At 43.8% G+C, this 52,966-nt stretch overlaps 4 protein-coding genes across 8 annotated transcripts; 3 read left to right on the top strand and 1 right to left on the bottom strand.

Moving 5' to 3' along the window:
- The first annotated feature begins 2,344 nt into the window (after positions 1-2,344).
- pdhb (pyruvate dehydrogenase E1 subunit beta) lies at positions 2,345-7,848 on the top strand. Its single transcript, XM_069715341.1, has 11 exons — positions 2,345-2,425; positions 2,512-2,571; positions 3,543-3,650; positions 4,611-4,673; positions 4,811-4,846; positions 5,221-5,411; positions 5,558-5,652; positions 6,177-6,287; positions 6,529-6,620; positions 6,712-6,853; positions 7,289-7,848. The coding sequence occupies exons 1-11, from the start codon at positions 2,387-2,389 to the stop codon at positions 7,432-7,434; spliced, it is 1,083 nt and encodes a 360-aa protein (XP_069571442.1). The 5' UTR covers positions 2,345-2,386; the 3' UTR covers positions 7,435-7,848.
- Positions 7,849-10,059: 2,211 nt separating this feature from the next.
- On the bottom strand, positions 10,060-13,681 carry LOC138630759 (uncharacterized). The gene is made up of 6 exons (XM_069715300.1): positions 13,406-13,681; positions 13,024-13,359; positions 12,149-12,316; positions 11,873-12,051; positions 11,517-11,757; positions 10,060-11,382 (listed from the first exon to the last, which is right to left on the bottom strand). The coding sequence occupies exons 1-6, from the start codon at positions 13,679-13,681 to the stop codon at positions 10,921-10,923; spliced, it is 1,662 nt and encodes a 553-aa protein (XP_069571401.1). The 3' UTR covers positions 10,060-10,920.
- Positions 13,682-15,328: 1,647 nt separating this feature from the next.
- kctd6a (potassium channel tetramerization domain containing 6a) lies at positions 15,329-26,947 on the top strand. 5 transcript variants are annotated; one of them, XM_069715303.1, is made up of 6 exons: positions 15,329-15,423; positions 19,294-19,363; positions 19,420-19,480; positions 20,490-20,659; positions 22,404-22,656; positions 25,503-26,947. In XM_069715303.1, exons 3-6 carry the CDS (start codon positions 19,454-19,456, stop codon positions 25,740-25,742), a joined length of 690 nt encoding a protein of 229 aa, XP_069571404.1. In that variant the 5' UTR covers positions 15,329-15,423; positions 19,294-19,363; positions 19,420-19,453; the 3' UTR covers positions 25,743-26,947. The 5 variants fall into 5 exon arrangements, with proteins under 5 accessions (XP_069571404.1, XP_069571405.1, XP_069571406.1 ...); XM_069715304.1 differs by having other exon boundaries at positions 19,294-19,368; positions 19,424-19,480; XM_069715305.1 differs by lacking the exons at positions 15,329-15,423; positions 19,294-19,363 and having other exon boundaries at positions 19,412-19,480.
- A 7,685-nt stretch (positions 26,948-34,632) lies between these two features.
- Positions 34,633-51,431, top strand: ccdc71 (coiled-coil domain containing 71). The gene is made up of 2 exons (XM_069715295.1): positions 34,633-34,733; positions 47,603-51,431. Exon 2 carries the CDS (start codon positions 47,613-47,615, stop codon positions 48,684-48,686), a length of 1,074 nt encoding a protein of 357 aa, XP_069571396.1. The 5' UTR covers positions 34,633-34,733; positions 47,603-47,612; the 3' UTR covers positions 48,687-51,431.
- The last annotated feature ends 1,535 nt before the right edge of the window (positions 51,432-52,966 follow it).

Below are 52,966 nucleotides of genomic sequence, written 5' to 3'. Positions count from 1 at the left end.
ATAAATTAAAAAAATTAGATTAGAAAAATAATTTATTCATGAAAAAAATATGATTCATAAAACAATTTTTTTGAATTTTTTTTTTTTTTTACCGGAAGTCACCTGAAGCAACCGGGATCGTCCCACCTTCAGTACAGATGTTTCATTAAACGACATCTAACGTTAACACTAGTTTATTAAAACACTCACCGTTGAGCTGAGGTTTAATTTAACACTCAGACTGCTGATATTTGGTGTTTTTTTTTTATTCAATTGTGATTTTTTTTTTTTTTACATTTGTTGTACTGAGATTTATTTCATCGTGCCATACGGGCCGCCGTGCCAATGGACATCTGAATGTTGTTGTTTATTTTCTCTCGCATGTGTCAATACGACGCGAACGCTTCAGCTCACGGCTTAATGCGGTTATTATTTTACAAATGTCAGAAAATAGAAACTGTCCTTGTGTTTTAAGATTATTTGTTCTCACGTTTGAAGACATCGTTTGGCTTTTTTTTTTTGCTTCAAAACAATAACTTAAAACAACTAATCAGTATTTTTAAAGGCTTGCAGAGTAATAATAATCCACTAAAATAAGAAAAACCCTCAGAATTAAAAAAAAAAAAAAAAGATAAAATTTTTGCATTTTGACTTTGGAAAACAAAAATTATGCAACTCGGATCTAATTCTGTCGGATAGTTTCGGAAAATATTCAGGTTTTCGCAGCGAGAGCACGTCAGTCGGAACAAATAGAGGGATCATTTAGCTGCTGTGGTCTTTCGATCGTATCGCATGATCTTCTTCGATAAATCAGAATATCTCACGAGAACCTGCCGACGCTCCAGAAGAGCGACTAAACTGGACGTAGTTGTGAGTTTTTGTTTTTTTCCCAAAATCGAGATTGAACATTCGATCTTGAACGTGTGCTGGATTTAATCTTAAAGGAATAGTTCAACAATTTCTAAAAACAATAAATAGAAAATGTATTCCCCACCAGAAAACATATAAAATATTATTCAAAATTGTGAATTATTCCTTTAAAAGTGATTTCACCACAATCAGTGGAAGCAGCAGTAAACTGTGGCCTTTTTTTTTTGGGTCATTTTTATTTTATACATACATTTTTTCCCCCCGAGTGTCTTAGTCCTCGTTTCTTCACCTTCGCATGAATCCTCTCGCCTGCGACCACCTGACTGTGTCGTGCGCTGAAGCGTCGGCGGACGAAGTTCGAGCTCGATGCCCAAAATCATGAAGTTATTTTGTTATTTTGTATTTTTTTTTCCCCGTGCAGCCCGGCCGAATGCTAACGCGCGTTAACTTGTGTGAGAAATGTCTCTCTGCAGCACTTTAGAGGGGTGGAAGATGCGTTTGTGTTCGCGAATAAACAAATTTGCAGACTACATTTTTCTGAGGTCATTTACAAGTCGATGAGCGCATTTAATGCAGCTGCACAAAAAAAAAAAATAGGACCCTCGTCTTCATCAACGTTGAACATGTATATCTGAGATGATACTTGCATAAACTGAACAAACGTTTGATTAAAAGTAAAAATGGTTCAGGAAACGTGAGTGACGAGTGTTTATTGTTTCTGCTGTGCTAAATAATGCGTTAAGTGTTGATATTGGGACGCAGTTGAGACCGTTGGTGGCGCTAAAGCTCCCAAAAGGAAGAAGAAGAAGAAGCATTAAAAAGGAAGCGTACTCGCTCCAAATCGCATCCTTTTCACGCTACGGATCGATACGACAAAGTGGGTCGAAGTTCAAGTTTTAAGTTCAAAGTAAATATTAAAAAAAATATAGGATGCGATTCAGAAAGCAGAGCCAGCGTGCCACTTTTTAGTTGGTGTGGAGGTATTTTTGTGTCTTTATTATGCAAGCAAAATAAAATTGTTTTAAAAGCAAATTTTTTTTTTTTTTTATTTATGATAAAAAATTATTAAATAAATTTATTTATAATAAAAATAAAATGTATTTATTTATTTTTAAATAAAGCTAATTTAAAAGCAAATTTCTTGCACTGCAATAAATAAATAAAAATCAAATTTGTAAGTAAAAATATATAAAAAATGAGGAAAATGTCATTACGCCTTTACAATACAATACCCGCCTTCTAGTTTGTTTAAAAACTGTGATATTAATCTAATCGGAGCAAAAAAAAAAACCGGTGATAATAATCCGTGTGGTGATTTGTTTTGGTCGTGTTGGTCTTCCATACTTAGGAAACAGCAGCTCGGCGTCCTCGGGGGTTTTTTTTTTCCACGCCTGAGGTTTGCCCCGCCCACTTCTCCCACCGAACCGCTGCGATTGGCTCCCTGCGATGACGCGACCCCCCCCCCCACACACCGACGCACATCCGGGCCTTTTCGAGTCCCCGCCCTCTAAACCTCACGGCAGAGGACACTTTGAAGATGGCGGCGTCGCTGAAGTGCTTTCTCCGCTCGGGAAACGTACGGGAACGATTCAAAGACGTTTGTTTTTTTATTTTATTTTATTTGAACAGCGATGTCAGTAACTGTCCTGTCTTCCCCTGCAGAATGCCGTGTCGGCGGTGCGGCGGCGGGGTTTCCACAAGAGCGCTCCGGCCGCGGTTCAGGTCGGTGCTAGCGTGCTAACTTTAGCCGCAGCTAAAGGGACGTTTGTCCTTCGTTATGTTGTTTTAACTCCAGAGTTTAAAAGACGGAAAGACGTCCGACAGTCGACTCGTTCAACGGCTTACCTGGTTTGGTGTAAGCCGGTGTAGCTGTTAGCCGTTAGCTGCCCATTAGAGAGTTTTTTTTTTTTTATTTAGGGGGGTCACGTGTCACGATGACGTGCCACGATGACGTAACACGTAAATAAATGAAAAGTAAATAAATCTCTGCATTTCATCAACTGGTGCTTTAAATAAACAAAACAAAAAAACATGAAAATGTAAGCTTCATTACCTTATCGTGCCAAAAATATTGAGGTAAATTAAGTGTTGAATTTAACAGATTAATCTATTATGACGTCATAGGGCCGTATTAATAAATTTAGCATTTAAAAAAAAAAAAAAAATTTTTTTAATAAGGATGAAATGTCAACAATGAATTAAGAAATGTCGAGAATAAAGTGGAGCTTGTTTTAAGGATAATATCGATAGGTTGAGAATAAAGTCCAAAAATACTATTTAAAAATATATATATTTGGTCATTTTAAAAGACAAAAATCAAGAAAAATGGAAGTAATTCTGCTTTGAAATTGACTGAAAACAATTATTAGTTTTTAAAATAAATACATGTTCAATATTAATTTAGCAGGAACGTGTTTTAAAGGAAATAGATAGAAACAGGAATGATTACGGTTAAAGGTCGGATTAACGTTCGTTTTTGTAATAAAAAATACAAACATTAGTTTTAAAATCTGCCGACTGGACTGAATATGTAACAAATGACTCGATGTGCGTCGAGTGCGTTTTGTTGGACAACACTGAAGCGTGAAAACAGAGTAGTTTGACAGGCGGAGGCTCCGAGGATGAACTCGGTCCTCCGGCTGTCGGCAGCGGGTCGTTTCTCACCGCGGGTTGTTGGTCGATGTTGTCGTCAGGTGACGGTCCGCGACGCCCTCAACCAGGCGCTGGACGAGGAGCTGGAGCGGGACGAGCGGGTGTTCCTGATGGGGGAGGAGGTGGCGCAGTACGACGGAGCCTACAAGGTGAGGAGACGCTCGGCGGACCGGCTTTTCAGTTCGACGTATTTTGCAGGACACTCGCGGGATCTTTACTCTCATTTCGAGTCGTTGTTGTTTCGGTTTTTATGAATTCAGCCCGTTTTCTATCACGGCTGCGCTCTCGAGACTTTTTAATCGAACTGCAGAGCAGCAGATTCGGACCATCGATGACTCGTCAGGAGTTAGAAAACCGGACGAAGAACAGAGAGGTCACCGAAGTCCGCTGGCTTACGCTTAATGAGCTCAACATATACGACCTAAACCTACGCTCAATGAGACGATACGCATTTGTGGATGTGAGGATGTGTACAGCGCACTTGTATGTGTACACACACAAACAAACAAACAAACAATCTGTCCTCTATTGGCTCTTGTTATCTGCTCTGGTGAGTGAACGCCATTCACTTCCACTTCATTGGTAAAAGAGAGAGTATGCGAGTGTGTATTTAATAATATAAAGACTAAAATCACAAGGTGCTGCCCTGTAGACAAAATTAATAATATACTCAGATAAAATATATAAAATTACATTAAAAAGTAGCAAAAACTGAGTCGCAGGCAGAAAAGCCTTAAACCTTGAACGTCATCATCAGACTGTCTGAGCATCAGATCTGAGAACAGTCATCAGTCTTCCTCACCTCAGAAATGGGAAAAGAAAACAACAACAAACATTCGTGACACTTTTAGAAACTCAAAAAAGAACAAAAACCGTCATTACAAATCAAAAAAGAACAAAAACCGTCGTTACAAATCAAACTATCACAAAGTCTCCGGAGTCAGAAAGTTTAATGTTTTTCTGACTTAAAAAAAAAAAAAAACTCAAGGTCAACGAGGTCGAATGCTTCACTCGGTTTGAGAAGAAAGAAACGAGAATTTCCTCAAAGTGTGGCCTCATTTTAACAGTAAACTGTGTGTGTGTGTGTGTGTGTGTGTGTGTGTGTGCAGGTGAGCAGGGGTCTGTGGAAGAAGTACGGAGACAAACGCATCATGGACACTCCGATCTCAGAGGTGAGACTCGACGTCCCGTCACATCGTTCACCAACCTGAATCTTTGAATCTGGTTCAAATAAAACTCGTATTCGGAGAAACTCAGCTGTGTTTTTTTTGTGTTTTTTTTTGTCCGTTGTGTCTCCTCCGCGGTCCAGATGGGATTCACCGGCATCGCAGTGGGAGCCGCCATGGTGAGTTCCTCTCCACCTACAAACACATTAACTCAGGTGTCACTGTGGCTGTCTTATGATTGGAGGATTAAAAAAAAAAAAATAAAAGATTTCAACACCCACCAGACATAATTAGTCCCGACCAGTCTTCATCGCTAGTGTCCAAAATAAAAGATATAACGCAGACTGGATATGATTTAAAAAAAAAATTTTTGCCCCGTCTCAACTCAGTTTGAGGTCTTTGTTACTCGGAAATACACCTACATTCAACTACAGTTGAAAAGAGAGAAATATAAATTGAAAAGATGATGACTCATCAGAAAATTGGATTAAATATTGATGACTCATCAGCATCACTGCGTCCCCCTCTTCCTCCTCCTCCTCCTCCTCCTCAGGCCGGCCTGAGACCCATCTGCGAGTTCATGACCTTCAACTTCTCCATGCAAGCCATCGACCAGGTCATCAACTCGGCGGCGAAGACCTACTACATGTCGGCCGGTCGGCAGACGGTCCCCATCGTCTTCAGAGGACCCAACGGAGCCTCGGCCGGCGTCGCCGCGCAGCACTCGCAGTGCTTCGCCGCGTGGTGCGTTCGCTTCCAGTGGGAGCTCTCGATACTGGCCGCAAAGATGCTTTTTTTTTTTCGTGTGTGTGTGTGTGGTTATTTATTTAATTTTTTTGTGACCAGCGGGTGATGTTGGTTTCTGTGCGGTTGTCGTGTCTCGTCTGCAGGTACGCTCACTGTCCGGGCCTGAAGGTCGTGAGTCCCTGGAACTCAGAAGACGCCAGAGGTCTCCTGAAAGCAGCAATCAGAGACGACAACCCCGGTGAGAAAACCAAACTGCAGCAGGTCGGAGGGTTTTTTTTTTTTTTTTTTTTAAAGGAGAAACTTCTCTCTTAAAAGGAAACTCGGAAAATGTTTCTACTGTGATGTCGTAGTCGTAGAGAGTCCTTCAGCCTGTCATCAAACAGAAATAATACAGAAGTGGTTTAATACGCGTTTAAAAAAAACATTTTGAAGTCCGATTAAAGTTGTTTCTTTTTTTTTTTTTGGACTAAATTGCTGAAAAACTGTTCTTAAAAAAAAAAAAAATCTCGTTTAAATCCACAAAAAGCCGATGTGTGATTTACATTATTACCCTTTTGATTTCTACAACTCTGTTAAATGTAACCTTAAAGAAAGATTTCTCAGCCCTCCAACATCTCTTTTACTATAATGAGTAAAAAATATGCAGAAACCCGACAACATCCGCCGATAAGAAGCCATTGCAGCCCGTTTAAAAAAACCAAAAACAACGGTGAGCGTGAGTTTAAACGTGTAAGGGGTTTTTTTGTGTGTTTTTTTTTGCAGTGGTGTTCCTGGAGAACGAGCTGATGTACGGCGTTCCCTTCGAGATGTCGGACGAGTCGCAGTCCAAAGATTTCACCATTCCCATCGGCAAGGCCAAGGTCGAGAGAGCAGGTGAGACGGACGCGGAGGGGACTCGGCTCCAATAGATGGACAGATGGACTTTATTGATCCCGCAAGAGGAAATATTTCCGTTGCCGCATCATGGGAGATACGGGAAAAGCAATAAAAAAAATTAAAAAAAATTTTTTTTTTAAAATGACAGAATACAAAATAGTAAAAGTAGAAATGTAAAAAAAAAAAAATGCTGTTGACGTGAATGTGACCGTCGGATCTGTTTCTGAACTGGTTTCAGGGACTCATATCACCCTGGTCGCTCACTCCCGGTACGTTAGTTACTCCCTGGACGCCGCCGCCGTCCTCGCCAAGGAGGGAATCGAGTGCGAGGTGAGAGGAACGCGCCCGCCGACGGCCGAGACGGAACGACGTGCCCTCACCACCCCGTTAACTACTTCCTGTCTGTGTGTGTGTGTGTCAGGTGATCAACCTCCGGAGCATCCGCCCCTTGGACGTGGAGACCATCGAGGCCAGCGTGATGAAGACCAACCACCTGGTGACGGTGGAGGGCGGCTGGCCTCAGTTCGGCGTCGGAGCCGAGATCTGCGCCCGGATCATGGAAGGTAAACGCTCTCATGTTCATCCTGCTCTGCTAAAAAAAAAAAAAAAAATTAACAACCGAGTCGTCGGCGTCTCACTGCGTCATCTCGTCACATTTTATTTCTCAAATATTTAAATGGTTACCTCTTTTTTTTTCATAGTTTTACTGTGATGTGTACAGTTGAGCCCAAACTCATTCATACCTGTCAACTTTTTGACCAATATTTTACTTCTGGATGGAAACCAAGTGAACCGGGATGTTCAGACATTGTGCTCGAGATATAAATGAAAACATGAACTGTTTTTGTTTTTTTTAATTATTATTATTTCTATGAAAAATACCAAATCCATAACGTAAAGCAGCAACTCACTCAGCTTTTTGGTTTGAGTTTTTTTTTTTTTTTTTAGATTTAAGAGCGCTGGAATAAAGAAAATCTCTTTTAACTGTGTGTCTTCAGGCCCCGCCTTCAACTACCTGGACTCCCCGGTTACCAGGGTAACGGGCGTGGACATCCCCATGCCGTACGCCAAAATCCTGGAGGACAACAGCCTGCCGCAGATCAAAGACATCATCTTCTCCATCAAAAAGACCCTCAACATGTGAGACGGCGCAGGCAAAGACACCCCCACCACCACCACCCCTCCCCCATCCCACCTCAAAGCCCGGTGGAAATGCCATCCGGTAAAAGAAATATATATATATATCCAAACCACGTTGTAAATAACAGCCAAACTGTTCCTTTAAAAACAAAAAAACACTCGTAAAAGTTTCTGGACAGATGTTTGGTCCCAGATGTTCGGTCCCAGATGTTCGGTCCCAGAGCAGCAGGACACGCAGAGTTCAGTCAAGTCGGCCGCTTCAAGGTTACGAACTCGACCGAACTCTTTGTGCTGCGTTTGTGCGCGCACGGCTCTCTTCACTTCCTCCCCTTCAAAATAAAAGTCTTTCTATCTCGTAGGCTGTTCTGTGCTTATGTGGAAGTTCAGTAAAGACAAAACTGCTCAGTGAGCGCACACAACAACAACAACAACAACAAAAAACAATCAGGATTTCTAAGAGTTGTTGTGTAAATGAAGTTTCTTCAGTCACACGTCCGTTAAAAGCCGTTTCCTTTCTTCTTCTTTTTTGTGTTTGCTTTAAATTCTGCCTTTGTATCAGCCGTGTAATTTAAATGAAATACTTATCGGGTAGTTGCTCGTCTAAATTAAGAATCTCTTAACTAACTCTGACTAAGTGTTTATTTTATTTAAATGTCCCTAAACTGAGAAACTTGCTCAACATTTGACTTGCGCAATGATTTAAAAGCATCTCGTGCTCTCTGCAGTTTTGTTTTCAGGACCTCCCACATATTTCCATCCACTTAAAAAAAAAACACAAAAAAAACCCGTTAAAAAACCCCACATCATAGTCAGAATATTAACTTACTGACTCGAGTTGGCAGCAGTGACGACGAGCGATCCAGCTGGAGTGTCGCGAATATTTATTGTAGCTGCTGTAAATGATTCTGTTACAGAAATAAAAACCTGTCGGACCTTTAAATTCTGCTTTTTTTTCTTTCACATCACACCAGCGGTTGGATTTCTTTGGTCGGGAATCGGTCCCGCCCACATCGTCTGATTGGTTCAAACCGTTTCTACTTGGGAGCCTAATTAAATAAAAGTGTAACGATATAAAGAAAAAAATCTGTAGACCAAAAAAAAAAAAATAATATGGAAAATCTATAATATACTTTATAAAATTCCATTTAAAAAGCAGCAATAACTGAGCGGCAGGCAGAGAAGCAACAAGCAGGTGAAGCCTTAAGCATTTTTATTGGCAAAGTTTTGCAGCCCGAGTCCGATGGCCGTCATCATCATCATCATCATCATCATCAGACTCGATGTGCTTTAAACTGTCTGAACATCAGATCTGAGAACAGTCATCACAGTCATCTTCAACTCAAAAATATAAAAACAAAACCAACATCCGCGACACTTTTAGAAACTCAAAAAGAACAAAACCGTCGTTACAGATTAAACTATATTACAGAGTCTCCGCGGTCACAAAGGTTTTTTTTTTTTTTTAAATGGTTTTCTGACCCGGAGAGAAACAGTTCGGACAAAACAGAAATGATTCAGTGAACAGAAACAAGATCATTTAAAGACTTTATGTTATGGGGCGTTAATTGTGTGATAATCTTCTGGGAAAAAAAGTACAAAAAAACCGAATTGAACAATTCTTAATGCCACATTTTTCCACGTTGAGCTGACCGACCACATTAACAGTTTATATTCACCACAATCAGCACCGTAAGTTATTAGATTAATTATTGAGTTTTTAGGAAAATCTGATTTCCTAAAAAGTGGAGTTTTTAGCATTTTTTTTTTTTTTTTTCCCCTCAAGAGCTCATGAATGCATCTTTAAAGAAGTTTTACAGAGCCAGCGTTGCGTTCACGTTCACGTAAATGTCAACGTCGGGAGTCGAACTGACGACACGGAAACCGATTTTTCTAAAAGCTCCGACGTGAAAACGAGAATCTGCACATTCCTGAAAAACCAAAACACGGACGCACGGCGAGTTTTGCATGTCGGTGTCTGGTGAGACATTTTGGTCTGTTGAATCTGCTCGCCTTTCTGCCGAGTCGGCTAAACAAAGACTACGGATGAAAAAAAAAAAAAAATAGAAAATCATTGAACCGCACAGCTTCACGTCGACTTTTCTAAAAGTCATCCGACCGAACGGATCGAATCCTGAAACAAAACTTTCGTACAGAAGATTTCAAAAGTTGTAACCTCCAGTATTTTTTTTAACCCTCAACTGTGATCCTCCGACTTGTCGTGATTTAACAATTAATGGCGTGACGTGAAGTCTCGGCACCCCGAAGCCTTTCCGTCTCTTCTGTTGGGTTCGCTGACAAACGAGTAAAACAAACAAAACACAAAATAAAAACTCCAGGTCCCCCCCCCCCTCCCCTCCAGCTGTGCATCAAATCCACTCAAAGACAGAAACGCACAGCTTCGGCATGTAGACGAGAAACCGCCTCGACAGTTTTTGATTCCTCACAGTGTTCAGAATAAAATCAAAATCAAACCCACTTTCTCTTCCTGCGAGTTTATAAACTCGAAACGTCCTGCCAGAGAAAACTCGACTCCGAACCCAAACGAGCTCGCGGCCGCGCTCGGGATTAGAAAATAAAAAATAAAAAAATACACTCACTTCAGCGTTTTAGAGATCTTACTTACTTTCCCGAAACGAAAACTGAGGCTCGTCACGCTTCGTACTTTCTGCAGTGTTTTAAAACTGCATGGAAATATTTGAATATCCAGATTTGAAGAGGAAACGTGTGTGGCGGAGAGAAACCGCTAACATCTTTGTAGATCAATTAAAACCCAAGTAAATATTTATTTTAATCGACACTTTATCCTCAATAAAGTTTCAGGTTATATATTTGTTTGCGGAGGAAAAGACTCAAACTAGCAGCCTCCAAAATAGACTTATTTCTCTGAACTGCAGTTTTATTTTCATAGAAATGAACTATTTGGTTAATTTACAACTTAATTCTCACAATACTTTCTTTAGTAATTATTACAGCTATTTTTTTCAGTGGGGGTCCGTTGAAGGACCGTCTAGTTCCTCCTACTGTTGACCGTATAATTTATTAAAAAAATTACTTTATTTTCTTTCTTAAATGTATTTTTTTGTTCTTCTTCTGGGAATCTATTTGGCAACTGAACAGAAAAACACCAACTTTAGTCGCTGCTGCCGTCAAGACTCAGAACCAAGTCGGTGAATTTTGGGATCCGGCTAATCCGAGTCGTACGACCAGCCCGATAAAAGATGAACCGTGCGATCGCTCGGCTGTGGAGGTTTTGACTGACAGCAGTTCTGTGTTTCAGAAACTCTTCTGGCTCAAACCGATTTAATTTTTATTCGACACAGAAATGAAACATTTAAAAGCGAAGCTCTCCCAAGTTTCCCTCCACAGTTACGGACCTCCTTACGACTCCCACAACACCTTGTGTGCCACGGTTGAGAGGGCGGGGCCTCTGTGCGGCTCTCTGGTCGGAGGCGGGGGCTCCTTGAGTCCGAGGGGCGGAGCCTGCAGAGTCTCAGGGCGCCGATAGGTCGGACCGTCCGACCTCCGAGTGTCCCTTGAGCAGGCCGAGCCTCACCACCACCACCCGCCTCTTTTTCTCCTCCGACCCTTCGTCGTCATCATCCTCCCCCTCCTCTCTCTCCTTCACCTTTCGTTTCCCTCTCTCCTTCCTCTTCTCCTTCCTCTGCTTCTTCGCCTTCTTCTTCCTCCTCTTCTCTTGTATTTCCTCCTCCTGTTGTGCTTCTTCCTCTTGCACCCCGGCCGGCACTTCCTCCTCTTCCACTTCCTCCTCCACTGCCATCACCATTTCTTCCTCTTCTTCCTCGTCGTCATCATCATCTTCTTCTTCATCTTCCTCCTCCTCCTCCTCATCATCTTTTTCTTCCTCGTCGTCGTCGTCCTCCTCGATGTCCATGTCTGTCAGCGTTTCTCCCATCTGCTCGTGTTTGATCCCCGGTTCTCCGTCCTGAGCCGACTGACAGGAACACAAAGTTAAGAAAACAAGACTAAACAGCTGCTCTGACGCCCCCGAGTGGCCAAAAACAATCACTGCGCGACAGGAAAATCACCCAAAAAAAATCAGCCGACGCACAAACGCCGACCACTCACCAATTCCTTGCCGTTTCGCAGCCTGTGCAGCAGCAGCCTGACGGTGTCCTTGTTCTGACACAGTCCCATGGTGTTGAGGGTGTCAAGGGCGGAGCCAGAGCAGCCCTGCAGCCGCAGCTCCGCCCCCAGAGCGGCCTGCAGGAAGTTGTTCTTCCAGATGTTCCTGGTGAAGAGCGGGACGGAGAGCGCCACCACGGTCCGGCGCTCCAGCAGGGTGAGGGCCTGGTCCTCCGTCAGCTGGCTGCCGAAACAAACACAACAGAAGCTCCGTCAGCCGTCGGATCCGCAGACTCTTTTTTTTTTTTTTTTTTTTTTTGAAGCGGCGATTTTAAGAACCGGTCCCGATTCGGACTCACTGGTTGCTCTTGAAGAGGGCGTTGGTGTCGGGGAACAGCGAGCGCATGCAGGCGGTGACGAGCGGCGCTTTGTCCTGGGCCCAGTTCAGACACCGCCGCCAGGGGAAGGACGACAGCGGCTTCTTGCCCGACACCTTCTGGTGGAAGGGGCTGTCCGAGTGCCGCGACAACGCCTTCATCTGCGCCGCGGAAACAAACAGAACGGCGCGATTATATAAACATAAAAACATTTGTCCCCCCCAAATGACAAACCCGGACGAGGGCGTCGGTCCTCACCTCCTCCTTCAGCTGTTTCCTCCAGAACTCCATCATGGGCTTGCGGGCGCCTTTGGCCGACCACAGCATTTGAAAAGCGGCCTTGTAGCTGGATTTGCTCACCAGCAGCGCCGCTTTGCTCTTCTTGCCCATCCTGCGGCCCGTCATCTTCTTGTCTCTCAGTTGTGACTGCAGCCCAAAAAAAACACACACACAAATTTTTTTTTTTTTTTAAACACACCTTTTTTTTTTTAAAACACACAAAAATAAAAAAAAAAAACATAAAAATAAAAAAAACAAAAAAATTTTTTTTTTAAAAAACACGAAAAAAAACAACACAAAAATAAAAAAAAACCACAAAAAAAAAATTTTAAAACCACAAAAATTTAAAAAAAAACCCACAAAAATTAAAAAAAAAAAAAAATACACTATTTTTTTTATTAAAACACAAAAATTAAAAAATATATATATATTTTTACGAGCATATTTTTCATTTTTGTTGTATTTATTTTACAGTTAGGAGGAAACGGATTAACTATTTGGATCAAAATTAATTAAATTAATATGCAGCCGTTTTGACGGTGGAATAATAATGTTTGTCACTTTTTAAACAAGAATCATTTGACTGCTTCCACTTAATTTCATGATTTCATGCCTTTCTGTGTCTCATGATTGTAAACTCGAGCATGTTTTGGGCTTTTTGCTGGTCAGACCCGAAAAAAGTGGATATTTTAAGACTAAACATGCACAAAAGAGAATCGAGCAAACAAAGTAGAAAGTGTATAATGTGAGCAGCAACCTGGGGCTTAAAATATAAAAATAAAAATAAAACCGCTGGGAGAAGTGGTGGAAGTGTGACGGCAGCACACCGGGGAGGAGCCGGTCCAAACACACACCTGTTTGGCCGCCGGCGGTTTCAGCCACAGGGACCGTTTCCCGGTCTGTTTGCGTTTCCCTTTGGTCCTGATGACCTGCGCGCAGGACTCGCACAGGAAGGACTTGTCGTTCACCGCGGAGCCCGGGAAGGCCCAGTGCACGGTGTCCGGGGTGGTGAAGGTGTACACCGCCCTCCGGTTGAAGCTGCGGCCCTGCCGCTCGAACTCCATCTTGCAGCAGGAGCAGTTCTCGTCCTCCGGCCGGTGGGTGCGTCGCCGGCCGCCGCCGCGGGCCGGGGGGCTCAGGGCGGCGGCGGCGGCCCGGGGGGGGTACGGAAGCCGCCGACTTTTGCGGGTCTTCTCCGGTCTGGGCCTCCGCGTCGTTCACGCCGGGACAGTCCACCTCTGCGCCCACGGCCGGTTCGGGAAGCTCCACCACCGGCGCCGGGGAGGAGAAGGAGGAGGAGGAGGAGGAGACACCGGGCTGCGTGGCGCGGCTCCGCTCGGGTTCGGCCGGCGGCGCCGCGCCGGAGGAGGAGGAGGAGGAGGAGCTCGCCGCCTCCGCGGAGGTAACGTGGGAGTCCACCGTGGTGTGAGCGTAGTCGTGCTCGTTGGACTCGGACGGAGGAGCGGGGTCCTCGCCGCTGCCCGCGTTGGGCTCCGGGTTCTCGCTCGCCATGATGACGCGCCGCGTCTCCGTCAGCAGGGCTAGCCGCGCGCAGCTAACACCGAAACCCCCGCCAGCGTTGGTTCGGGACCTCCCAGACTCTCCTCTCCTCCCCGGGACGGGGTCGAAGTGAAACCCCCGAAGCGAAGTGCGCGGCAAAAGTTCTTTTCGGTCGGGTAATTAGGACGCGGTTGCGGCGAAAGTAAAGCTGTAAACTCTCCGGAGCAGACTGAAAACACAGAAGAGCAAGTGGCCAACCGGATGTCACCTCTGATAAACAAAACGGTTTCCGTGCTTTACTTGTGAGCCGACCTGCCGGCGCGGTGGCGCCCCCCTCCCCGTGTGGTGGGAGGACGGTACTGCAGGTCTCTAAGCACGACTTCAGCCTGATCATTAAAAAAAAATGATCACTCCGGTGTGCTTCAATGTTTAACTCCTAATTCAACTGTGTTTTATCTGTTATATATTTATTACACTATGTCTATTGTTCATGCCACGGCGATGTCTTGTTTTAACTTTGACCTTGTTCATTGCTGCTGAACTGATTAGTTGCCAACTCAATTTCGTTGTATTTTTTTTTTTACAATGACAATAAACTGCCTTATGTGGATATATTTCCACGTGCAGTGTCCATATAGTAACATCTTAAGCACATTTCTGCCCAATTCAAGCCTCGTGAAGGAAATCTTCAAGCCGGTTAACGTGTGATGGAGGACGTTTTCAGAGCCCCAGATGACATTAAAAAAAAAAGTATTTGATATCAAGGAGAACAGAAAAAGAGCAGGTCAAATCTGTAAAATGCCAGCCCAGATCTGAAGGTGACCTCCGCCTGCAGGTTGTGTCCATACCCACACTAAAACATCAAGTCACCTTAAACGTTTCACACAACACTTTTCCCAAAGTCAGAACATACTGCTGTTCTGTTTTTTTATGACCCCCTTCCCAACTGGAGGCTCGATCCATCATATCTTTACGACCTTGGTTGGAAGGCCAGCCTGACTGAAGCCTGAAAGATATCTGCGCCGACACAGCCCGAGACAAACCGTGAAATATTTCCTCGCAATAACAATGAACACAGCTGTTCATAAAACAAAAATATTTTCTTTAAAAGATGATTTGACCTAAATATTATTCTGATTACGCAAGCCTTGCAGATTTTATTGCAAAGATGAATTTTCTTGTTCCATAATAAAAAAAAAAAAAATATTATATCTGTTACAAAAGCACTTAAATTCAGATGTTCACTGTTAAAGACACAGCGTAACTTATTTGAATTACTTAACCCCTCTGATTTCTTTATATTATGGATATTGCCACATCATTTTATTTTTCCTCTTCTGTCGTACCAGCCTTATTTTTAGTGGCTATTTCTCACTTTATATAATTTCTCATTTTTCTCTACTTTTTGTATTTTTACAATTCCTGTATTCACTATTTTAAGCTGTTAAATAAGGAGAGGGGGGAAAAAAAATTATTTAATCCATTGACAATCTCTAAAAAATCCGTCCTTCAGCTCAGAATATACAGAGAAATTAATTTATCTCGTTTTTTTTTGTTTTTTTTAGGTAACCGCTCTTATTTTTTAAGGTTTTATTCATTTCCCGTACAGTCGATGGTTTTATTTTGAAGAGTCTCACCGGAAGTGGAAGTAAGAAATAATGGTCGTATATGTTCGGGGTTAATTCTCTCTGCCTCTTCCAGCTGTGTGTTTTCAACCGCAAAGCAGCAGTTTAGCAGCGATGGAGCGGTTCTAGGTAAGACCTGATAGACTTTATAAAACGGAATTTAATCCGTCAACGTGTCAATTTCACGTCTTATTTTGCAGGATAGCGTTGCTAATTGACGCCTCTGCGGTTAGCTTCATTCACACCGAAGACTGTTTAATACATTCAGACGGAGAGAGACACTGTTGAGCTACAAAACTTTTACCCTCGATGGGACTGTTTGTTTGTTTGGTTTTAATTTGGTTTAATTCTCAATTCATCTTCCGGTCCATTACAAATGACGCATTTCAATTAATTATTTTTTTTTTTCAATTATCCACAAACAAAAAAAAACCGTAAACAAAGTAATCTTCATAATTAAGCCGCAACAAGAAAATGTTTGATCTGTTAAATTTAATTGATTTAATGGTGAAGGTGGCTTTTTAGCTACAATAATAATAATATATAAGAATAATGTGATTTTCAAACGACCCAAACATACTTATTTTAAGGAGAAACACAGCAGATCCTATAATTGGAGAACCAGTAGTTCAATCTTGTTGTTTTATAAATGCCTTCAACAATTATCAAAATGTTTGCAGAAGTCCAACTATGTTTTAATCAAATAATTAACACTATTCTTCATGCAAATCTGCCAATATGTCCTCAGAAAGTGATCAATAATTTGTTGATCGTAATTCAGATCGGCTCCAGAGTTTAAGGGGTAACTTTGGGTGTCTCTCATAGTGCTGTGTGCTGGTCGGTGCCGGTCCGATAGGGTGCAGCCTGCAGCGGGTTTTTAATCAGAGCTACAAAATAAAAAACAGCTGCTTCCTGCTGCTGGAAACAAGGTTGAGAAGAGCACGCATTCAAAACTGTGAAGTAAACTAAAACAATGAGCTTTTAAAAAAAAAAAAAAAAAAAATATATATATATATATATATATATACACTGCTCAAAACAATAAAAGGGAACACTTAAACAACACATCCTAGATGTCAATGAATGAAATATTCCAGTTGAAAATCTTTATTCATTGCATAGTGGAATGTGTTGAGAACAAAATAACATAAGAACGATCAATGGGAATCAAATCCATTATCCCACGGAGGTCTGGATTCAGAATCATACTCAAAATAAAAGTGGAAAAATCAGATCACAGGCTGATCCAACTTCTGTGGAAATTCCTGAAGACAAGTCCAAATGAGTCTCAGTAGTGTGTGTGTCCTCCACGTGTCTGTATCACTCCCTACAACGCCTGGGCATGCTCCTGATGAGACCACGGATGTTCTCCTGAGAGGATCTCCTCCCAGACCTGGATCAAAGCATCAGGCCACTCCTGGACAGTCTGCGGTGGACGTGGCGTCGGTGGACGGAACGAGACACGATGTCCCAGATGTGCTGGATTGGATTCAGGTCTGGGGGACGGGCGGGCCGGTCCGCAGCATCGATGTCTTCATCGTGCAGGAACTGCTGACACACTCCAGCCACACGAGGCCGAGCATCGTCCCGCATCAGAAGAACCCAGGACCCGCTGCACCAGCAGATGGTCTTCAACGGGTCTGAGGATCTCATCCCGGGACCTAATGGCAGTCAGGGTACCTCTGGCTCGCACACGGAGGGCTGCGCTGCCCTCCGAAGAAACGCCTCCCCAGACCGTCGCTGACCCGCCGCCGAACCGGTCCCGCTGGAGGATGTTGCAGGCAGCAGAACGTTCTCCACGGCGTCTCCGGACTCCGTCACGTCTGTCACACGTGCTCAGTGTGAACCTGCTCTCATCCGTGAAGAGCACAGGGCGCCGACGGAGAAGCTGCCGATCGCCCCGCACGGTGTCGGGCTGTGAGCACAGACCCCACTTGTGGACGTCGGGCCCTCGTACCGCCCTCATGGAGTCTGTTTCTGACCGTTTGAGCAGAAACATGCACATTAGTGGCCTGTTGGAGGTCATTTTGTAGGGCTCTGGCAGCGCTCCTCCTGTTCCTCCTCGCACAAAGGAGCAGATAGCGGTCCCGCTGCCGGGTTGCTGTCCTCCTACGTCCCCTCCACGTCCCCTGGTGTCCCGGCCTGTCTCCCGGTATCTCCTCCGTGCTCTTGACACTGTGCTGACAGACACAGCAAACCTTCTCGCCACAGCGTGCGTTGATGTGCCATCCTGGATGAGCTGCACTACCTGAGCAGCTTCTGTGGGTTGGAGACACCTCATGCTCCCTCTAGTGGTGGTGACACTGGTGAGGACGCTTGTCTTGATAATTGCCTCATTTCCACCTGTTGTCTGTTCCATTTGTACAACAGCAGGTGAAATTGATCCACAATCAGTGTTGATCCTAACTGGACAGGTTGATTTCCCAGAAGTGGGATTGACTTGGAGTTACATCGTGTTGTTTTAAGTGTTCCCTTTGTTTTGTTTTTTTGAGCAGTGTAAATATCACTATGTTGATTTATAGCATCTTTTAAGCTGAAGAAAGTTGCAAAACAAGAGGCTGTTGGAAACTCCTGTGATTTTTGTTTTTTATTAAACGTTATGATGATGTTTTCAGTGTTGGAGAGGACACGCATATTAACCTGTGTTGTCTCAGTATAGCTTCATTTTGTCTTCACTCTGATTAATTAATTGTCCATCAAATGTTCACCTGAAGCAGGAACGTTGGGTAATCAGAGTTTAATTAATTTTAAAAAATTTCCCCTCGGGGATTAATAAAGTATATACCTACCTACCATTACAGTCTGGAAACGCGGTTCGCGTAAGTGTAACCTTGGTAACTGATGAGCCGACCAATCAGCGACCAGCGTCGGTTGTTAAGTGCGATGACGGTAAAATCAAGCGTTGTTTTTTTTGTTGTTGTTGTTTCGGTCGGTTAAAGATGCTCCAATAGTTTCAAAATAAACCCGAGGTCTTCAAGTGTCCATCAAATGTTCACCTGAAGCAGGAACGTTGGGTCTTCAATATTATCGCAATATTTTTGGGATATTTCTGCATTAAAAGATATTCTTGACAAAATAATGAAAAATATTTCATTGTTAATTTCAAGAATAGACAATTGCAGCAAAGTAAGCGTTTAAAGTTCGGCTTTAAATTTTCATTAAAAACTAAACAATTATCTCAGTTCTCCAGTTTGTAAACAACAACAACAACAGCTCAGAGTGAGATTCAGATTCTGTATTAAATATAGATTGTCGCTACTGTTCGTTAGTTACGCACTTAACGTATTGTCGTACCATTACGTCGCGTAACAGTATATAATATTATTATGCCAACAAGTTGGAATATTGCCAGTATAACATTAAAATGTAATTTTTTTAAACGTTATTAACGTGTATATTGATACTATTGTGAACGATACGATGCATTACACCACTAGTTTGAAGCTTATCACACCTCTGTAGCAAAATGTCAGTTGTCAAGTTGCATTGTGGGTAAATGTGGATGCGAGCATTTGACAAGAAAGAAGAATGCATGATATTAAATCAAAGAAAGTCTCTGGTTCAGCGGCATTGATTTTGACTTCAGTTTTGCAGCTGGATAAATTGATATTAAAATTGAGAGCATAGATGCCGAGAGATTTCCAGCGTTTTAACCGACAGCTGGGTTTAATTTGCGTTGTGTAATTTCATCACAGCCCGGGCGGACGCTGTGAGAGTTTTATTAATCAGTCGCAGGCGGAGAAGTTCATTCATCTGTTTTAAATCACATCTGAGATTTAAGGGACGAGGGGGCGGGCGGTGCGGTGCGGGGGGGGGGGGGAGCTGCTCCTCCTCCTCCTCCCGCTCCTCACTGGCTGACGGCGCGTGGACACATCAAGGACGCAAGACTAATCGGCCACGATTAGCCCTCCCAGTCGTGATGTCTGGAGCGGGGCAGCATCAGCTGGGTGCTTATCTCCATGGCAACCGTCTCACAAGCCGTTCGCCCTCTCGTTGCAGGTGTTTGGTGGAAACGCTGAATGATCTTCTCATCAGTCTGAACTGAAGTGAAACAACACAACACAACACAACACAACACAACACAACACAACACAACACAACACAACACAGCCAGCCAGCCAGCCAGCCAGCCAGCCAGCCAGCCAGCCCCGGGCTGCAGATGGAGAATGGAGACGTGGGTCACATGGTGTGCGTGTGCGTGTGTGTGTGTGTGTGTGTGTGTGTGTGTGTGTGTGTGTGTGTGTGTGTGTCCTGTCTGTCTGTCTGTCTGTCTGTGTCTGTATTGCTCGTGTTGTGAGGACATAAACCTGCTTACGTGGTCACATTGTTGGCGACTCGATGTCCTTTTGGGGACAAAAAAGCAAGTCGCAAAATGTAATGATTTAGGTTAGGATGATGAGGGACACGGTGGATATGGTCAGTTTTAATGTCCTCTGAAGTGATGCAAACGTGTGTGTGTGTATATATATATATATATATATATATATATATATATATATATATATATATAGAGAGAGAGAGAGAGAGAGAGGTGCTTTTCATTTTCTGCAGACATTTTTCTGTCCGGCTCTCCGGCTGCCTTCGGCCACACCGAACATGTCTGACATTTGAAAGATGGCACCTGCATCCTCTCTCTCTCTCTCTCTCTCTCTCTCTCTCTGAGCGTGTGTGATTTTGTACTTGTCTGTCTTTGTGAGGACATTTTGGACAATTGGACTCATTTTTAAGCCGGACCTTCAGATGTCTGATGATTAAAACTTGGTTTGAAGTCTCGGTTCAAGCCGGCTCTAATTTACTGGTGGCAGTGATGTTACATATCTCTCCAGATGGTTAAAAATGTTCACTATAATTATATTTAAATAGATGCAGTGTGGTATATCGAGGTACGTGGAGGATAACACGTCGTTGAGCACAGCTTCCGTTCTCAAGACTTTTTTTTTCCCCCACAAGATATTTTGACTCGTCGCAGCCAGAAAAGCGCCGATGAAGGAAAGTTCGTTCGCGATGGCTGAATTTCAGTTTACTGTAACTTTGAGTCTGGATTGAAACTGATAATATAAAAACAAAACAAAAAGAAGAGACTTTTAATATTATCAGTTTCGATCTGCGCTTTTTTTTTTTTTTTTTTCTGCTGTAGAAAACGTCTTTCGAGGAAAAGGTCCCATTCAGCTTTCGTCTCTGCCTGCTGTGTCCAGATGGGGGAGCTAGTGAGTCTGAATGTGGGCGGCTGCATCTACAGCACGTCTACGTCCACGCTGCAGCGCTACCCGGACTCCATGCTGGGAGCCATGTTCGGCGGAGACCTGCCCGCGGTCAGGGACGCGCAGGGACACTACTTCATCGACCGCGACGGCCCGCTGTTTCGGTGAGTGCTTTTTTGTTTGGACATTTCTGAGTCGCGACGTCTTCCGCTAGCCCTTCAAACGCACGTTATTGACGTCTTCAGTAAACTCGGCAGCTATATGTGCGGCGCTCCAAAAGATTTGACACGAAAATTTGACGAAGACAACGAATCTGACGCTACGCCCCGCCCACCAATCGCGTAAAACCTGACTGCACCACGGGCCTGTCAATCAAACAGACACGCCCTCAAACATACCACTTTTTGATGATTGATGTCTAAATAAGTTACGGGATTTTTTTTGGACGGGCCGCCATAAAACTAATAAGAAAGAGTGACTTCAGCTGACGGCACCATAATGACACATTTTTTTTAATTAACTTTATATTTCATGAGAAGTCAAATGGGAGTCGACGGAGCCAGAGCGGGTTTGGAGCCGACCCCTAGTGGCCCCTCGGTGGTATTGCAGTTTAAAATACTTCTTTCTGCATTGGCCAGGAGAGGGCGCTGTCGGCGACGTTGAGGATGGATTCAAAGGCGTTTTCGGGCTTCGAGTTGGGAGGCGACAAACATGTTCCAGAAAGTTTTGACAGGAAAAGGGAGCTTGGAGATGAGCTGGAAGTCGGTAATGATGTCGGGACCGAGTCCAGTTTTCTTCTTTTTTTGTTGTTGTTGTTGTTTTTTGGAGACAGCAGCCGCTTTGAGTGTTTGCGGGACTGAAACAGACGTTAAAGGAAGAGTTGATGGTTTCCCGGGATGAGCGGTGGGATGTTTCTGGGAGGAGGAACACAGGTGGAGGTTCTCTTTTCCAACTATTTAAAGAGGACGGACCAGAGACGGGGGCCGAATGGCGGAAAGGGGGGGAAACGCTAGTTTCTAGTCAAGTTTGGTATGCGGGCAAGAATTTACTGCCCTTTCTTATCTCCTGGTCCTTCCGGCTGCAGAACCACAAAGAGGAGGTGAGTTTGCAGGATTCAATGTGCGTGGACCTCCAAATGATCAATATTAATCACAGATATGAGGTTTCGCTGCTTTTCCTGTGATAGAACAAATCTGCTTTTCCTTCTGTGGCGATTTTTTTTTTTGATGGTGAATTTAATTCCTCCGGGCTTCGGTCATAAATCTTTCTGCGAGCTAAAAAAAAAAAAACCCCGAGTGATTCCTGGAAGAGAGAGAGCGTGTTTTGTTTTTTTTGTTGTTGTTTTTTTTCTCATTCTCTTTAATTTCAGCGTGATGGCTTTTAGAGGGGGAAAAGAGGTCCTCGGGTCCAGCGTGACCTCCGTCGGCGTCAGCCAACGACGTCGGCGCAAACGTCTACTGAGGAGATGGAAAATGATCGACCGCGGTCGGACGAGGAGACTTTTAATTCGGCGCTTTTAATTGCTTCATCTCGCTGGTTCGACGGCACCTGACCGGAGAACCACCTCCACCGCCTGTTTATCACGATGCGCGTTACTTTTAATATTTGCACTAAAAGTCTTACGTGGATTCAAATTCTACATTAATTTGACTTCGTGGAAATCCCGGTTTTCTATTTAAAGCAGCGTTTGGACGTGAAGTTGACCGTTGTTGTCTTTTCGTGTAACTTTGCCGACATTCAAATAAAAGCGAAGTAAACCCCAGACATGTTGTTAAAAGACAGGCGTTAATGAGCTGCGAATACGAACGGTAGAACGGCGTGGGAGCCGTTGGTCGCTCCTCCGGTCCCGAACAGAACCGTCGGCTCGGCAGTCAGAACTGACCGGGGTTTCTGCTCCTGCTGTTTCAGCTACATCCTCAACTTCCTGCGGACGTCGGAGCTGACGTTGCCGTGCGACTTCAAGGAGACCGAGCTGCTCAGGAAGGAGGCGGACTTCTATCAGATCGAGCCCCTGATCCAGTGCCTGGGAGACCCCAAGCCGCCGCCGCCCTACCCGACGGACACCTACGAGGAGGTGGTGGAGCTGTCCAGCACCAGGAAGCTCTCCAAGTACTCCAACCCCGTCGCGGTCATCATCACCCAGCTCACCATCACCACCAAGGTCAGCCGAGGCGAACGTCCGCTGTTGCCGCAGACCTTACTTTATTATTTTAGATTTTCCTCCGAGGTGCTTCTGTCCTTGAATTTCTTCTCGTTCACGGAGTCAATTAATCTTGACAAAAATGGGAACCGTGAAATGCCACACTGCTTTTTTTTGCTGCGTTCACATTTATCTATTTGCGGTTTTTATTCGTGCTGCCTGGAAACATCAGTCTTTGTTGTGAAATGTTAAATATTACATAAAACGTTCTTCCCTTTAGTCGCGTTGACAGGAATGTTCTCTTCATATTATTAATTCATAATTAAATAACTGTAACGGACCTATTATAAGAGTCCTAGAATTTAGTCATATTTTCTTTGTATTTCTTTTGTTAATGTGGCATTCAAAACTGCTTGATTTTCGCACCGGTTCTTCCCCAAAAATAATTAAGCAAAGTTTTGCATGAAAATTGCAAACCAAGGGGGAAAAAAACCAAAAGATTTCCTTTTCTTCAAACTGCTAAAGAAAGAGTTGTAAGTTTGATGTTTCGCCGTGACGCAGGAAGTTGACGTTTAAGGTCAAACGAGGCTCCAAACCTCAGGAAGCTTGCGACAGGCACCGACTTTCATGAGTTTTTGAAGATGTTAAAGCCGGCAAAAAAAAAAAAAAAAAAAAAAGGCCATTTATGGTTGTGTTTTTTTAAGAAGAATAAGGAACGAGATCGGGAAAAAAAAAATGTAAACTGCAATATGCGGAGCCGGCGGCCCCGACCCGCTGGATCCCCGACCCGCTGGGTCCCCGACCCGCTGGGTCCCCGACCCGCTGGAACCCCGACCCGCTGGGTCCCCGACCCGCTGGGTCCCCGACCCGCTGGATCCCCGACGTGCAGCGTGCGACGGCCCGAATATCACTGCTTTTAGTTTTAATTGTTAAAGCGCAGCACGGAGTCGACGAGCTGATTGTGTTTAACAGGTTCAGCACACGACCCCCCCCACCACCACCCCCCCCCCCCCCCCGGTTGGACCTTGTCCTCTCCAGATCAATCTTCACACCTTCTCAGGCGCCAAATCAACACCTGCCTCCACCCCTCCACCCCCACCCCCCTTTCCTCAAGAAGCCCTGATTACAACCTCCACAGAGAGATGACCCCCCCCCCCCTCCTCCCCCGCCCCGACCCCCCCACACACAAACACACAAACACACATCAATGTGATGATCAGTCCCTGATTGCATCAGTCCCGGGGTCCTAAAACCCTTTTTTTTCTACTCCGCTTCATGGCGTCCTGCAACACGTCTTTAACCCGGCGCAGGGAAGGATTATACTCGGTGAACCTCGATCCAAACTCGCGGCGTGAAGTTTGGGGTCCGGTTACGCCGCCTCGGCGAAATCGTTCGCAGCCGTCGCGTCCCAAACGGGCGTAAACCTCGGGGGGGGTTCCTTTTGAAACGATCGGAAACACCTTGAACCAAAAATCGGGAGGCTCTCGAAAACAAACACTCTGCTTTCACGTCATCTAACGTCACCGACCTTCACAGTGGCGGAACAAGTGTCAGCTGGGGGGGGGGGGGGCAGAGACGCCGGCGGGGATCAATAAACTCCGTCGTCACGGACCGATCTTTCAGGACACGCTGCAGACAGACGGCGGAGCTCATCTTTCAGCGGACTCGTTCAGATCAGCTGTCGTGTCAGGAAGTCCTTCGAATGTAACAACAACTCACATCTGTGCTTGACATGCTGCTCTTGCGCGCCTGCTCCTATTGCTCATTTTTCTCTGATTTATCACGATCACTTTTGATGTTTTATATCGTACAACATCTTAATTCAATAGTCAGTGATTATTGGTTCTTTTTCTGCCAGATCTGCACTCGTGCTCTTAAATGGATTTTTTTTTTTTTTTATTCTTCATCTATTGTTGATTTTCGCTGCTGGAAAAGCAGCAATTTCCATCGTGGGATCAATATCTGTCCGTCTGCCTGTCTTTCCGCTGCTTCCTATAATTGAGTGAAAATACGAACCCATGATTGTGGCAAAGGTTTTTGTGCCGCCCCCCCCCCCCCACACACACACACACACACACCCCTCTTTCTACCTGGGAAGTCTCAGAGCTCAAGTTAATTAAAGCCTAATGAGTGAAGGTCAACGGAGTTTTCCGTTTCAGAGTTTGATAAAAATGCCCGACTCATCAATTTTGTAGTAACATCTCAGCAAAAAAAAAAAAAAAAGCAACCGAGGACCCAAAAGTGAGACTAATTAACGGCTACAAAACAGGGGACGGCTATAAATAGAAATCAAAGCACATCCAGCTTTCCACTCACCTAAATGTCATTAAGGAATGGCAGTAAAGGGGATCTCTGGTAATTAAGATAAGATCTGGAAGACCAAGAAATATCTCGGAAATTGAAGGGATTTGCGAATTAAAAGTGGACGAAGCTTCCTAAATGTGATATATGTGATAGATTTTATGTGTATCGCTCGCTTGCAGTTTGAGATAGAACCTCGTGACATTTGCATTTTAATCACAAACTGACACGAAAATCAATTAACATCCCGACCCTGAAAATGCAGAAATGAGGAGTAATTAAATGAATTGTTAATGTGAAATAAATTGCTGACGATGCTCACCGTCATTACACCAACAGTGACGGTGGTAGCAATGATTATTGTCTGTTCTGTGATAATTAAATGCTGCAACCTTTATTTTGTGATGGAAATCTCACTTTTAAAGAGAGAACCGAGTACATACAAAATATGATCGTATAATTAAAGCAAATTATTTGAAAAAAAAAAACAAAAACCCTGATTATTCAATTATAATTATAACATTATTTTGCTGCTGTCTTCCTTTTCTTTTTCTTTTTTTTTTTAGGTCCGCGGTATGTTGGTGTCCATCTCCAGCAGTTTCACCAAGTGGAACAAACACATGATGGACACCAGAGACTACCAGGTGTCCTTCACCTTCGGACCATGTGACCACCAGCAGGAAATCAGCCTGCGAGTCCACCTGCTCGACTTCATCTCCAAAGCTGCACGTGGATTTTTATTATTCTACGATCTAGGAAAGAAAAAAAAAAAAAAATACCGTTCCGAAAAAGAAATCGGATTTTGAGTTTGTTTTTGTTCGTTTCAGGGTTTCACGATACGCAACACGCGTGTTCACCACATGAGCGAACGGGCCAACGAGAACACGGTGGAGCATCACTGGACGTTCTGCCGACGAACTCACAAAGCGAACGACTGACGGAGGAGCCGCGGGGCGGACTCTACGTCTGCGGACGGACACTCGACGGTGGTGGTTTTGTTGTCATGCGTTCGTGTTGTATGAATTATTCATTCAATCTGCTCCGAATTCAAGCGAGTTCGCTGACGTTTGAGCACAACAGCAACACGTCAGACGCCAGCAAATATGACCTTTTTTTTTTTTCTTTTCTTTCACATGAGCACCCGGTGATATTTTCAACAATACTATGGATCAGCTGTTTGTATTCGTCCCTTCCATTGACCAGCATGTCGCGCATAAATCAATGTCCATAAAGAAAGGTTTTACCTGTTTGGTGTGGACGACCTTGACGACGCGAGACCTTCCCTTGTCTGGATGGCAGCATTACGTTGCTCCCAAACCTGTATATATATATATATATGTATATATATATATATATATATATATATATATATATATATATTTCGTTCAATATTAATGGTTCCTTCCCAGATGTGCAGGCTACCCGTACCACGTGCACTGATGTACTCTCACACTATCGTGTATGCTGGCTTTCGAAGTGTGCGCCGATAACGAGCTGAATGGTCCCTCTCCACTCCATAAAATTCTGGATTTCCTAAAAGAATTTTGAATTTCAATCCCATCAGACCACGGGACAGTTTTCCAACTTCAAATCTTCGAAGAGCTCGGGCCCCAGAGGAGGCAGCAGCATTTCTGGATCACGTTAATGTGTTTTTTTTCTTTGCATGGTAGAGTTTTAACCTGAATTTGTGAACGCAGCGACGACCTCAAACCGATCTGCCAGCTTTGAGATGAACTGGAACTTCACAAAGGTTTCTCTCATGCTCTTGTTGCTGAATGGGAGGAAAGTCTTTGCAGGCATTTTCCAAAATCTGGTGGGAACCTTAAACTGGAAGAGCTGAGTTTATTATAGCTGCTTATTAATGCTTAAAAGTTTTGAAAATCACATGTTCAACCATTAGATGTGACTGTATCGTGAATATTGAGTAGACATCTGGCATATTAGAAGGATCAGAATGTAACAAGTCGGTTTCTATAAATGAATATTTATTGCAAATAAAATGTAAAAGACCCGTTTGGCTGTTTCTAATTCAACGGATAATAACCGAAGCGCGCCGAAGTCGCCGAACTCCGACGCAAGACCGTCGTGAATCGTGTTTTTCGTCGGTTTCCTCATTATCGTTCCTTTTCCTGTTTTATTATTGTGACTCACCGTGTCTCTTGTTTCACCTCCTGCTCTCATGTCTTCCCGTCTTTGCGATTGTTTACCCCACTCAATTTTCCAGTTTGCAGCCTGTCTTTTAAAGAGTATTAATTGCTGAGAGCCGGATGTAGGTGGTGTGAGTCAAAGGGTAAATATTGATCTCAGTGTGGGGGCGTTTCCTTCAACTTTGATGATCCGGCATCTGTCACCTTTGATGTTCGCTGCAAACGCCAGGAAGGCGAGACGGTTTCCTCTGACCTCCTTTCCAGGTGAATTTAGATGTTGCTGTCCGCTGCATTGATGTGTTTCGTGCGGGCTTTTACTTCCCGTGCTTTAATTTCGACCCAATGTGTCATCCGTGTACCTGAGCTTACTGGGACAAAGGAAATATCAGAGGGAAGGAAAACGCATTAAAGAAGCCCTCAAAATAAGTGGTTACCCAGATTGAAACGCAACGGAGAACACAATAAAGAAAAGGACGACAGAAAGCCAAAGGGTGTGAAATACTCGACCAACACTGCGTCCCCGCTACACTTCAATCCAGTAAATACTCTCCGTCCCCAAAGGAACGAGCACCCAGACATAAGCAGAGCGACAAGGAATCCTCAAACTTGTATATTGGTGAAGCAAAACAAGCACTTTAAAGGCGCCTGGCACAACACAGGAGAGACAACTCGGGACAGAAGTCGGCAGCCCGTCTACATCTTAAGAACAATAGACGGTCATTTGAGGACAGAAAAGACCAATTGTTTGAAAGAGGAGTGACAGAAGCCGTCTGCATCTGTTAGCCACATCCTCATTTTAATGTTTGCTGTTAACCACCAGCTTCCTCCTCTCCTGGTTTTACACGGCTGCTGTTAGCTACTAGCGTCCTCCTCTCCTCATTTAACTCAGGCGCTGTTAGCTACTAGCTTCCTCCTCTCCTATTTTTATTTTGGCACTGTTAGCCAATAGCTTCCTCCTCTCATCGTTTTACACGGCTGATGTTAGCTACTAGCGTCCTCCTCTCCTCATTTAACTCAGGCGCTGTTAGCTACTAGCTTCCTCCTCTCCTCGTTTTACTCTGGCGCTGTTAGCCAATAGCTTCCTCCTCTCCTCGTTTTACTCTGGCGCTGTTAGCCAATAGCTTCCTCCTGTCCTCGTTTTACTCTGACGCTGTTAGCCAGTAGCTTCCTCCTCGCCTCTTTTTATGCTGGCGCTGTTAGCCAATAGCTTCCTCCTCTCCTCGTTTTACTCTGGCTCTGTTAGCCAATAGCTTCCTCCTCTCCTCGTTTTATGCTGGCGCTGTTAGCCAATAGCTTCCTCCTCTCCTCGTTTTACTCTGGCGCTGTTAGCCAATAGCTTCCTCCTCTCCTCGTTTTACTCTGGCGCTGTTAGCCAATAGCTTCCTCCTCTCCTCGTTTTACTCTGGCGCTGTTAGCCAATAGCTTCCTCCTCTCCTCGTTTTACTCTGGCGCTGTTAGCCAATAGCTTCCTCCTCTCCTCGTTTTACACTGGCGCTGTTAGCCAATAGCTTCCTCCTCTCCTCGTTTTACGCTGGTGCTGTTAGCCAATAGCTTCCTCCTCTCATCGTTTTACTCTGGCGCTGTTAGCCAATAGCTTCCTCCTCTCCTCGTTTTACGCTGGCGCTGTTAGCCAATAGCTTCCTCCTCTCCTCGTTTTACACTGGCGCTGTTAGCCAATAGCTTCCTCCTCTCCTCGTTTTACGCTGGTGCTGTTAGCCAATAGCTTCCTCCTCTCATCGTTTTACTCTGGCGCTGTTAGCCAATAGCTTCCTCCTCTCCTCGTTTTACGCTGGCGCTGTTAGCCAATAGCTTCCTCCTCTCGTCGTTTTACTCTGGCGCTGTTAGCCAATAGCTTCCTCCTCTCCTCGTTTTACTCTGGCGCTGTTAGCCAATAGCTTCCTCCTCACCTCATTTTACTCAGGTGCTGCTGGGCTTTGTTCTCTGACGGCTTCATGAAAAAAAAAATGAAAAAATTTCAGCAATAAAATGGGATTGTCATTCTGCATCTGGAGGAACAGCCTGTAAAACTATTACTCAAGAAAATACACAGCAACCGGTAACATGAGGTGTTTAAACAGAAGTGTCAGCCAGGTAAGTCCTACAATAGACATCTGTCACCTGAAGCGATACACGTACCCTGATGGCTGCACAAACACACCTGTTTGGACAGTGAAATTCATTGGCAGACATTTATCAACATAATGAGCAGCGGATGAACAACTTTGCACCAAAGCGTTGTCGCTTCAGTGTTAATTAAGATCAATTTAGTCTGAAAATGCGAAAGTCTGCTTTTGTTGTTATTCTGGGACAGCTTCTGATGAAATGCTTGTTATAGAGACATTACAGCTCGTTAGTGGATACGAGGTTCATCAATTTATAATAAAGTGAGTCAGACTGGAAACCCCAAGCAGGCGAGGCCGCACCGGGAGGAAGAACAGGTGTCGGGTGTAGTTAAAAGAGCGGTACCACACGAGATAACATGGTGGGAAAAACACGGCCGCATTTGGGAACCAGGCAAAAGACAGGTGAGAGGATCGGTTAACAAAACCCAGTTTTTCGTAGGGAGGTAGGAGGCAGGAGGCCACCGAAGCAGGAGAGGTTGTCATTATGAATAATGATGCAGGCCGGGAACGGAGCTGGTGAGGCGACGGCACAGAGTAACGAGGAAAGCGGCTATAGCCTGCGTTCACGCACTGGGTAGCTTTTTTACAATCCGGCGAGGTGGTGGTCGCCGAGCAGAGTATTTTTGGAGGAAGCTTGATTACGCTGATTGGTGGCAGCTGATGAGGTTCGGTGAGCCTACTTCCACTCGGGGGTTGGGGGGAGGGAGGGGGGTAATCAGTGGACGAAAGACACACACGGACACAAAAGAGAAAGAAGATTAAGGCTGACAAGCGGCCACTGATTGTCGGAGGATCGAGGCGGATCGAACGAGCTAAAGCACAATTAAAGCGGCGTTGCGTACTTTTTTTTATTACTATTATTTTTTTACCTCCCCTGCAAATGCACCGAATTCAGTTTTAAGCTGCTATCACGAGATAAACATCCACTGACGAGGATCATTTACTTGAGTTAAAAGCAAGAATGCCACACTCACTCAGTCCCAGAAGTACTGGCCTCAAAAATTTATATAGCGTCCAAAGTAGAAGCACTCCTTATGTTGTTTCGTCTCCGTTATTGTATTTACTGGATTATATGTTAAAGCGCATTAACATATATGTTTAATTTAAAGCCTTTATAAGGATGTTAAGATTAAAAGGAGCGTGAAATAAATGCGTTAGCGTAGAAAGTACGTTTCCACCTTATCCAAGTACAAACAGTACGAACTTGTGTCCGTTTTATGAAGCCAAATTTTGTGATAATTTTGTATAAAGTGACTTCTCTTATTTTTTTGTTTTTATTTGCGATGCTACTTCTGCATGTATTAAATGCTGTGTGATGCTTTGTGCCGTGGCAGCGGACGCACCGGTACCACCTGTACTCATCTGGTTTAGTCACTAACCCACCACCTGATTTCAGTATATTAGATGAATGTTCTTTGTTCACTGTGACATTTAATAAATGTCACGCCCCCCTCCTCCTTCCCACCTCTTTTTTTTTTCTTAGATCATTGAACCGTTTTACCTCAGTAGGCAGCGTTTTTCTTTTTTTTTCTTCATAATTCCAGGGGGAACAGGCATTTATATTATTAGTTACCTCCTCCAAAGCCAATTAAACACGACCAGCCCGCGGTGGCCGACTGGTCGTACCAAAATAAACTCAGTGATTACGAGCACTGAACTTCCCGCACAAATATTTCCTCCTTCGTAAAAGTTTGGACGGTCTGCGCTGATTTTGCTCCTCCTTTGCGCCACAGCGGTTTTAAAGAGAATTACAGGAGCTGATTTGATCGGCAGTGACTGAAGTCGACTGTGACACAACTTATCTAGCCCTCTAACTTTTACGCTTATTTTCACCAAATTAACATAAAAGTTGTCCGCACCTCGACGCCTTCCCAGAGCACAGACCTTACGGCAAACTTCTGCTTCCGTCGCGTGTTAAAGAAAAAATAAACAGAAGCTGTGGCTCGACAATGTGTTCTGTCTTTGTTTATTTATATTATTTAATTTTTTTACTTGCCCAGTTAGAAAAACCCAGGCTACTCGGTTACATTAGTAAACGGTTACTGTCCTATATTCTGACAGTCTTTTTTTCATTTCACAAACAGTTTTAGATTTAGATGTGCACTTGCTCGTTTTTGATTGTTTAAGCTCCTTTTAGTTTATTGGCAGAAACATCGGCTCATCTCTCATGTAATTGAATGAGGAACTTGAATTGAATTGAACTTTTAATCACTCAAACAAGAACTGGGTTTGCCGCATTATTAGTCATCTGGTTGGGAAAACAGGATCCTGTTGGGTTTTTTTTTTTTTGCTGCCAAGAGGCCTCCGGTTAAATTGCATTATCCAGCAGACCCACGAAGTAACATCTTTGCAAGATGCACTATAAAGTCTCGGGCCTTAATCCAGACCTGAAGAAACGCAATCACAGCAGTTGCTGGTCATACTTACAAAAATGTATGCCAATCAGTGTCTTTGATTGTCTCGCGGAGGAGCTGCAGGGACTCCCGCAGACTTCCGCTCCGCGTGAAAGACAACCTCCTCTTTCATTCGGCCGGGATCGCTGTGTTCACGCAGCAGGGACGCTGACGGAGCGGCTCCGGCTACAGAAATGAAGGCTTGTCAACTTTCTCTCAGACACAATGTGACATTAGCGAAGTACAGCATTGACCAAACAATTCGCATATAAACGCTCATTGTGCAATCAGAGTGTTTAAGAACTCACCTCTGGCCAAATCTGTCCTTCGCCATTAACACTGTTGTTGAATTTAAATTATATTATATTTTATTTGTAGATACTGTGCATTTTTTTAAATTTTTTATATTTATACTTTTACGAACACTATTTTTATTTTGTCATTTTTATTGCTTTTGCCGTATCTTCCATGCTACCCCTAACGAAGAACTTTCCCCTTGTGGGATCAATAAAGTCCATCCATCCATCCATCCATCCATCCATCCAGCATAACATAGAATAAAAAATATTTTTTTCTTTGGACCATTTGAGGGCAGAAAATTAATTGTAAACACAACGCTGACATATTTGATCAAATCTGCCTAATTTACATATCCAACGGTTATGAAGCAACAACTCATTCGGAGGTCATGTTTTGTTCCATGAGATGAATTAAGGTCTAAATGTTTACTCAGTTAAGTTGTTTATAAAATGCCGTAACTCTGCCCGGCCGGACTAGTTCAGGTATTTCAGATAAATATAATTGCGGGGAAAGTTATCTCGTGCACAAGCTCATCCCTCGTGAACTTATGAAGAGCCAGAGAGTCTGAACGAGAGCATTTATTGTGTTTTACGGTCCGCAGAAGAAACATGGTCTGCAGTAACCACACAGGATGTAATGATAAAAAATATATATATTGTATAAATTTTTTTTACAGTTAGTGACCAAGCTGGCTGTTGGCTGTAGCTAGTTTAGCTTGCAAGTAGACATGACAACAAAATCTTTTTTTCCCCAGGAAACCTTTAGGTCTTGGAAACCATTACGATATAAAATATATAAAATAAATAAGATATATTTATATTATAAATATTTATATATATATATATTTATATATATATAAATAATATAAAATAAAATAATTTATAACAAATGCGTTATTAATATTACATTAAAATACAAAACTTGTTGTTAGTGCGATCTCCGTTGCCACGGCAACGCATGGGGTACACACCAACAACTGGAAAACAATCAGTCGCGTCAGTAGAAGCGAATGTAACGTATGCAATGTTTACAATTCCAGGAAGTAGTCCGACCCCAGCAACGACCCTAGCAACAGAGACAAGATCTAGTCCCGTTTTTTACTGCTTTCCAGAGATCGTTTCTCAAACTGAATGAATACAGCACATAGAAACACTAAACTGCTCAGCTAGCTCAATCTCGTTGTGAGTAAGATATCCACTGAAAGAAGATGTTAATTGTGTCATTTATTAGCACCGTGTCATGTGTTAAAACCAAACCGGTCAAGCTAGCTTCCGCTACGAGTGCGCGACTATCCGTGGTGTTACGGTACGGGTGCTCAGAGCGACAAAAATGGATCAAAAGAGACCCGAATTTGCCAAATGGGTCGCAATTAATATACCTATAACAAATAAAAAAAACACATTTCATATTATATGAAATTAAAGTTCATTTATATATTCCCACGTTGAGAAGGCGGAGTGATATTTCTAGTGATGAGCAGGGCGTGTTGTCATGGTGATTTGAGCACGTTCCAAATGTGCAGTTGACCAATCAGATCGCTCGGTCGGAACTACTTGTTGCATACCTATCATTAGAAGCTCCGCCCAGTTGTGCCTTTGTCAGGTACCTGGCAATGATTTCCATTCTCCATTATTTGTTGTCATAAGGGATGGGTCAGGATTTTTTTTTTTAATTTTTGAAAAGTCATTAAAAAGCAATAAAATTAAATAGTTTATACCCCCCCTCCCTTTTTTTTTTTTTTTTTTTTTTTTTTTTTTTCAAAACACACCTGGTAGTAATATTTTACTATAACCAAAAGGTGGCAGCAATACACCTACAAGCTGTTTACCGCAGTCATTACTACAACAGGGAGAGGAAGAACATGTTGCCACAGGTTTTGAAGCTTTGTCAGGTGTAACCTGTGTGCTGCTGTGAAATTAGATTAGATAGTTGAATAATAGTCAAATAGTACCCAGAGAATAAAATATGATATTTTTGCTTGAAATGCCCCTGGTTGGGTTACATGATTTTTATGCTCAACCTTTTTTTTTGAATTTTACTGTTCAATCATCATTATTTTTTAGATCTGATTCTGATTAGGCCGAATACACACAGGTTTAACACAACATAGACATTTACTCCGAGGAACAAAAATTTATTTGAAATGCCCTATGAAATTTATTATTAAAATTATTACGCCAGTGCACTCTTTTGGTTAAAAATCGTACGACGAGCAAATTGTATTTAAATTTAGCTACGTTCTTAAACAGACATTTTTAAGTTTTTTGATTTCAGTGTTTAAGCTTCTTTTTGATGTGCGTAAAATTTTTAAGGGTGAACTATGGCTTGTTTTGTTTTTTTTAGAGGAACTACAATAAATCTAGCGGTAGCTATACCAATGTTATGACCAAGAGTCCGTGTTTGTCAGTTGGTTGCTGATGTAAACAGTTTTCAACACAAACAAACAAACAAAAAAAAAAGGCCCCGCCCCGCCGTGACGTCACTAGACAGTCTTTTTTTGTTGTTGTTGTTGTTGTTGTTGTTGTTATGGAGGGAGAGTGTTTCCTCTTCAATTATTTTATGAAACACAAGAAAATGGTTCATTAACTCGGAATTTTGTCGTATCTTTCGTTTTGTTTCGGTTAAAACCCGAGATTATTTTCCAAGTCACTCGTGCTTGTTCCCCACCCCCACCCCTCGGCGGGGTTAACAGAGCCCGCCCCCTCTCCTCTCTCCCCGGCAGCCTCCGCCTCTCTTCCCGGGTCTGTCATCCACACCGCTGTTGTTGCAGCCATTTTAACGTGGAGCGTCGGCACAGCAGTGACCGGAGGATGCCGAGACAGCACCGTTAAAAGGTAATTCCGCCGCTTCCCCGTGCACTCTTCGTTCCCGCCGGTCGGGTGGACGTTTCCGAGTCGGCTAGCGAGTCCGGCGGTGTCCGGAGAGCGGAGGACGAGCCGGCCCCGGAGGAGCCGAAGAGGGGGGGAAGAGAGAGAGCCTCAAACAACTCGGAGCTGCTCAGACAGAGGAAAGATTGCTGGGAGAGTGTTTGGCGACCAAAGCTCGTCGCTTTGGCAGTTCATAAGTCCGTGTGAAAAATGGCGGCGTCTCTCAGCCCCAAAAAACCCGCTGAAAGTTGTAAATGAGCTTCCTTCAGCGGGATACGTGAATTTACATTTAGCTCCGGTTTAAGAGCGCTCGGAAAGCGGCGTTGTTGAAATCCGACCGAGTCGTACGTACGCGTTCGGAAGGGGGCGCTCGAGAGCGGCCGCGTGACGTAGGTGTACGCACGTACCGTAGCTCCGCCCCTTATTGGCTCGCCGGGTTTTTTTTGGTTGTTATTTTTTTAAGTTTATGACAATTTTTGTTCTGTCAAAAGTAGTGCCGTCATTTTTAGATTTCTTTGTTCTTTCTCGTCTTGTCCTTTCGCTTGTTTTGGTAGATTTACTTTTTTAATCGAAAGGTACGAGGTGCCTTTTTTTTTTTTTTTTCTTTTAAGCCGAGTCCCGCCATCGTTTTTTTTTCCGTTTTTTTTTAAAAACGATGAAAATAGCGACATTTGAAATGGAATCGCAACGATTACTGGATTAATAAGCGGGGAGTTGAACTTCGGCAAACTTTTGCAGCTAGAGAGGTGAAAGCGAAAGTCGTGCCTAAAAGTCAGTGAGGCAGCTAGCTATTGCGGGGGAGTGGATGTGTTGTGGTTCGGGTATCAAACTGCAATACCGAACTGGTTTGATATATCTGGCATAGAGAAATAAAACCTCGTCGTTCAGTACCAGTTACCTTGTTTGACCTCTACTTGGTAAGGATGGGAATTTCAAGCAAAACTCCCGATTTGAAATTCGCTTGATTTTTCTTCGTACATTCGCCCCGACTGCCCGGTAGTAGCGACTGTAGTTTGTCTTTGCATGTTTCCCCGTGTTTACACCGGGACATCTAATACCGGGACAGCTTTACCGACAAAGACCCCTGAAAGTGTTCTTCTTCTCTGTTATTTAATGCGGCTGGCGGGCAGCTTTTAGGCGCATTACCGCCACCTTCTGACGGGAGTAAAGCATTGCAGCTTAGCGCTGGTAAAAACAAGGGGAAATAAGGGGGAAAAAACTTAACGTTGCTTGTACTAATTGATTTTGGAGATTAAAACGACTATTGGCCATGCACCTGTCTTGAATTTTGTACGCTGCAGTTACAGGATGCTCCTGTGTGTGCTCCTGGAAAAACTGACATCTACTGATAGCATTGTGAGGCGTTTAAGGGACATCTGTTAATTGTAGCTGCAGAAAATAACCATGGTAACCTTATCAAAATGTTTGGTTTTTTTCTTAAAATGGATCTTACAAAAGTGGTATTGAAAGAAGCGCTGGAATTGGTGTCGGTACGGAACATCTTACTCTGCCCGTATTCATGAGCAAGCCCTCGGGAACGGCGGCATGCAGTTGTGCTGTAGTCTACAAATTTTGCATAAAGGAAGGAAGCTCATCTTCTGAGCCCCAAAAATTGCGGAAATGTGCAGAACATCCAGGTACATCACGGAGGAAGCTTGAACATTTTCTATCTTGTTCATGCACTTTTGATTAACTTCCATTTGAATGAATTAGGCAGCATCTTGTAATCCCGTATCCAGCGCTTCTTCATAAATTCGTGATTGAGAGCTTGATACTGAGCTACGTGATAGCACCTCATTCATTCGACTGATCATTGCTCAGTTGCGCATATAACACAATTTTTTTTTTAACCCTCTGGCATTTGGCTGTGAAAAGTACCCCAATGTTCAACATGCAACTGTACATTTGCCAATTAACCTTTTAACCCCACCTTCTACCTGCTCCGTCAGCTCGGCCTGTCATCCCGACGTCAAGTCAATAGGCTAGGTAGGAAATGCTAGAAACTTTCTAGATCCTCGTACCCTCGTCGCAATTTTTGTATCCGCGTCAGTGGGATTCAGCCACTTTCTTTTGCCTCTGTTGAATAACTGTTTTTGAACTAAATGGTTGACAATCCTCTTCACAACAAAATGTTGGTGCAGCACAAAGAATATTGTTGGACTATCTGACTTTTAATTGCAAACAGGTTACGGGCTGGCTAAGGTTTTATCTGTTACCTTGCTAGCTTTTGTTCAACAAAAAGCCCCATTGTCCTCGGGTCCACCCACACCACACCAACCTTACAGTTTGCATACTTGCAAACTTGTCACCGTGGTGGCATGAAACATTTATTGTAAACGATGTAAGGTCAACAAAATTTTAAGCATTTTTTTTTTTGTCCCACAAACTAAAATTGTTGGACCTTTTTATAGTACTTTTTGCGCTGAATTTGAATCTTTGTTTATAATTTTTGTGCCGGCGTGGTTTGCAATTGTAAGTCGAGCGTTGTCTTCTGTTATGTACCCTTTCAAAAGATGATCCCAGTTTTCCGACATGGTTGGACAGATTGTCTTGAGAACTAGTTCTCGCCTGTACAGCGGCTACCCAATCATAGCTCAGGAGCTATAACAGGCTCATGGTTTCCTTTTGGACTCGGGGACTAGTCTTCATTCAGGATCCAGATGGTTTGAGAGTAGAAGCTCTAATTGAACCCCTGAGTTGCCGGTACCTTCCCTGACCATAGTACGAAGAAGAAGCTTTTATCTGGGTGGCTGGGATCCTTCAAGGTTCTCCTGGCTTTGGTCCTTGGTATAGATATCTCGGCGTGAACCCCTTTGCTGTATGTTCTGCTGATGGTACCACTCTCTGCAGGGCCTGGTGCTGCTCCTGGACCAGGCGGTGCATTCATTTAATTTGTCATTGTTATAGCTCCACTGATGCTGGATTTGTGAGGTCAATTCTATTAATGTCTGGGAACAAAAAGGTCGCCATGATGGAATATCTTTAAATTTGGGACAATTGCCCGCTTGGTCTCAAGGATGGAACAATAAGATTAATGCGGTTTAAGGCCAAAATCACAGTTGCATCTTTCCATTTGCGTGAATGCATTATGTTGGAAACATCTTGAGGGAATTTGTTGACATTCGGAACCAACATTCATTTGGACTGACTAGATTTTGGTGGTCAAAGGTCATGTTCATTGGGACCTCACATCCATCTCATCCATCTATTATCTCAGCAAATGTCTTGAGGGAATTTTTGTCACATTTGCCACAAATCTTCAGTTGGACTGATTTGAGTTTTGGTGGTCAGAGTTCACCGTTGCCTCATATCTGTCCCATTCATTCAAAAACAATATCTCAAGAATGCCTTGAGGGACATTCACTATTACAGTTTTGTGTTATTCTGTAGTGTAGCGTAGCATAGTGTTAACAGTATTTGTTGTAACATTCATTCTCAGCCATGACACAAACCATTTTCTGATGCCTTGGAAATACTGATTTTATTAACGTGGGACAATTCATCCATTATTGGCTGGAACCAATGACTACTCGGTTGACTTGTAATATTTTAGTGAGGGGCAGCCATAATAATTTTTCCATTGTAAACCAATCCTGAAGACATCAAGTTTAATTTTTAAATGTTGAATTGTTCCACGTGGCCACCTTTTGCGTGCATAACAGCTCTGCACACTCGTCATTCTCTCAACCAGCATCGTCGGGTCATCACCTGGAGCTTTCCCAGCAGTCTTGAAGGAGTTCCCACATGTGCTGAACACTTGTTGGCCTCTTTCCCTTAACTCCGTGGTCTAACTCATCCCAAACCATCTCGGATGGATTAAGCTCTGTGATTGCGGGAGGTGGGGGTTAAGGGGGGGGGAGAGAGAGAGAGAGAGAGATATACAAGTCATGTGATGCAACACTCCATCCGTCTGCTTCTCATTTAAACAACCTTGTACAGAACCTCGAGATATGAAGGGAATGATGTATTGTTATAGAATGACATGTCAGTTATTGAGGTTTAAAAGAGACGATGACTGCAGACTTTATTCTGCTCCAAGTCGGACTCTTGAGTTTTGGCCAGTTTAGTCACATTTTGTGTACTCTAGCCCTGCCGTCAGCCAGCAGGTCTGTTTCAGAGACCAGATCGCCGACAGCAAGCGCTCGTGCACACCCTGAATAACAGGCACACAGAGCGGGCCAGTAAAGAGTCAGACAAGGCTAGTAAGAACTTTTATGTTACGTCGATGCAGCGACCCACCGTGATTCATCCTTGGTCGGTACAACACTGATCTCATTCACACAATTACATCACCTTGGCTTACAGTATGGAGCCTCCATACCCCACGGGCACATGTTCCATCCTGGTTTGATCCAATAATCAAGTGGTCAGCAAAAAGTACAGGTGTGAATGCACACAGGACCTTTTGAGATCCGATCTGCTGAGACCAAATTTGGAGGCGGTCTGGGATGTGTGGCCATATTACTTTAGCAGCGTGCACCCAAATGCTTCCTGGGCCACACTCGTCTAATTTCCGACACGCATCAAACCCACAGCTGCTGCCGCTTGCAAAGTTCATTTATCCACAGCAGCAGAGCACAACATGCTGGAACAATTGGATAATATAACCTGAACCAATGGGGGTTCTGATGGTTCAGGTTGTGAAATACAAACTCACCTGAACTTGATAATGCCAGGTGTGAACTGACTTTACTGGCCACTTGGGATCACATTAGTCAGGAGGGATTGTTAATGCCAGGTGCCTTCCCTCCATGATGCAGTTGATGTACTGGAGAAATCAAAGAAAGTGATTCTCACAGAGTCACCGGTTCCATCCAGGTGAGACTGAGCTCGCTGCAGCAGGTAGATGATGGCATCGTCCACTCCTACATGAGGCTGGTATGCAAATTGCAGAGGGTCCAGAGAAGATTTCACCAGCGGCCTGAGGTGTGCCAAGACCAGCCTCTCCAGCACCTTCATCACGAGATGTGGGGGCAACCGGTCGGTAGTCGTTGAGGCCAGATGGAGTCGTCTTCTTAGGGACAGGAACCAGGCAGGACGTCTTCCACAGCACCGGGACTTCCCCCTGCTTCAGGCTCAGGTTGAAGAGGTGTTGTAGGACCTCAGCCAACTGGACGGCGCAGGTCTTCAGGACCCCGGGGCTGATGCCGTCAGGTCCTGCAGCCATCCCGGACTGTACACTGCTTCCCCAACAATAAGCCGTGGATCACCAGTGACCTGAAAGTTCTTCTTAATAAGAAGAAAGCAGCCTTCAGATCTGGGGACAGGGAGGAGCTCAGGAGAGTGCAGCGCCACCTGAAGGAGAAGATGAGAGAGTGCAAGGACTCCTACAGGAGGAAGCTGGAGGCAAAACTCCAGCAGAACAACGTGAGGGAGGTGTGGGTTCAAGGGGAGAGAGAGACAACCAGGGGGCTCCCTGGAGAGGTCCAATGAGCTAAACTGTTTCTTCAACAGGTTTAGTTCACCACCCTCATCTGTCTCCTCCACGCCTCACACCTCCCAAACACCTCCCCCCTCTGCCCCCCCTGGTGAGCTGCATAGAGCCCTCAATCTCAAAGGGCTCATCCTCCATCGACACCTCGACCCCCGTACGGTGGTGTGTTCACAGAATTTGATGTATTCTGTGATACAGTCCGTCATGCTGTTGATGTCCTCCCCATGTGGTCCACACAGCACATTCCAGTCCGTGGACTCAAAGCAGTCCTGCAGGGCGTCTTTAGCCTCCTGTGTCCACCTCCTCACAGTCCTGGTGGTCACAGGCTGCCTCTGTAAAGGAGGAACATGGGAGTCAGCAGGACCAGGTTGTGATCTGATCTACCAAGGGGGGGAAGGGCAGTAGCACTGTATGCATTGATGGCATTAGCATACAGTAGGTCCAGGGTTTTATTGTTCCGAGTGGGGCAGTTAACATACTGGTGCAAAGTACAAACTACAGTAGCCGAGTTCCACTGGTAATGATAGTTTGTAAACTGCCCAGTCGGTGACTTCTGGTACAAAGTGACAGATGTTGTAGTTTCTGTACTATAGGTTCTTGGTACTTAGCTGACGGACATTAATGTGATATTTGAACTGTAAAGCATGTCATGGGTCGGGCTTTAAGGCAGCCTATTTTAGTTGGCAGCGAAAGACTGCATGGGCAAATAGTGCAACAATTGAAGAATAATGTTTGTCAACTTAAAATTCAAAGAATTTGGAGGATTTTTTTTATTTTTATCTGCGCCACATACTATTAAAAGATTCACAGAATATGGAGAACTCTCTGTACGCAAGGGACAAAGCCTAAAACTAATATCGGATGTCTATGATCTCTGGGTCATCAGGTGGCACTACATTAAAAACAGACGTGATTCTGTTGTGGAAATCACTGCATGGGCTCGGAAACATTGTCAACAACGAACACAGTTCTTCTCTGAATCTATAAATGCTCGTCAGGATGAGAAACTGTCCCGTAAGTCTGATAAATCTACATTTTTAATTTATTTGGATAATCGTGGACGCTGTTTCCTCCAAGCTAAAGAGAAGAGGGACCACCCAGCTCACTATCAGTGCACAAATCAAAAGCCAGCGTCCGTGATGGTATGAGGGTGCATTAGTGCACGTGGCATGGGTAACTTGCACATCTCGGATAGCACCTCTTATGCTGAGTGATATAGTCTTTGGAGCAACACATGCTGCCACCCAGACGACGTCTTTTTCAGGGAAGGCCTCGCTTATTTCAGCAAGACGATGTCAAACTGCATTCTGCATGTATTCCAACAGCATGGCTCTGTAGCAGAAGAGTCTGTGTGTTAAACTGGCCTGCTTTCAGTCCAGACTTGTCACCCATTGAAAAAAAAAAAATCTGGCGCATCATGAAACAAAAAATTCAACAAAGGAGACCCCGAACTGTTAAGCAGCTGAAATCATATATCAGGCAAGAATGGGACAAGAGTTCACTTTTAAAACTCCAGCATCTGGTCTCCTCAGTTCCCAAAAGTGTTGTTAACTAAAGAGATGATGCAACTAAGTGGTAAACATGCCGCCGTCTTAACTTTTTTTTTTTTTTTTAACATGTTGCTGACATCAAATTCAAAATGAGCATTTTTTTTTTTTTTTAAACTTCAAATTTCTCCGTTTCAACATTTCATGTTTTTTTTTTAAATTTTTTTATGGGATTTACATTTTACACGGCGTCCCGACTTTTTTGGACCGGTGGTTGTAAACAGGTCTCTGCTGCCACGTCTCAGTGATCACAGAGAAAACCGCCGGCTAGGAGACAACATCACAGCTGCTGCTGCTAATAAACGGTCCGTTCGTAGGACAGTGATTGCACATACTGCGTTAAGAATGGCACCCGTGGTCGAAAAGAAACTCTCAAAACTGTTTGAGAAACTTTATGGGAAGGAGTGACTGCTCAAAACCTATTTACGTACGCGCAGAAACGGGTACATCCAAACGATGGCTGAACCTGAGTCGGTAAAATTTTTTTTTTTAGCAGTAGAAGAAGTGCTGTGTTTTTAAGCATAGCTATATGCGGACACATGGAATACGGAGCCGCCGTAATACTTGAATGGTAATCGTGATTCAGGATCTCGCACGGGATCTGGCTCGTAACCTGCCGTGCTTCGTATCTCCAGCGCCCGCTTTGATGCATCAAATGAAGCGCTTCCTATTCACCAGTTAACTGACCAATCGGAGGCGTTCGTGTCAGCTTGCCCTGATCAACTGCTCCGTAACCTCACAGCTGCAGCTGGAGGCAGCAGCTGCATTTTTTTTTTTTTTTTTTTTTCCCCACTGCGAACACAACCTGCCAGGGAAATGAAGCTGCATTAACTGAAGATGCAAAACTAGCCTATCGTTTTTGTTTTCATCCTCTGGTCCAGATGTGGTTATATCGCAGTTTGAGGTGGCAACATTCAAAGCGTTTGCTGATTTGTGTTGCACGGCGTTTAGGTAAATACACCAGTGGTTTGTGAGCTTGGTTTCATACGCCGAGTTTGGTTTAATCTTAATTTTTCGGGGAAAGATTTTCATCACTATGGGCTGCTTGAGTGTTTTGTCACATGACAAATTAACATTTTGATCTGATAAAAATTAAGGGAGTACTAAACGTGATTGCAGTGTAACCGGATTGGAAAAAAGAACGTGTATGACATATTCCTTGGCTGTTGTTTTTTTTTTTTTAATGGCCATGGCATGAGTTCAGCGAATGAGCTGATTCAATTTTGGTGGGAAACGTCAAGGTCAATGTGACCTCATGCCTCATTTCTGCAAACGCTGTAGCTCAAGAACGCTGTGACGGAATTTCTTTAAATATGTCACAAGCGTTCCCTCGGATTTAAGGATAAACTGGGACTCGAGGATTAACTGATTTAGAATTTGTTGGTCAAAAGTCAAGGTCACCGTCACCTCACATCCATCTCAGTCTTGTGAATGCGATGCCGTAGTTGGTGACATTCATATTATGCGTCCATTTTGCTTCTGGAAGCTGCGTGTGGATTAAGCAAAATTAGACGAGAGGGTGGGCTTTAACGTGATTATTGGCACGACGGTGATGTGATCCATAAGCGTCAGTGAAGTGTAACTAAATAACAAGTAACCGTCTAGATAAAATATGTAATCAAAATGTATTCATTCAAATTCTCAAAATACAAAAAAATGTTTGTTGGCAAAAAAAGATTCACTGGGTACCATTGATGACAGAGTTGGGTGGTCAAAGTGCAAGGTCACTGCGACTTGGCAAAAACATTTACTTGATACCAAAGGTCTATCATTTTTGTGAATACGAGATTTTAGAAAAAGCCTGCAAGGAATTTCTTTACATTTTTCTCAAATATACATTATGACAAAGAACTGATTAGATTTTGATGGTCAGAATCAGAGGTCACGTCTTTCCGATACCCGTGAATGCGAAATCTCAGGAATGCCTTCAGGGACCATCTTCAAATTTGGCACAAATGTTGACTTGGACACGAGGATGAAGTGAATACATTTTGGTAGTCGAAGGTCAAAGATCAAGGTCAATACGAACTCACATCCGCCCTGTCTGCCCATTCCATTCTTGTGAATATCTCGGGAATGCCTCGAGGGGGTTGCTTCAAATTTGGCACAAACATTAGATTATGTTTTTGAGGTCAAGGTCGCTGTCGCACTCGCGTCGATCCATCTAGCACAATATCTGCGGAACACCAGAAGTGGATGTCTTTTTAAAGTTGTGACAAATGTTCACTTGGCCTCGGCGATGACGTGATTATACATTTTGTCGGTCGGCGGTTGTGGTCACTGTGACGTCACGTCTTTTCCGTTCTGTCGAACTTGTGTCAGGAACTCCTCGAGGGAGAAGAGTTATACTTGGCGTACCCTGAACGCACCGAGCTGTTATCAGATGTCCTTGTCCACATACAGATGACACGGTAACACCCGGTGGAGACGGGGTCTGAGTAAGAGAGCGAATCCAGAGCTTCTCGGTGTCTCTACTTATAGATTTGTTGTTTTCTGCGTCGTTTCAACTGTCAAACCGCTCATTTGTTACACAATAGAGATGCCAGCTCATCCGTGTCGGCAGCTTAGATGAAAGGTAAACAGAACATGGTTTGTAATATAACATCTGAGGCAGAAAATCACTAACCTGCTACTTTATGGGACATTTCACCCAGAATGTAGATTTTTATTTTTTTTATTTTTCTTCGTGTTGTTGATCGTTTTTTGGTTGTTTTTTTTATCACAAGAAGTGATTATTTTTCTTAACCTCTGTGGATCACTCGCAGTAAATATGTCATTGGATTGATTCAAAAAGGTTTCTCATTTGCCTTTTGAGCGCTGTGCCCCAGGTGTGCAACCTCTATTTGCATCTTTCAAACGAATTTTCATGGCAAGTAAATTGCCGTGTTGTCAAACAAAACCATTTATCAATTTTGCTCGCATGTAAATCTGCAGGCGTTGCCGCCATTGTTCCGTCCACTGTGTTTTAAACTCAGAACCTTTATTGTTAGGACTCGGTTTGACGAAGTAACGAACCTGAAAGCATCGGTTTAAAAAAAAAAAAAAAATGGGTGATCATTTTTGCATTTCCTAGTTTTCCATATAGGCTGAATCTGTTTAAAATCCTTTTGTTTGCAAGCAAAAAAAACAACAACCTCATGCCGATTGTCTGCAGCCAAACTCTCCAACAAAAGATGACTGGTTTGCACTTGTCAGTGAATTCAACTTTAAAGAGTATAATGTATTGCATGTGATTTGGGGAAGGCTGTGGCTCAGTCGGTAGAGTGGGTTGCACACTAATCGGAAGGTTGGTGGTTCAATCCCCAGCTCCTCCTGTCCACATGCCTAAGTGTCCTTGAGCAAGACACTGAACCCGATGTTCTACCATCGGTGTGTTGTAAGTCGCTTTGGATAAAAGCGTCAGCTAAATGTAATGTAATAATTTAAAAGCCACATCTAGTATGTCAACCCTTTTTTTTTGTTTTGTTTTGTTTTGTTTTTCGAATGTAGATAATAATAAAAAAGAAAACGCTTGGTTGCTGCTCTGGTAAAGTTTGCACATCAAAGGACAGCTGAGCTGAAGCCCAGCTGAAGCGGATATCGAGTTCAGCCTGATAAAGTGCAGCTGGTGGTTCGGTGAGACATATTGCAGAGAAACTGGTTCTGTCACAGGACTGATGTATTAATTCAGCAAATATCAAAATGAGTAACCTTCAGGTAGCAAGCAGTGGCAAGTCTCAGCTGTTGCACCGGTCTTACTGAAATAGAAAATAAGACTGATGTGTGAAACTGTATGATGTTTTGAATTTGTCCAGAAGTCGGTGAACAGTCAAAAGAACCTCAAAGCATTTCAGCTGCGTTTTTTATTTATTTATTTATTTTTCCAGTCGTCCATCGATCTGATCAGTGCAGGCCTCGTAACGGCTGATGCTTTCGCGGTTCGTCGGGGAAACGCATCCCGAGGGGTCTGTTTTCCTGTGTTTAACCCACAGCGCTTGTGTATTCGGCTTTCAAAAAGAGGGTTACCTCAACGGTGTAGACCCAGATGGATCTCTGAAGCTGCTCCTCCGCTTACCCGCCGAGCCGTTTGTATTAACACGGTCGGAGATTGAAGAAGTTTGAAGCCTGGCCGCGATGAGCTGAGACTCGTCTGTTGATTATTTGTTGGAATGAAAGGAACGTCGTCGTTTGGTCTGGTCGGCTATCGGTAGAATAACGACTCCTTTTCCGAACGGAAAACGCATCAAGTCAACATTGTTTTTCACGAACTCTCTCGTCCTCTTTCTGATTTAAGTTATATTTTTCTTTGGTGGTTTTGTTGCTGCAGATAAAATTGATCAATAGATAATTTGGGTGTTTCCCTTCCCAGAGAACTTCTTCTTCTTCTTTTTCTTCTTCTTCTTTTTTTTTTCCTTTCTGCTCAGAAGATCCTAAGGTGTGGTTTTTAGTCTTTCCCAGTGGTCCTCGTTGCCATGGCAGCCAACGCAGCTCGTTTAGATGAGGAGTTTAAAGGTGCTGAACTGAGAGAAGGTCGCAGCGGCTTCTGCTCATCAGCCCGCGGTAACGAGCCAGCTGCGGTCGTCCTCCTGGCACACGCCGAGCTTCAGATTCTTCATATCTAAAGCGCGGTGTCTGATTACGCCGCTCGCTGACGGTGAAGTAGCTTTCTTCCCTCGAGCATTTATCTACCTATTAAAAAAAAAAAAAAAAAAAAAAAAAAAATCTTCACAGCTGCAGCCGCGCGCGTCCGTGTTAACATCTTACATCCGTCCGACTCGTGTCACAACATCTCACGGCGAGCGCAGCTGCAGAACACGCTTTTTTTCTGACTCGCGTTTAACGAGGAGCGAGGAGGTCAAGAGTTCAAAAGGTCGCGGCGCCACGAACCAGCAGGTATTCTCCTGACGCCGGAGATCACAAGGACGTGTCTGCACTAACGTGGGTGGATTTAATAACACATTTATCTCTGTCTTCAAATGTAGATGCTGTCCCCATTTTTCACCATTTATTCGATTTAGATTTTTTTTTTCAATCTCGCAGCACTTGAATATATATACGCCGGAGCAAATTGACGGCAGGAATCGGTGGATCCTGCCTCCTTATATTGACACTATTATCGCCCCATTACGCTCCATCAAAGGTGCACATCCGTAAATCTGTTTAAAAAAAATGACACTGACCTTTTGCTGTACGTCATCCCCCGTTTCCTGTCATGTCGCTATAAAACGCCTCAAAAATAAATATTTAAGATAAAACGAATACGCAATACAACACACGAGCAATGGTGGCAGCATTCTCTCAATAGCTTTCTACTGTTTCTTTCATCGACACTTGAGATCAATGTAATTTCAGTTTGGCTTTTATTATTGTTGTGATGTTCCAACTCTTTGTCCATTAGTCATTTCCACCCATTAACGGCTCCACAGCTTGTATTTTACAATCAGCTTAGTGATGCTCGGAAGTTTTGTCATCCTGCAGAAATATGAATTCAATTAAACAAATTGGACAAAAATATTATACGTGGCCATTTATTTGTGGAGGAAAAGCAGCCGATGTTTCACATCTTGAGAGTTTCAGAAGTCTGCGAACCTCTGGGACTGGCAGTTAATTTGAAGGTGAAATTAGAGCGCGAGTGGGCGCCCTGTTTAATTTATAGAACGGGGATGCTTACAACACGTTCATGTCGTGGCACAAAAAAAAAAAAATCCGTATTTCAGATGCTTCTTTTCCTGTTTTTGCCAATCAGGACTTCCCGATGCTACAAATCTCAGCTCTTAGACTTAAATGATTAAATGATGACGACTTGGTTTTAGTTCTTGACCGGTTTCCTTCTATGATTGTGTTGAACTGAACGTTTGTGGCTTACACCCCCGCAGGACTACAAACATGGCTGGCGCGGCACGAGGCGACGTGGTCGGCCGGCCATCGGCGTTCGCCAACGAGGAGCGGCGGGCGGTTCACTCCTGGTCCCGGATATCGTCCGCGGGGCACAATGTTCTCCTGGATGCTCTGAAGATCCTCAGCCCGATGTCCCGCGACCTTTCCAGCACCGAGGAGCTCGTCACCTTCCTGCAGGAGCTGAACGAGGAGGGCCACCGGCCCACCGTGCTGCGCAGCAAAGACGTGTACGCCTACCGCTCGTGCACCAACCAACCCCTGACCGAAGACATGCTGAAGCCTCCCAACAGGAGCGCCAGACCGACCGCCAAGAGGAGGGGACGGAGGCCCCTGGCCAGGAAGAGGGAGGTGCACCCGTCCTGGAACCCCTCTGACAAGAGCAGCCCCAGGATTCAGGGGGTCCGTCCTCCGGAGGTGTTGGTGGACCGCCGCGCCATCATCTGCAGCAGGACACCCTTTCGAACTGTAAAACTGTCGCAGGCAGATGTGCAGCCCTGCCTCAGACTGACCAACATCGAGGGTCTGTCCGGCTTCCACACGGCCAGACTCCAGATCCACACTACTTGGGACTCGTCCTCCGAGGCGCCTTCTGTCGCCTTTTCGCAGCAACAGCACCCTCCGACGCTTTCAGGAATACCCTCTCAGCCTTCTCAGAACGGTGGCGGGGCGCCCACCAGAGCCGTGGCCTTGTTCAGCCAGAAGAGCCTGTCCTGCCCGATCCGACTGGACGGCGCCCTCATCGGCGACTCCGCGCCGGTCTTCTACGCTAACGGCCGGGCGTTTCCACAGACTCACACGGAGCTGACCAGCAACGGCTGGACGAGTAACGGCCTCCACCGGGACGCTCGGGGCCCCAGGGAACCGAGCCACCCGACGCGTCAGAGAAATAGCTGGAAGGACAAGAACAGTTTTAAATGGAAGGTGATAAAGGTGGATGACTCTCGCTCTGTGACGGAGGCCTGCAGAAAAGCGCAGAAGATTCTACAGGTCAACCTTTCTCCGGTGATTCAGATCCAACCTCTCAACCACCTGCTGAGAGACTTCAGATACCAGAACAAGTGACAATCCCCCCGTCCCCGTCCCCTCCCCAGCCCAACCCAACCCCCCCCTCTAACTCCGTTATTGTTTCCTTTAGCAGATGTTAGCGTTTTATATTCATTAGCCGCCACCTGGCTGAGTCCAGGTGTTTATAGCAGACGTCTTACATGGGTTTCTGTGACTGCTGCTGCGTGTTAGAGATGGAAAAGAGGTTTTGAGTCTATTTGTGGGTAGTTCTGTTTTTCTGACGGGGCGCCCGCGATTTTAACGGCATTTGAAGTTAGGTGATGCTTTTCCTAGCGGGCTGGGAAATAACTATCGGCCAAATGCTGGTACATTTTCACTGTCAATGTTAGTTTACGCCACACAACACTTCAACCAAACATCACTCTGCTCCGAGTTGTCTGTCTGCTGATTTGGGACGCAGCACCCACTGTGGCTCTCTGGTAAAAGGTGAATTTTCTGCCCCTTTAACAAGGTGCTGGGTTTCAGTTGCAGCTGTTTTAAAAAAATATATATATATTTGAAGTTGAGCGCCATTTGTTAAAAGTATTTTTTTTTTTTTTTTTTTTTTTACTTGTAGCTCTTAAAACAGCGCCGTCACACTGCGGCAAAAACATTTTCCACCCGAAAGAAGGACAAAATGAAGGTAGTGTCGGGACAACAACATCCCAGTCGGACGCCCAGATGAACTGGTGGACGAGCAGGGGCCACTTTCCAAAGTCAAGCAAATGTGGAGGACTGTTGGTTACAGCAAAACAAATAAACTAAAGGAGGGAAAAAGTATTCAGTTTGTCTTCCCTTCTTTTTATTTTTATTTTTATTTTATTTTTATTTTTGTGTTTCCACTGGAAATCAGGCTCCGGGAAAAAAAACCCAACAAGACAGCAGGGAATCAAACACGGGGCCCACAAAGAGATGAATTAGAGCAACAGTCACAAAGTGTTCCTTTGGCTTAGTGAATCGACAAATGTAGACAGAAGACGTGTATATGAAGGAGGACTCGGGCCTTGCTCAAACACATCCGAGTTTAGTCTTTAAATCTTAATTAAGAGAAGCATTCAGATTTCTCAGATTTAAGAAACTGACCCTTTAAATCCATTTTTATTTTATTTTTATTTTTTTATTTAAGAAATATCTCTATAAACTCCATAATTTATTTTCTGAATTATGACTTTTTCCTCGAATGCTTCCAGGTCATGATGTGGCCGTGGTCCACCTCCATGAGTTCAAACATGTTTCACACCAGAAAAAAAACAAAACGAAACGATCCCAAGACGAAATCGAAATCAGCTGCTCGTGTTTTTCTTTTCTCAAACAAATGTCTGCACTTCTCTGGCAGGAAACAAACCGCTGGTCGGAGTCCTGGTGCGACCGCGTTTGTTTGGCTAATTTAAAGACAAAAAAACAACAAAAAAAAATGCCTGTGGTGTAATTTATCAACTTCAGCTCGGAGGCCTGTTTATTTCCTGAACGGTTACATTTCACACTGCAGCATCAGAGAGAGTTGGGTTTTTATTTCGTTTTTTTTTTTCTTTTATCTCCCATCAGAGCCCATTAAGCCCCATTAAAATGCTCTTTTTAGTTTAATGAATTCCTCAGCGGTGATCTAGCCTGTTGTGGCTCACCTGAAAACTAAAGAGTTTCACCGTCGCCCGTTCCTGAACACAAAAAGTCGTTATCGTTGGTTTCCTGCTGCGCCGTGAAGACGATGTTTGAAATGTACATTTTTGGTTTTTCTTTGAATCCACACTGGTTTCTGCTACAGGTGCTTTACTTTGCAATGTTGGTGCTTGAATGAAAAGACTTGGCACAAGAATGTCATCCAGTTTTCTCTTCCTCTAGTTCAGATTTTACGAGCAGTAACTTCCTGCGAGGGGTTGATGGCGCTGCTGCCCCCTGCAGTTTGGGACGAGCACGCCAAACCGCCTTCTGTGCTTTCCAAAGGGTTTCTACTGTGAGGAACCACCCGAGTCCCTTTTCATGGTGTCATCTGTGACGAACTTCTGTGCGTTCCCCCTCGACAACATCACATTCCACCAAAACATGACATCGTTATTGAGCCCAAAACATTCAGAAAGAGTAGTTTGAGAAAAAAAAAAAAAAAAATCTTAACTCGTGGTCTAATTAGTAGCTTATTTGGAGCTTTTACTGATCTTTTATGGACCTTGAGTTCAGATTTTTTGTTTTAAAACAAAACAAAAAAAACTGATGGGTTTTTTTTTTTCCACAAAAAAAAAGAAAAAAAAAGGAAAATTGACGTATTGAGTCTCCGGACCTCTTCAGATAAAAGAAGCGCGCCACCATTAGTTAAGAAAATGAAGACGCCTTTTTAAAATCAAATTAAAAAAAAAAAAAAAAATACGAGTGGATTTTCCAAACATCTGTTTCATATTTTAATGCTGTGAGTCTGTAAACGGGACACATGGTCGAAATAACCAGTCAGATCTGATGTGGAAATCTGCTTTGGGTTTTGAAGTCCATGCACTTTTCTTGAATGAGAAATCTGTTCCTCTATTCAAACTGAGACCACATCAGCGTTTGGTGGTCAACTTTACAGATTTCCACATCCGTCCCGGTGAATTTTTACATTTCTGGAAGAGTCTCGTTCTCTTTGCCGGCCCTCTCTGATTGGTCCGTATGCAGTCATGTTCACGCCCTTTCCTAGACCTTTTTTTTTTTTTTTTTTTTTTTTTCCATTAAGTCTTGTTTGTGCAACACTTGTATAATGTATTTCCTACATGATCTTTGAAAAATGTTTTTGTTCAATAAAACTGATCTTAAAAGATTCTGTCCAGTTGTTTTTTTTTTTTCTAGTACACAAAAACACTTCACCAGGATCTGAAATCCTCAAAATGTAATTTCATCAGCATATATTTATCGATTTTCCAGGAAGAAGGTGTATTATCGGGCTGTTTGTCGACGTCTTTCTTTGAGAGTAACACGAGAAAACACTTGTACGCTTTCAGGAATTATAATTTCTTGAACGTAGCTTGAAGTAATTTAGTCAGATGTTTCTGTTTATATTTATTACGTCTGTGTATTAAGGAGCTTAAGCACACAGAGTGCTAACTGTCAGTATATGTAGTTAAAAAGGGTGTTTGTGTCCCCTTTCTAAGCCAGGGGAAGATTACTAATAATGACGGCAAACTATTTTATTACTATTTATTATTACCGGTTTTAATTTATTTATCAACCTCAATTAACATTTCCAGTTAATTTGGTCGGCGGCCGTAACGGAGAGCTGCACGTGTGCTGACAGACGAGGGCCTCAAACTGGCGCGAACAGCTTCGTGCTTTTATGTGAACATCAATGCGAAGAGAAGATGAAAGCGGCAAAAAAAGAGCAGCTGGGCACATTGACATCCCGACCCGGGTATCGATCACCGCGTCTCCCTGAAGACGGAAGAACCTCCATCTTTACTCGGTAAGTTCTCGTCTTGTTTGCTTCGTCCTGGAGTTTGTTGTTTTTGTATCCAGTTTACTTTTGTTGTCGATATGAAGTTTTTTTTTTAAATTTTTTTATTTATCTGAAAGATATTTTTTCTTGCCAGCTGTTGTTTTACACAGACAGACTTTGATATCAGTCACCTGTTTGTCATTTAACCTTGATTGGTTGTTTTTAATTGAAGATTTTTGGAGTTCACAAAAAAGATTTAAATGCCACTTTGCTGTGTCTGAGTTTAATGACGGAGTTTTACACCGAGCTTTGTGTTTTCAACAGCTGCTCTCATATTTTTGCGATATCTGCCATGAAAGAAAACATCAAATGTATGTGAACTGTTTAGAAGCAGTAACCAGTTTATTTCACAAAATAACTTGACTGTCTCGGTTTTCCTAAATTTTTTAATTTAAACTCTACGAAAGAAATCCTTGCTGATCTTAAATCTTGTAACCCGGGGCGACTGCTTTCCCCCACCCGTGCTGTCGGTGTAGTTTATTGACCCTGCAGCCGTGGCGTCATGTTTTTATTTTTTATTAATTTTGTATTATTGGTCATGAATTGCTGATGTGTCGAGCCGAACCTCGTTGCTCGGTGACGCATCTGCTGACATCATCTGTCTGTGGTGGGACGTGGAGCAGGTGGAGATATCAGAGCCAAAGTGAATTTTAGTGTGTGTGTGTGTGTGTAGGAAGTGAGGGTGAGGGAGGGGGTGCAAGATCCTCAGCTGGCCGGTTTTTTATTTTTTTTATTTTATTTTTTTTTATCTTTGAGCAGTTGTGTTTAATTCAAATACGAATCTAATTACAGTAAGTGTGTCCAAATGATGGTCTGATTCCTCCTGCAGCATAAACAATGTCTG

Source organism: Brachyistius frenatus, unplaced genomic scaffold, assembly GCF_029030835.1.
Source record: "Brachyistius frenatus isolate BFR_SWC_R1_liver_20210118 unplaced genomic scaffold, ASM2903083v1 Contig_141, whole genome shotgun sequence".
NCBI classification, from domain to species: domain Eukaryota; kingdom Metazoa; phylum Chordata; class Actinopteri; family Embiotocidae; genus Brachyistius; species Brachyistius frenatus.
The sequence above is the reverse complement of the archived record's forward strand: the minus strand, read 5'-3'. Positions and strand labels throughout refer to the sequence as shown.

Coding starts and splice junctions, on each gene's coding strand:
- pdhb (XM_069715341.1), top strand. CDS start 2,387: ATGGCGGCGTCGCTGAAGTGCTTTCTCCGCTCGGGAAAC. Junction 3,651..4,610: donor AGTACGACGGAGCCTACAAG/GTGAGGAGACGC, acceptor GTGTGTGTGCAG/GTGAGCAGGGGTCTGTGGAA. Junction 4,847..5,220: donor TCGCAGTGGGAGCCGCCATG/GTGAGTTCCTCT, acceptor CCTCCTCCTCAG/GCCGGCCTGAGACCCATCTG.
- LOC138630759 (XM_069715300.1), bottom strand. CDS start 13,681: ATGGCGAGCGAGAACCCGGAGCCCAACGCGGGCAGCGGCGAGGACCCC. Junction 13,360..13,405: donor AACCGGCCGTGGGCGCAGAG/GTGGACTGTCCC, acceptor AGACCGGAGAAG/ACCCGCAAAAGTCGGCGGCT. Junction 12,317..13,023: donor AACCGCCGGCGGCCAAACAG/GTGTGTGTTTGG, acceptor TTTGGGCTGCAG/TCACAACTGAGAGACAAGAA.
- kctd6a (XM_069715303.1), top strand. CDS start 19,454: ATGGAGAATGGAGACGTGGGTCACATG. Junction 20,660..22,403: donor CGCGACGGCCCGCTGTTTCG/GTGAGTGCTTTT, acceptor CTGCTGTTTCAG/CTACATCCTCAACTTCCTGC. Junction 22,657..25,502: donor AGCTCACCATCACCACCAAG/GTCAGCCGAGGC, acceptor TTTTTTTTTTAG/GTCCGCGGTATGTTGGTGTC.
- ccdc71 (XM_069715295.1), top strand. CDS start 47,613: ATGGCTGGCGCGGCACGAGGCGACGTGGTCGGCCGGCCATCGGCGTTC.